A 72,089-nucleotide genomic window follows, 5' to 3' on the forward strand; every position below is an offset into this window, starting at 1 on the left:
TGTCCAGTGGCGAGGTGATTAATTAAGTCAAAAGTTATCCAATGAGTTTTCTATAATTCTCTTCACAAATCGTAGTTAAATTTATCAAGATCAAGATTTATGTGAACAAATGTTCGAATATTGGTAACTTCAAAATTTTACAAGTTAGAAAAGAAGTGAAAGAGAAAGAAACTTGAAAAGTATGGAGAGAAATGTGGAAATATGATCAGAAAAAGAATTGCTCATGATACCATTGTTAATTCATAAAATGTGTGGGTGATTAAGTCACTTCTGGCAATCCTGTACTCCTGTTAAAAAAATTCATAATTCATATGGAGGACGGAGTATTCGATTGAATCTAGGTCTAGTGATTTCTGCCTCTAGATCGAGTCACAATTGATTCAAAGGTCCAGTTATTACGTCTACAAAGTGGTATCAGATCATGAGTCGTTGAATCTTTCGTTTTAATCGAATTTAAAGTTGTGTTTTGGTGGGTTTTTGGTCAAAATTGAATTTTGGGTTAAATCCGTGATTTTAAACGTTCAAGGTAGTATTTTTATTGTTCAAAAGTGTTTCCAATAGTTGCTTTAGGGTTCTCTACGTCGAGTTTCGTGTGTCTTTTTGATTCGGCTAATCGTTAAATAGTCAAACCCCAATATTTGTTATTTGCTTTATTTCATTTTTTTATTTATCATATATTAGATTGATAGTCTTGAATTGCGTTAACATTATCCTTGGAACGATACTTGAATTTTACCATATTCTATACTATTGCACAATCGATACACTTTTTTTTTAGAAAACCCAGGATCGAGTACACTGCCCGCAGTTGTGTAATATTCTTTCAACAGGTATTTTTTTCAGACATAATTTATTTACATGGTTTTACACATCAACAAGTTTGAATATTTCTCGACAAAATCTGAAGATAATCACATGTTTCAAAAAAGAGAGACTTTTCGAAGAATCTCAAAGCTATTGAAGTCAAAAACTCGACTATCAAAAGTCTTCTCAAAGCATTAAAAGTCTTATGAAGACGGGCAAAAACAACTCAAAGAGTTCATCATTTTCAAGATAAAGATCAACAAGGGAAGATTGTTCATAGGAAAAGTTCTTTCGACCAAGCCATTTATCGAAAAATACACGAGCACAAATCAATACAAAGGGAAAGATTGTTAGGTCTCAAATAATCGTTTAAATTATATTGAGTTGTTGACTAGAGCTTAAGTGTAAAGGGTGTGGGGGTTGTTCCTATAAGTACCCAAGTACGCTCATAGTTATGGATGATGCTCCTAACCATGTTCAAGTTCAAGAGAGGTGTGGAAGTTTCTAATTTACTCTTTACATCTAAAAGACAAAGTTAAAATGAATAGTGAAGTCCTAAAGCTTCACAAATGTACACCAAACTTTTTATTTATTTACAATTCACCCACACCCATTCTAATATTTACCTTTATAGCTTCTACAAATTCATCACAAACTTTTCACACTTTATAATTTAACCATTAAACTTCTCATCTATTATAAATTGACCACATAATTTTTACTACTCCATCACTATTCATTATCATTATTACATCAATCACATAATTTTTCAGTTTATTATTGTTTAACTTTTTTCCTTACTACTCGTATAAATTAACTACGTAACTCATTTTTTGATAACTGTTTAATTGTTAATATATATATATATATATATATATATATATATATATATATAGTTTTTTCTATTTTATTAAATAGGTTGTACCAATCGTTGATGTACGTCTCACTTTATTGATTGAGCATTTGGGTCTTTTCTCTCGACAAGACGAAAAGTAAAACAAAAAATGATGAATAATTACTTTCACGCTTATTACAAATCTGTGACAACCCGAAAATTTTTGACCAAATTTAAACTTTATCTTTAAATGATTTAACGTTTCCGACACGATAAGCAAAGTCTATGAAGTTGAATCTCAAAATTTTAGAACTGTTTCATTACATTTGACTGCTCTCGACGATTCATGAACAATTATATGTATGTATATATATATATGTACAAGTAAAAACGACTTTCCTACAGTAAAACACTATTTGCTACAGTAAAATGACTTTGCTACAGTAAAACACTATTTGCTACAGTAAAACACTATTTGCTACTGTGAAACCGTATTTTGCTACAGTGCTACAATGAAAACGACTTTGCTACGGTGATTTGCTACAGTAAACACTATTTGCTACAGTAAACACTATTTGCTACAGTAAAACACTATTTGATGTCGACGAACTAGCAAACAAAAACAGGATAAGACGGCCATGCGATCGCATGGCAAAAACACTGAAAACTCATGCGATCGCATGAGGTACTGTAGCATGCCACATACTATAAAAGCTCGATTCATTCCTCCGTATTATTATTATTATTTTATTATTATTATTAATATTATTATTATTATTATTATTATTATTATTATTATTATTATTATTATTAAGATTAATATTATTATTATTAATCTTATTATAATATTATTATTAGTAGTATATATACCTAAAATACTACGACGAGGTTATGAGCGTGTCACCTTCAAAATGGGTTTTTGAGCGGGATAGAGCTAAGGAAATTATGGGTTATTGCCAAGGAGGTTATGGGTAATGTTCGAGGGTATATTTGTGAATCAAATCTAGTGTTTATCATCTCTGTTGCATCTACGTACTTTCCTACAATATTGAATCTCAATATTGATACGTAAGCACTCATATTTTATCTTTTATACATTAATTGTGTATCCATGTCTAGTGCTCGAGTATATATATTTATGCATGCTTGTATGCCAAATTTTGTCGTTAAACAGTTATGATGAATCACGAAGTAAATACATATATTACTGATAAAAGGTATATGATATGCATGTTTTTAGAAAGCTGGCGAAAAATCAATAACTTTTCATTTAGAAATCGCGTAATTTCGGTGAACGAATTAAAAGATATGATCAACTGAATTATGATTGACATTGATTGAAATTGCTTTTGAAACTTGTTTGTAAGAATGATAAATTGGATTTTTGAATATTACCAGCCAAGTAAATGAATCCATATATAAGGCACGTCTCGTTTTGTTGAATTATTGTCAAAATTGACTTTTTGAAACGACTTTGGATAACTTTTGTATGTCGATCTCGAGCATTAGGATTGTTATACACTATGACCTGACCTAGCTTGATAGACATTTATTGACCAACATATGTTCTCTAGGTTGAGATCTACGGTTATTTGGTAATCCGAGTTTCGATCACATTTTGGTGAATGACTTTATATGCTGCTAAAATGAGTTTCATTTGCTCCCTTTTTAAATGCTTTTGCAATCTATATTTTTGGGTGAGAATACATGCACTTTATTTTAAATGCAATGGATACAAGTACATACTAAATTCTACACAGAGTTTGAACTGAAAATCCCTTAGCTTTGGTAACTAGTAACTGCCGGTTATAAGAACTGGTGGGCGCGAGTAGTAGTATATGGATCCATAGGGCTTGATATCCCCGTCCGAGCTAGAGCACTAGCCTTTTAACGGGCGTATGCTATTTGAGAAGCGTACACGTTGGTTTGCGTGTATTATTAAGATGATTATACAAAGGGTACAAATTATATATACGTTAAGTTTAGTTACCAGGGTGCTCGATCTTGTAGAATATTTTGATAAACGTTTCTGGATGAAACAACTGAAATCTTGTGATCCATCTTTATATACAGATTATGCGAAACATACAAACTATGAACTCACCAACCTTTGTGTTGACACTTGTTAGCATGTTTATTCTCAGGTTCCCTAGAAGTCTTCAGCTGTTTGCTTATATGATAGACAAGCTATGTGCATGGAGTCTTATATGGCATATTTTTCAAGAAAACGTTGCATTCACCAATTCATCATCATGTACCTTATTTTAACTGCATTGTCAACGAAAGTACTATTGTAAACTATTATATACGGTGATTGTCTATATGTAGAAATCATCAGATGTCGAAAACCTTTGATTTAAATATTCATTTATGGTGTGCCTTTTCAAAAGAATGCAATGTTTACAAAATGTATCATATAGAGGTCAAATACCTCGCAATGAAATCAATGAATGACGTGTTCGTCCATATGGATTTGGAGCGATTGTCACAGTTGGTATCAGAGCGTTGGTCCTAGCGAACCAGGTCTTGCATGAATGTGTCTAACTGATAGTTGTTAAGATGCATTAGTGTGACGATCGCTCCAAATCCATATGGACGAACACGTCATTCATCGATTTCATTGCGAGGTATTTGACCTCTATATGATACGTTTTGTAAACATTGCATTCTTTTGAAAAGGCACACCATAAATGAATATTTAAATCAAAGGTTTTCAACATCTGATGATTTCTACATATAGACAATCACTGTAAATAATAGTTTACAATAGTACTTCCGTTGAAAGTACAGTCAAAATAAGATACATGGTGATGATTTGGTGAATGCAACGTTTCCTTGAAAAATATGCCATGTATGACTCCATGCACATAGCTTGTCTAACATATAAGCAAACAGCGGAAGACTTCTAGGAAACCTGAGAATAAACATGCTTCAAGTGTCAACACAAAGGTTGGTGAGTTCATAGTTTTAATATTACACATAATCCGTATATCAATGTGGATTACAAAAGTTCAGTTGTTTTATTCAAAACGTTTATCAATAGGTTTTACATAAAAGGGGGATCACAAGATTTCAGTTGTTTCATCCGAAACGTTTATCAATCGGTTCTACAAAATTGAGCACCCTGGTAACTAAACTTTAATGCTTATATAATTTGTACCCTTTGTATAATCATCTTAATAATACACGTAAACCAACGTGTACGCTTCTCAAATAGCATACGTCCGTTAAAAGGCTAGTGCTCTAGCTCGGACGGGGATATCAAGCCCTATGGATCCATATACAACTACTCGCGCCCACCAGTTCTTATAACCGGCAGTTACTAGTTTCCAAAGCTAAGGGATTTTCGGTTCAAACTCGGTGTAGAATTTAGTATGTACTTGTATCCATTGCGTTTAAATAAAGTGCATGTATTCTCAGCCCAAAAATATATATTGCAAAAGCAATTAAAAAGGGAGCAAATGAAACTCACGCATATAAATATTGTAAATCAGTTAATAAAGCATTTGCAAGTATTCTCAGCCCAAAAATGTAAAGGGTAAAAGGGATCATATGAAACTCACAGTTTAATATTGATATACAATATTGCAGGAAAACACGTAGACGCATTGGAGATAATAAGCACGAGGTTTGATTCACAAAAATACCCCCGAATATTACCCATAACCTCCTTGGCAATAACCCATATTTTCCTTAGCTCTAGCTTTCTCGGAAACTCGTTTTGAAAAATTACTTGGACAGCACTCCGTCGTAATATTTTATGTACATTATTATTTTTGTATCGCAAAAATAATAACACTAATAATAAAAATAATAAGATTAATAATAATCTTATTATTAATAATAATAATAATAATAATAATAATAATAATAATAATAATAAAATAAATAAATACGGAGTAAAAATAATATATATGTGTGTGTGATTTATCTGGCCAAAACTCGAGAATTTATAGCACTCGGCCTGAAATTTTGCCTCATGCGATCGCATGGATTTTGGGCATGATGGCCATGCGATCGCATGGCCTCAATTTCCAGCTCAGAATCATTTGTCCATTTGTTTGTCGACATGATAAAATATTAATATAATATATATAATTTAAATAATTAATTATATATTATATTAAATTCATGTGCATAGTTGACTTGTAATTTTTGTTCCGATAAGTCGTACGTCATCACTCGACTTATGTCCAGGTTCCAGTTTTTCGAATGTCCTTTCGTACCTTTAGAAAACTTGCATTTTACGTTTCGTGTCACGTACCTTTGTCAAAATATAGTCTTAAATTATCCATAAACTATACCACTCATAGTATATCTTAAACTTTCAAATGTTTTGGTCATTTACTTCTATAAATCATCGTCTCGCTATTTGTTAATATATATATAATATATACATTTTCATTTTGAAATAATGTTACTGTAGCAAAGTTACTGCAGCAAAGTCATTTTTTACTGTAGCAATTCACTGTAGCAAAGTCAATTTCACTGTAGCAAATAGTGATTTTTGAAAACACTGTAGCATTTTGGGTACTGTAGCAATTTGAAAATACTGTTGCAAATTAGTATTTTACTTGTTCATCTTAAACGTTTTAGTTAACTTATCTAAATATCAATCGAATCAATAATCGAATGTTACTATCGTTTACTAAATAACTTGAAATCATATATATTCAAATAGATATATAAACCAATAAGTTTATTGTACGGTATCATGCAATTAAAACTTTGTTACGTTTTCAAGTTATAGTATATATATGTATCTGTTTACATATAATGGTTCGCGAATCGTTGAGAACAACCGAAGGGTAATTGAATAGTTCAAAATTTTGAGATTCAACTTCATAGGCTTTGCTTATCGTGTTGAAGTCATTAATCATTTAAGATTAAGTTTAAATTTAGTCGAAATTTCCGGGTCATCACAGTACCTACCCGTTAAAGAAATTTCGTCCCGAAATTTGAGTGAGGTCGTCATGGCTAACAATAAAAATGTTTTCATGACGAATATGTGTTGATAAATAGAATTTTTATCACCGTTGAATAATATGGATAAAACAATCCAATTACTCGAAGCGTATGAGAGAAGTTATCGTAATAGAGTGAAATGGAGAATAGAGATTCGTCTTATCTCTTGACGTAGTAACGTTTGATTTCCGGAATTCAAGGAAATTAAAAGAAAATCTTTGAAATATATACAGGATTTGATTCACCGGGATTTAAGGAAATTAGGATCCACTTTAATTAAATGTGGTAACCTGCCCTGGCTACTTTGTCCGGTATTTCCATTATAAATTGACTTCTTCCGTTTCATAATATTCACCACCCTTAAAACTTTCTTCCCCAATTAATACATTAAAAAAAAATTGTGAAAATGCTCAATCCAGTTCTGGTTCTTGACCTAATATTGACGTTTGCCACAATCATCCTTCTTTTCCAGCTCCCACCAGAAGAATCTGTTTATTTCTATTATGCGCTAGGGATTGTTGTATTTATCATTCTCCCGTGTCTTTATATTGCTATACGCATTGATATACACGGTTTGTAATTTCAGGTTTGTTATCGGGCTTTATATCTCCCCTTATATTTTAATGTCCCTACTCCTGTCTTCTATAATCATTGTCATTCACAGTTAATACTCCCTCCTATTTGCTGCGATTTATACTCCAATTTCTATTTCGGAGCTTTGTCCCTTCGTTTCTTCTTCTTGCGATTAGGCATCTCTTGTAATGGTCCAGAATTCGTAGGTATAGAGTTTTGGATGAACATAGTTATTGTTCTGAGAAGGTAATCGTAATGGCACGATCTTGATTTGTCAAATTACCAAATTATCCGGAAAAGACCGAATCATCAAGAAAAATATTTTCTTGATATGTTTAGAGGTTAAAAGAGTTATGTAACATGGTTCATGATGAGGGTGGGATCTGTGAACCTTTATCACGTTCCATTAGAAACTCAGCATGACTTACTGTAATATAATCACGTTGATCAAGTGTCATTATATTATATTAACTCATGCTTCAGTTCCCAACACTACTTCAAAACATCCATTTTTTTTTTTTTTTGAATTTTTCAGATTTTAGAAACTAAAATAGTTTCTTTTATGATGTAACACAGATAGCGTGAAGAGATAAATAATTTCGGATGATAATAGTTATGAAGATATCTTCAGAAATATCGAAGATATTTATAATGAAAGATATGATAATATCTTAGAATTTCTAATATCGAAGGATGATGAAGAATATGTTCCGCAAGAATTTGAAATAAGTAAGGAGCAAGATATTCGCTAAATATTTCATCAAAAACAGAATCATCTAGATTCTTTATGTATAAGTTTAGTCCCTGTGACTTGTCCACAGTCTCCTTTATGGTTTGCTCAATCCGTTTTTTAATTCCAAACCTTCTCTTTTTCTCAGCTTTACCACCATACTATTCTTTATCATCAAACTTTTGACTGTTAAAGTCGTTTACCATTTTTGCTGCTTTATCAGCATTTTTCCAAAATTAGGAGGACTAGTTTCACAGTTTGGGTTGTTTTTCAGAAACTTCACATTCGAAGTATCTAAGTCTAGAAGATAGATGTTATATGTTTATATACAACTGTTGTCGTAGAAAACACTGCGAGATTCAAAATACTGATTGTTAATTCCCGGTGGTTGGTATGGCAATTACCGTTACAAGATGTGGATGAGTACATGATCAGATTTCAAGGTATATATAGTGATTTCCGGAGAGATTTAAATAGCAGAGTGACGGAGTCGCTGGTACATTTACTGCTAATATGATGGGATATAAAAGGTTCCCCGGTAACAACAATAGAAAGGTAATCCTATATGTCAAGGTTTAATTAAGGCTTATCCAAATGAAGTTGACTTGCTGAAGTTGTGACAAAACTGGATACTTGAAAAGGAATTGTAAGATTATTTTCAGTAATAATAATGCCGAAGGATTTATCACAGATACGTGTTAAAGTTTTACTTAGGTTTCGAGAGCTTTCCAGATGTATGATTATAAGTACAAATCTTTCTTCTCGTAGATATCATGTAGTTGGTTTGTCTTCTCGTTTGTTCATTAGTTGAAGTGTTTCCAATAATTTCGATGGGTTTGAACGCAAAATGTAATCATATGATGTTCTAGTACTGTTCTGAATTCAAAGCATGGTTTTCGAAGCATGGTTTTGAAAGATGTAGGAATCTAAGAATGATGTTTTTCGTTTAATCTTGACTTGGATTCTGATCTATCGAAATCAGAATATGAAATTGAATGAAAATGGTTATTCTGCGATGAACAGATACGTATATCTATAGGTTTGAGCAGTATAGTTAATGATTGCTGAATCAGAATTGAAGAATGTATAGTGTAACATATTAATGTGGAATTTATATATTTCTAGGGTATTACCTACCCGTTAAAATATTCTCATCATTAACAGTTTGTACAAAAGGATTTTCAATTACAATCTTTATGAAAATATATGTATGTATATTTCCTTCGGATGTAATATAGATTTAATGAGTTATTAAACTCATTTGATTTTCGGTTGGAACTAGAAACGAATAATCTCTTCTATATTAAAGATTACGTAATCGTCGCAGGATATTTCTCCAATGAAGTTATGAATTAATACTTCATCGTTTATGGTTATTAGTATTCTTCGGTGTCTACGGTGCGTATGAGGTTGATACTCGTGGGACAGATTGTGAGGTTAAGGTTTACGTTGCGGATGTTGTTGTTGTCGGTACTGGTACCGTTGTTGGTTGTGCTGCTGGTTCTGGTGGTGCTACCGGTGCTTCCTGTGATGCCTGCAAATTGTGCATCATATTCTCCAAAGCCACAACTCGAGCGCGAAGCTCGTTAACTTCTTCTATTATTCCAGGATGATTGGCGGTTGGTACGAGAGGATGAATAAAGTTTAAAATTCTAGTTATCATATAATCGTTGCGAAATATCCTGGAAATGAGGGTAAAGATAGTGTTTCGAACGGGTTCGCCGGTAAGTGCCTCAGGTTCCTCACTAAGAGGTGAATTCGGTTGGTGGAAAGGATCGCCTTCCTCTTGTCTCCATTGATTAAGTTGATTACGAACCCATCCCCAATTCATCCAGAATTGGTGATGACTGATTGGTTGATTCATTCCGGTTACACTGCTTTCGGAACTCAGGTGGAAATTCATATCGGAATCCGAAGAACTCGAATTACTTGCAGAATTCATCTTACACGGTTAGATAAATAATTTTCGATGTGAAATGATTTTCGGATATCGGATGATATTCTAATTACATAGAATACCTTTATATAGTACAAAGGATCCGCGAATTACGGAGAAACTTTCGGAAACTGTCAAGTAAAGGTAACAGTAACAGATACGCTAAGATATTCATTTTGTCTATACACTAGTCATGCAATCCATGCAATAAGGTGTGTCTAGACTACAAATGATAAGCAGGTAATTTTCCACACAAGGAATGATAAGCAGGTAATTTCTAACAAAAAAATTATAAGCAACAACTTTTATCATGCAGACATGGTCGAAGTCCAGACTCACTAATGTATCCTAACAATAACCAGTTAGACACACTAATGTAAATTCTGGTTCGCTAAGACCAACGCTCTGATACCAACTGTGACGATCGCTCCAAATCCATATGGACGAACACGTCATTCATCGATTTCATTGCGAGGTATTTGACCTCTATATGATACGTTTTGTAAACATTGCATTCTTTTGAAAAGGCACACCATAAATGAATATTTAAATCAAAGGTTTTCAACATCTGATGATTTCTACATATAGACAATCACTGTAAATAATAGTTTACAATAGTACTTCCGTTGACAGTACAGTCAAAATAAGATACATGGTGATGATTTGGTGAATGCAACGTTTCCTTGAAAAATATGTCATGTATGACTCCATGCACATAGCTTGTCTAACATATAAGCAAACAACGGAAGACTTCTAGGAAACCTGAGAATAAACATGCTTCAAGTGTCAACACAAAGGTTGGTGAGTTCATAGTTTTAATATTACACATAATCCGTATATCAATGTGGATTACAAAAGTTCAGTTGTTTTATTCAAAACGTTTATCAATAGGTTTTACATAAAAGGGGGATCACAAGATTTCAGTTGTTTCATCCGAAACGTTTATCAATCGGTTCTACAAAATTGAGCACCCTGGTAACTAAACTTTAATGCTTATATAATTTGTACCCTTTGTATAATCATCTTAATAATACACGTAAACCAACGTGTACGCTTCTCAAATAGCATACGTCCGTTAAAAGGCTAGTGCTCTAGCTCGGACGGGGATATCAAGCCCTATGGATCCATATACAACTACTCGCGCCCACCAGTTCTTATAACCGGCAGTTACTAGTTACCAAAGCTAAGGGATTTTCGGTTCAAACTCGGTGTAGAATTTAGTATGTACTTGTATCCATTGCGTTTAAATAAAGTGCATGTATTCTCAGCCCAAAAATATATATTGCAAAAGCAATTAAAAAGGGAGCAAATGAAACTCACGCATATAAATATTGTAAATCAGTTAATAAAGCATTTGCAAGTATTCTCAGCCCAAAAATGTAAAGGGTAAAAGGGATCATATGAAACTCACAGTTTAATATTGATATACAATATTGCAGGAAAACACGTAGACGCATTGGAGATAATAAGCACGAGGTTTGATTCACAAAAATACCCCCGAATATTACCCATAACCTCCTTGGCAATAACCCATATTTTCCTTAGCTCTAGCTTTCTCGGAAACTCGTTTTGAAAAATTACTTGGACAGCACTCCGTCGTAATATTTTATGTACATTATTATTTTTGTATCGCAAAAATAATAACACTAATAATAAAAATAATAAGATTAATAATAATCTTATTAATAATAATAATAATAATAATAATAATAATAATAATAATAATAATAAAATAAATAAATACGGAGTAAAAATAATATATATGTGTGTGTGATTTATCTGGCCAAAACTCGAGAATTTCTAGCACTTGGCCTGAAATTTTGCCTCATGCGATCGCATGGATTTTGGGCATGATGGCCATGCGATCGCATGGCCTCAATTTCCAGCTCAGAATCATTTGTCCATTTGTTTGTCGACATGATAAAATATTAATATAATATATATAATTTAAATAATTAATTATATATTATATTAAATTCATGTGCATAGTTGACTTGTAATTTTTGTTCCGATAAGTCGTACGTCATCACTCGACTTATGTCCCGGTTCCAGTTTTTCGAATGTCCTTTCGTACCTTTAGAAAACTTGCATTTTACGTTTCGTGTCACGTACCTTTGTCAAAATATAGTCTTAAATTATCCATAAACTATACCACTCATAGTATATCTTAAACTTTCAAATGTTTTGGTCATTTACTTCTATAAATCATCGTCTCGCTATTTGTTAATATATATATAATATATACATTTTCATTTTGAAATAGTGTTACTGTAGCAAAGTTACTGCAGCAAAGTCATTTTTTACTGTAGCAATTCACTGTAGCAAGTCAATTTCACTGTAGCAAATAGTGATTTTTGAAAACACTGTAGCATTTTGGGTACTGTAGCAATTTGAAAATACTGTAGCAAATTAGTATTTTACTTGTTCATCTTAAACGTTTTAGTTAACTTATCTAAATATCAATCGAATCAATAATCGAATGTTACTATCGTTTACTAAATAACTTGAAATCATATATATTCAAATAGATATATAAACCAATAAGTTTATTGTACGGTATCATGCAATTAAAACTTTGTTACGTTTTCAAGTTATAGTATATATATGTATCTGTTTACATATAATGGTTCGCGAATCGTTGAGAACAACCGAAGGGTAATTAAATAGTTCAAAATTTTGAGATTCAACTTCATAGGCTTTGCTTATCGTGTTGAAGTCATTAATCATTTAAGATTAAGTTTAAATTTAGTCGAAATTTCCGGGTCATCACAATTAGTAAGTCTGGACTTCGACCGTGTCTGCATGTTAAAAGTTTTGCTTATCATTTCTTGTTGGAAATTACATTCTTATCATTCTTAAGTCTAGACACGTTTTCCTGCATTTATTGCATAAATAGTGTATAGACAAAAATTCATATCTTAGCGTATCTGTTACTGTAAACTTTTCATGATATCTTTCAAAAATTTCTCCTTAATTTATGGAATTTAGTATTATATATACATATGTAAATTATGTATTGAAGAATACCATACTAAATTCTATAATCTAATTCATATCAAAAATCATCTCCCTAATTATACAAGATGTATCCCGTATCTAGTTCAAACTCTGACAGCTATTCCGATACGGATATTCACCTGAATTTCGAAGACAGTGTAACCGGAATGGATCAACCAATTAGCCATCATCTATTCTGGATGAATTGGGGATGGATTCGTAGCCTGCTTAATTATTGGAGACAAGAAGAAGGCGATCCCTTCCATCCACCACATTGCCCTCTTGGCGAAGAACCTGAAGCACTTACCCGCAAACCTGTTCGTAATACCATTTTCTCTCTCATCTCCAGAATATCTCGTCATGATCATATACTCTCTCAAATTCTGGATCTTATTCATCCGCTAGTCCGAACCACCAATCATCCCGGTGTAGTAGAAGAAGTCAACGAGCTTCGCGCTCGGGTAGTGGCTTTGAAGAATACGGTGCAAAGGTTACAAGCACCAGCAGCATCACCGGCATCAACAGTACCACCGACAACAACACCAATAGTACCATTACCACCACCAACAACATCCGCATCACAAACCTCAACTTCACAATCTGTCCCACGAGCATCAACGTCATACGCACCGTAGTTACCAAGAAAATACCAGCAACAATAACCGATGAAGTATTAACTCATTTCCCCTGAAGAAATTTTATGTATATTTAATATATATGAATTTTGAAATCAAAATAAATATTTTCGTACTAAGCTATTACGTGTAAATCTTAACTGGTAGGTACTATTCGGTTAGTTCATATTACTAATATGCAATTATGTACATCCTTCCTTAACAACTTAACCATTGTTAACTACAATCTCCGTTTCAACTCCATGAATTCCATTTCATAATAAACCAAGTGTATTAATCAATTACATAATTGATTTTACATTTTCAATTTCAATATACTCGGAACTTTTCAGAAAACATCATCTGTGCCTTGTAAGCTTCACAAAAATTCCACGAGCACCAACATCCTTCACCGAGGAATATCAATAAGAATAAATAATGAAGTATCGATTACATTAGCGAAATACTCCACAAAGATTATGTAATCTTTAATGTTTTAGAGATTAATCATTTCTAAGTCAAGCCGAAAATTAAATGAGCTTAATATGATATTAACTCATTAAATCTGTGTTACATCTAAAGAAAATATACATACATATATTTTCATAAAGACTGTAATAAAAATTCTTTTGTACAAAGTATTAATTGTGAAATCTTTAACGGGTAGGTAATACCCGGGAAATATATAAGTTCGCAATTAATATGTTACACTGTACATTCTTCAACTTTGATTCAAAAATTATTAACTATGCTCACAGCGATATACAATCGTTTCCATACAAATTCAATTACATATTCTGATATTGACAGAGCAGAATTCAAGTCAAGATTTAACAAGTGACATCATTCTTAGATTTCTACATCTTTCAAAGCTATACTTTTACTTCAAAACTGTGCAAGATCCTTTAGCGTTGTTTTTACCGAAAATAATCCTGCAATCTTTTTCAAAGTATCCAGTTTTACTATACTTCCAACCAGTCAACTTCGACTTTTCAGATTAGCCTTATTATAACCTTGACATATACGTTCTTGTTACTGGGGAACCTTTCATGTTCCACCACATTAGCAGTAAATTTACCAACAACTTTATTAATCCTTGACCTTTCGAAAAATCCTTATACTCATTGAAACCCTATCATGTACTCATCCACATCTTGTAACAATAATTGCCATACCAACCACTGAGAATTAGCAATCGGTATTTTAAATCTCGCAGCATTTTCTACGACAACAGTTATATATAGATAACATCTATCTTCTAGACTTACATACTTTGAATAAGAAGTTTCTGAAAAACACTCCAAACTATGAAACTAGTTCTCCGAATTTTGGAAAAATGCTGAAGAAGCAGCAAAAACTGTAAACGACCTTAACAGTCAAAAGTTTGATGATAAAGAATAGTATGGTGGTAAAGCTGAGAAAAAGAGAAGGTTTGGAACTGAAAAACGAATTGAGCAAACTATGAAGGAGGCTGTGGACAAATCACAAAGATTAAAACTGCCTTCAAAGAATCCAAATGATTCAGTGTCTGCTGAAATCATTAGCGAATACCTTGCTCCTTACTCTAAAACATTTGCGGACAATATTCTTCATCATCATCTTATCTTAAATATTCTAAGATATCATCGTATCTTTCATTATAAATATCCTCGATATTTCTGGAGATATCATCATACCTATTCTTATCGGAAATCATTCATCTCTTCGCACTATCTGTGTTACATTATAAAAGAAACTATTTTAGTTTCTAAAATCTGAAAAATTCAAAAAAAAAATGGATGTTTTGAAGTAATATTGGGAACTGAAGCATGAGTTAGTATAATATAATGACACTTGATCAACGTGATTATATTACAGTAAGTCATGCTGAGTTTCTAATGGAACGTGATAAAGGTTCACAGGTCATACCCTCATCATGAACCATGTTACATAACTCTTTCATTCTATTTAACCTCTAAACATATCAAGAAAATATTTTTCCTGATGATTCGGTCTTTTTCGAGGTCTTCTGGTAATTTGACAAGTCAGATTGTGCCATTACAGTTTGTTTCTTAAAACATTAATTATGTTCATTTCAAAATCCATACCTACGAATTTTGGACCATTATTCGCTTGACTTAAAGTCGGGAAGAGAAAACGAAAGCATGAAGCTCCGAAATATAATGGAAAATATAAAGCCCGAAAACAACCCCGAAATTAAAAACCGTGTATATCAATGCGTATAGCAATATAAAGACACGGGAGAATGAAAAACAATATAACCCCAAGGTAATAGTAGAAGAAAATAACCTCCTCTGGTGGCAGATGAAAAAGAAGAATGAATGATATGATAGCCAAGAAAATATCAAGAATCAGAACTGGATGAGGCATTTTCACAAATCTTTTGTGAAATAAGAAAGAAGATTATAGGAGTGGTGAAAATAAATGAAACGGAAGAGGTTAATTTATAGCAAAATATCAGACATAGCAATCGAGGCAGATTACGCATTTAATCAAAGAAAATCTTAATTTCCTTAAATTCCGAAGAATCAAATCTTATTTAAATTATGAAGATTTTCTATTCTTTAAATTCCAGAAAAAAATCGTTACTACATCAAGAGATAAGACGAATCTCTATTCTCCATTTCACTCTATTACGATAACTTCTCACATACGCTTCGAGTAATCGGATTGTTGTATCCGTATTATTCAATGGTGATAAAATTCTATTTACCAACTCATATTCGTCATGAAAACATTTTTATTGTCAGCCATGACGACCTCACCCAAATTTCGGGACGAAATTTCTTTAACGGGTAGGTACTGTGACAACCCGGAAATTTTTGATCAAATTTAAACTTTATCTTTAAATGATATAATGTTTCCGACAGGATAAGCAAAGTCTATGAAGTTGAATCTCAAAATTTTAGAACTGTTTCATTACATTTGACTGCTCTTGACGATTCATGAACAATTATATGTATGTATATATATATATGTACAAGTAAAAATGAATTTCCTACAGTAAAACACTATTTGCTACAGTAAAATGACTTTGCTACAGTAAAACACTATTTGCTACAGTAAACACTATTTGCTACAGTGAACCGTATTTTGCTACAGTGCTACAATGAAAACGCCTTTGCTACAGTGATTTGCTACAGTAAACACTATTTGCTACAGTAAAACACTATTTGATGTCGACGAACTAGCAAACAAAAATAGGATAAGACGGCCATGCGATCGCATGGCAAAAACACTGAAAACTCATGCGATCGCATGAGGTACTGTAGCAGGCCACATACTATAAAAGCTCGATTCATTCCTCCTTATTATTATTATTTTATTATTATTATTATTATTATTATTATTATTATTATTATTATTATTATTATTATTATTATTATTATTATTATTATTAAGATTAATATTATTATTATTAATCTTATTATAATATTATTATTATTAGTATATATACCTAAAATACTACGACGAGGTTATGAGCGTGTCACCTTCAAAATGGGTTTTTGAGCGGGATAGAGCTAAGGAAATTATGGGTTATTGCCAAGGAGGTTATGGGTAATGTTCGAGGGTATATTTGTGAATCAAATCTAGTGTTTATCATCTCTGTTGCATCTACGTACTTTCCTACAATATTGAATCTCAATATTGATACGTAAGCACTCATATTTTATCTTTTATACATTAATTGTGTATCCATGTCTAGTGCTCGAGTATATATATTTATGCATGCTTGTATGCCAAATTTTGTCGTTAAACAGTTATGATGAATCACGAAGTAAATACATATATTACTGATAAAAGGTATATGATATGCATGTTTTTAGAAAGCTGGCGAAAAATCAATAACTTTTCATTTAGAAATCGCGTAATTTCGGTGAACGAATTAAAAGATATGATCAACTGAATTATGATTGACATTGATTGAAATTGCTTTTGAAACTTGTTTGTAAGAATGATAAATTGGATTTTTGAATATTACCAGCCAAGTAAATGAATCCATATATAAGGCACGTCTCGTTTTGTTGAATTATTGTCAAAATTGACTTTTTGAAACGACTTTGGATAACTTTTGTATGTCGATCTCGAGCATTAGGATTGTTATACACTATGACCTGACCTAGCTTGATAGACATTTATTGACCAACATATGTTCTCTAGGTTGAGATCTACGGTTATTTGGTAATCCGAGTTTCGATCACATTTTGGTGAATGACTTTATATGCTGCTAAAGTGAGTTTCATTTGCTCCCTTTTTAAATGCTTTTGCAATCTATATTTTTGGGTGAGAATACATGCACTTTATTTTAAATGCAATGGATACAAGTACATACTAAATTCTACACAGAGTTTGAACCGAAAATCCTTTAGCTTTGGTAACTAGTAACTGCTGGTTATAAGAACTGGTGGGCGCGAGTAGTAGTATATGGATCCATAGGGCTTGATATCCACGTCCGAGCTAGAGCACTAGCCTTTTAACGGGCGTATGCTATTTGAGAAGTGTACACGTTGGTTTGCGTGTATTATTAAGATGATTATACACAGGGTACAAATTATATATACGTTAAGTTTAGTTACCAGGGTGCTCGATCTTGTAGAATATTTTGATAAACGTTTCTGGATGAAACAACTGAAATCTTGTGATCCATCTTTATATACAGATTATGCGAAACATACAAACTATGAACTCACCAACCTTTGTGTTGACACTTGTTAGCATGTTTATTCTCAGGTTCCCTAGAAGTCTTCCGCTGTTTGCTTATATGATAGACAAGCTATGTGCATGGAGTCTTATATGACATATTTTTCAAGAAAACGTTGCATTCACCAATTCATCATCATGTACCTTATTTTGACTGCATTGTCAACGGAAGTACTATTGTAAACTATTATATACGGTGATTGTCTATATGTAGAAATCATCAGATGTCGAAAACCTTTGATTTAAATATTCATTTATGGTGTGCATTTTCAAAAGAATGCAATGTTTACAAAACGTATCATATAGAGGTTAAATACCTCGCAATGAAATCAATGAATGACGTGTTCGTCCATATGAATTTGGGGCGATCGTCACAAAATCAATCACATAACTATTTTGGTCCTTCGTCGACAAAAAAAAATGATAAATAATTACTTTCTCAATAATTAGCTATGTAATTAATGTTAATCAAGGGTGAAGAACCGGCGCAAAGATAGGTCGCACAACTAGTTAGTTATCAATAGAAATCTCAGATTTACTTTCTCTCAAGCTTTTCTCTCTCTAGTTAGCATCAACAATCAATCTAACAACGAATCAAAGCACACTTTCAGGTATTAACAGTAGTAACTAGACTATCAAAAATCTTCTCAAATAATTAAAAGTTAATATGAAGACGAGCAAACAACTCAAAGAGTTCATCGTTTTCAAGATAAAGATCAACAAGGGAAGATTGTTCATAAGAATCTCAGATTTACTCTCTCAAGCTTTTCTCACTCTAGTTAACGTCAACAATCAATTTAACAACAAATCGAAGCACACTTTCAGGGTTTATCAGTAGCGTTGTTCCAAAAAATAAAAATGTGAATTGTTCTTAGCTACGAAAAAGACTTGCGTTAATTTTAAATTGTACAACGAAAATTAGAAGTGAAGATTTAGTAGTGAAAAAAATAAGCATGAAACAATCTTGGATGAAAGAATTGTTTGCAAGACTTGTTTGTAAAGAACGTCTATCATTAATTTTGCGAGTCGCTTATCCTTGCTTAGAATTAACACCTTTAATTCATTTTTGCTTTTAACTTTTAACTATCAAAAAGTGTTTCCATATAATTCATCCCGAATAAAAATCGTATTAAAATTAGATCACAACTAATAACTTTTATCAAGTAATAAGTTGTAAGGTTTTTTCATGTTCGGATTGCCCAGGGACGAGTATATGTCCCCACACTCTACAAAATTCAAACTTAAAGACCTTTTATAACGATGTCAGAGCTCTAACCACTTAACTATTCTGAAATGGTTTAAATAAAGTTGCAATGTTTTTCCCTGTTGGTTTATCCCAAATTGCAATTATTACGACTCCATACACTTTCATGTAATACAATGAACTGTGAAGTATCAGTCACAAAATCCAGAGCATAACCTCCAACAATCCCCTTATGTTGGGAAGTTATCCCACATCGATCATGGACAAAAATAAATATATGTATATAAGTCAAAGGGGAAGTCTCTCTATCACCAATTGATTTTAGAAAAGGATGGACTCTTGGACTTATGTGTTGTGCATGTTGTTAGACTATACGATTTATCAATTCAAGTCCCTTTGTTAGACAATACGATTTATCAATTCTGTCACCTTATATTTCCTTATCTTGATGTTGTCAATGTTTATTAGTTTCAAACACTCATGTTTAAAATACTATCAAGTTTACCTTACGGTAACTTTTTGTAAGAGGTGAATTGAATTTAGGGGAGGAAAACCTATGTAATTCAAATATCGTTTCAAAATTGTGACAAGATGAGTTTACTTATGTGAGCTTAAGTGTTCATGATATTTTATTTACCCATGTATCATTTGAATTAGCTTGAACAATAAATCTAGGCGAATCAAAGCTTAATCGGGACTAAATTATAGACCACTAACACCAATTTAAACCTCATAAAAAAAAAAGGCGACTAGACCATTTATTGTCATTCCAAAAGCAAACTCTGTTATTCTCGACTGAACCTAAAAATTATTTTAAACCTATAAAGAAATCAGTAATTGCTAATAATACATGAAGATACTATAAAAATGTGTTCACCCATTCCTTTGCAGAAGCTGTTGTTCGGAACAGTCACGTCAGACAAAATACCCATGAAGGCCACAACAAGTCTCAATAATACAATCAAAGGCAGGAGAAGAGGATCTTGACGGCGTTTATTGGTAATATCACTAACTCGACCACGCCCATGGTGATTAGTAATGCCTTTAGGAGATGTGGGTGGATTCAAAACATTGCGTGGAGGAATAGACGTAATTTTGCCTTCATCAAATTTGTTACTTTCGGTCAAGCCTCAGAAGCACACTTATGGGAAATAGACTGTGGATGGGGTTTGCTAAATTTGAAAAACAATCGAACTTCAATAATGATAGTAGAAATAATACAAGACACTTTGGCACATCGTATGTGTTAAGAGTATTGCTAGGAATAGGCCCGGCCCGTTTGTGGGTTTAGGGTTTCTAGGGTTTCTATGTAATCTCTATAAGGCCACTTCATATCGTAACTAAACTATTCATCCTCTTAACCTTCCACATCAGCGCCACATCAACACCAATATCCTATAACTAACTCATAACTAAACACTCCCTATCATGGCTAAAACAATATTCCTCTTAATATACAACGTACAAGCAATAAAGCATCAAGTCCAACAATAAAAAGCACTGGGACCCGCAATTCCTATAACTCTTCCGTTAAATCTATGGTGAAAGCGGGTAACTAACGCGGGTAACTAAGTGGTGCCTATAGTTAGTTACGGGTAATGAGCGGGTAATGGGCGGGTAACTAACTATAGGGGTGGTCTAAATACCATATCAATAATCAATAATATTTACGAGGTTCTATTATTCAACATGATATCTGAGCGGTATAATCCTGGGTAAATCCTCTATAGCGATCATCACCTCCCACCCGTTTAACCTCACTTTTATCCTATCCAAAAACCCTATTTTTCTTTTCTATTTTCTTTGTGCATAGCGTCCCTACCTCTATTGTCAGCCACAGCAACTTCAATTTATCTTTTTAACCATATCGCATGCCTCCCATTTACTATTATTACTTTTCTAATAAAAATAAAGATCCGAAGATCCGATCACACTCATTCTGCCGCATCATGAATAAGCCAACCATGTGAATTATTTTGTTGCCCCTTTTCCTCGTTATATTTTCTCCATAGCTTTCGTGTATCAGTCAATCATCCATCTTAATTTCTAGAGTTTTTAAATAATCGGAATGGGGCTGAGCCGCCTAGCTTGACTAGGCTCCAAACCCCGAAAAAAGAGGAATATAAATAAAAAAAATAAAAAAAGAGAATATAATAAAAATTCTTTTTTTCTTGCAGCGTTGAAGAATACTGTTATCGTCGACAAAAGTAGCATATCAAAAAAAGCGGTACTCACGGCGTAAAAAAAACAAACGCTACGGAAAAGGAGAAGCCGTCACAAGAGATCTGCAACTCTACAAACGAGAATCAGTTTATATAATGCGAAAAATAAGGGGAAAAAATGATTATTTTTATTTATTTATTTATTTATTTCATTTTAATTTATTCTTTCAGTCCGAACTTTCGCGATTTCGCCGTTCGGACTACGGGGGAGTGTTAAGAGTATTGCTAGGAATAGGCCCGGCCCGTTTGTGGTTTTAGGGTTTCTAGGGTTTCCATGTAATCTCTATAAATACCATATCAATAATCAATAATATTTACGAGGTTCTATTATTCAACAGTATGGTCAATCTGATAATAAAGAATACAGGTACGATGCAAAGAGGGATGACAAGGCTAAAACCATTCAAAGAACGATTACTTGCACTCTATACCTGGTAAAGATTTAGCACATAAAAAAAAATGAAAATACAGGGGTGTTTTGAGTAACATTCCAAGCCTGTCCCACAATGACTCATAAAATGACTAATCAGTTGTCATAAGTTACATACTTCTGATCACCTAACTGATGTAAAACTTGAAGGAATCGGGTTTGGGTCATAAGACCCATATAACAAGATGGGCCATGGGTCAAACTTACCCACTTTATCCTTATAGGTCATGGGCATAACCTACCCACAGATCAAGGTGGGAGAAAACTTGGGTTTGAAGACTGATTTAGAGTAAATGACCTCCTTCACAACCGTATGAGATCCAACATTAATCCCGATTGACATCATTTTTAACTTTGAATAGTGATCTTTTTCTGTTAAATCATTTACCCTTTGTTGTTACACCTCAACCTTTGTGTGAGTGTCAATTAAAGACAATTTGTATATCAAGGGCTACTGATTATGTTTGCAACTCATTCGCAAGATTAAAAATCTTTGTTTTCAAAAGTGATTCAGTCTGTCGGTTTGTTTAAAAAATTCTTCTTTTTTCTTTTGACAAAGAAAATCTGAATGACTTTCAAATCCCTGATGGTATCATTCAAAATGGTCCTATCATGTGTAAATGATTTAACCCTGAAATTTAAGTCATGTTCAAGCAAACTGATCTTTGTTTCAAAATCTTTTGTTTGAGAAGTGAAATTATGTTTACCCCTTTCAAAGTGTTTTGCTTATTTCAGAAGATCAGACTCATGATCAGTGATGATTATATAGTTCGTTGAAATCGAGTTCAAAGTTAAGATGGTTGAAGTACTTGCCATTGTAAAGTCATCTAAAATCGTGTGCAAAATGACCTCTTTATGAGATACCTTTAAAACCTGAAAAGTTGATTTTCTCATAAAATTCTAGTAAAACCTAAAAGAATATGAAATTTAAAAAAAAAAAAAAAAAAAAAATTCGATAAAACCGGGTTGATCTTGCAAAATAGCGAAATTTGAAAACATAATTATTTTTGTCTCACTGTCAAGTTCTCCATCATAAACATAACTTGCTAACACATACTAGTATAATTTTTTCTCCTTATCAGCATATATACGCAGAGAGGATGATGAGATATAAGCCAATGGCAGAACTTGCGATGTTTGATCGAACAACCAATTCTCAATCGCCAAAGAAATCTAAAATCTTATGACTTTTAAAGGATATACAGGTAATGATGATTTTAATAACTACTCATTTATTTGAATTGCGAGTCAATAATTTTTCCAATATAAGCATTGGATATATTAACAATTACAAAAACAAGAAATAGAAGAAACCACTGAATAATTTGCATATATCGTCACTACCCTATTTCCCAATAAACAAGGTAAATTCGTATTGAACCTTAACAACAATTTCGAAATCAACTCTCCCGTTGTGTATTGTATTCTGTTCCTCTAGACCTCGTATGTGATCATTCATTACCTCAAATAAATCTTCACAAAAACCGGCTACCCAATTGAGATTATTACTGTACGGAGAATGAATGACAACAATTAAATAAACAAGTAAGTGATCTTTTATTCAATTCAATCTACTAGTAAAATCAATCATTGTTATTCAGTCCCTCTTAGAGCAATTCCAATTGGGCAGTGGATTTCTGTGAACATCTAGAGGTAATGAATGATAACTAACGAGAAACAGACGTCCATAAAACAATACAAAGGCATAATACAATACACAATGAGTATCATACAATAGAGACTTGTTGAGGTTCATTAGGAACTACACTCATCACCAAGGAGGAGTCACGACCTACCCCACAGTTTTGTAATACGAAGCAACTGATATGCACCTTATAGGGAGTATTACGGTAATAAGAGCCGAGAAAGCTCCCGCATATATTTTGCAATGTGTATATAAACAATCATAACATTTAAATGACAATTTTACTTATAAATACCTAGCACGATCGAATAATGCACTAAAATTGAAACGAAAAAATATCAAAGATAAGTCAAAACACGTATAGAAATTTTTTAACATACTTTGGTTGCAAGTTGGTTTCTCGTAGCCTTTCCACAGGTGGAATTACAAGCGGTGTGCTTCGTACTGCCATGAACAGACACCTTCATAGTAATAGTGCATCACCCAACATAAGCCTTTAGTATATCTAAGAACCTACAAAAAGTAGTTAGCACGTGTTTTAATAGTTCGGTAGCAATTCACATGAAGACGAAGTATAAAGAACAACAAACTACAATGAAAAACTTGCATCTCTACATATTTCTTCAAGCTCTTCAAGAGATTTTGCACAAAACTTCTCTTCATAGTACCTCTTTTTCCACCTAGAAACTCCCAATCTTATATGATGCTAACAAGGCATCATTAAGATCAAATTATTCTTGATTTCAAATATATAAAAAAGGTTGATTGCGTACAATTCTCAAATTCGTGTTTACAAGTAGGAATTAACCACAATCAGATACGAGTATATCAAAAACTATCACATGTGAATTATGTGTTCGCTAGAATTAAAGTTCTTATGTATCTCTATGCTCAAACCTTATCCTCCTCCGGCTGATCAGAAATAAACGGATCAAATTTATCACGAAAGTATACCCTTCAGTTTTGTTTTCAGTTCTTTTTTTGTTGTCAAGTTCCTGTGAACAGGTAACACATAAATGAACAAAAAATTTTGAAAACTAAATCCAGCCTAAATACACCCATTTACATGAATGGATTAAAACTGCAACCTCTAGACACAAAACAACCCTATAGTACTTAAAACTATGGATGAAAATTACTGGAAAAAAAACATACATTATCATTTTCAAGACTACTCTCAGCTTCAAAAGTTGGCTGCACCGATAGTTGACCCAAAAGACACACGTGCAGCCTTTTGTGGTCGAAAATAGCACCCTGAAAAGCAAAAATAAAAGGTAAAGACACTTGCTGCAGAAGTACATGAGCATCCTTTCAACATTTCATACTATCAATATTCACCATAAATAAATATATACTCCGTCTTCTGTGGGCGACTAGGCAACGCATCTTTCTCGGATGTTTGACAAAAACAATAATAACACTTGAGTGTTGGCCATGTATGTATTGCCACACGTAAAAGGAATGTTATTGACGAATGGGTTACAGTTGTGATCAATGGTGTTGAGTTCGAAGTTTACATTCGTGAATATGGTAGTTGGTGAATTGACTTGGGGGAGGAAAATAATGCCAACTCTGATGATGAAATGTCCTCTATCCCTTCAGTCATTTACGAGAACATTAGTGCTCATGATGTTCAGATTGAGGATGATGGGGGTGATATTAATGGTCGATTAATGCAGCTCCTTCCTGTAAACATAAGGTGTAGTAAAAAAAGGAGCAAAAGGGTTTGGGTCAAAGAAATGTGCTCCGCAAATAATGTGCATTTCCTTGGCGTTCAGAAACTAAAATGACTTCTCTAGATTTATTTCGGGTAAAGACAATGTGAGGTAACTACGCTTTCAACTATGCTAGTAGTTCTTCGCGCGGCATGTCGGGAGGTATCGTTTGGATTTGGGATCCAAACTTTTTCGTCAAGGAAAGGATTTGGTCAGGCGAGAATTTTGTATGTGTCAAAGGTAAATGGGTAAACCTCCAATGCTAATTTCTTCATGATTAACATTTATGGACCTCAAACCACGAGAGCTAAAGCTTTTCTATGGGAGAGAATGTCGGCATTTATGGGGGAGCATTCGGACACTGTTGCAAAACTCGGATGAGTTATCGCCGATAACTCGTCAAAATTGTCCAAACGAGTAATCGGTGTCTAACTCGCTCAATTACTCGGTCAACAGCGTCGAAAAACTCAGATCTTGCCTGAAACGTGAAAAATTGATATATTTTGGGATTATTCTCTAGTTCCTCTATCCTATCGGGTTTGAAGGCGCCTACAAATTTGAGGAATAAAGAAAAACGTAACTGCATGCGCAATTAGGGTTTGAAGAAGCCTACAAATCTTGGGAAGAAGAATAAAGATGCGTATGAGACGAAGAACTGAGCCTACAGACTTACGAGTGTTGTTTTGGTTTGTAATGTAACGGGTGGAGATAGTAGGTATTGATGGGGAAGAAATTAGGGTTTTGTGTTGGGCCCGTTTTAGTTATTTGGACTTTTTTGTGACTTCATGAAATCTAGCCTGTTTGAGTTATTTGGGCTCTAGCCTGTTTTGGTTGCTGCAATTCCATACAAATATATAACTAATCTAAATTCCATACAGGCCAGATTTCATTAAATCGCAAAAAAGTCCAAATAATTAAAATGGGCCCAACACACAACCCTAATTTCTTCCCCATTAATACCTAAGATCTCCATCCATTACATTACAAATCAAAACAACGATGGTAAGTTTATAGACTCAATTCTTCTTCTCGTATGCATCGTTATTCTTCTTCCTAAGATTTGTAGGCTTCTTCAAACCCTAATTGCGCTTGCAGGTACATTTTTCTTTCTTACTCAAATTTGTAGGCTTCTTCAAACCCGATAGGATAGAGGAACTAGAGAACAATCCCAAAAAATATCAATTTTTCACGTTTCAGGCAAGATCTGAGTTTTTCGAAGCCGTTAACCACCGTTTGACCGTTGTTGACCGAGTAATTAAGCGAGCTAGACACCGATTACTCGTTTGGACAATTTTGACAAGTTATCGGCGATAACTCGGCCAAGTCATCCGAGGATGACTTCTCTAGATTTACAAGATAGATTTTGAGAAAGCATTCGATTCTATGAGCTGGGATCCCCTCCAATGGATATGCATGTGTTTAAAAAATGTCCGTACTTCAGTATTGGTTAACGGTACCCCCTCCAGTGAATTTAATAATAGAAGATGTCTTCGTCAAGGCGACCCGTTGAGCCCGTTTTTCTTCCTCGTCGTTATGGAAGGCTTGCACCTTTGTCTGAAAGAAAAAGTAGCGAAGGGTTTGATAAAAGGCACTCACATGGATGATTCGGGTCTTAATGTGTCTCGCCTTTTTTATGCGGATGATGAGTTGATCATATAGGAATGGAACAAAGATAGCCTAGATAACACGCTCCAAGTCCTGAATGATTTTTATCAATACTCGGGCTTGAAGATATTTCGGTCTTGGAGTCCATGATACTGCTCTTGATGAGTTCGTTCAGTTTTTTGGATGCTCAAAAGGTACATTTCCATTGGCATATTTAGGTTTACCGATTGGCTTCAATGTGAATACGCCTCGTAACTGGAAACCTTTATGTGATCAGTTTCGTAAGAAGTTTTCCGGGTGGAAAGCCTCATTGTTATCTATAGGCGAAAGGTACACGCTTTTAAAATCTGTTTTGGGGAGTCTAGGGATTTATCATCTTTCGTTATTTAAATGTCTGGAAACGGTATTTAAAGAATTAGAAGGGTTACGAGCTAAATGTTTTTGGGGTAGTAGCGACTCCAATAAGAAAATGCATTGGATATCTTGGGACATCGCTCTTAATGCACTTGAAAATGGGGGAATTGAAATCAGTAGCTTACGTGCTCTCAACCTTGGATTGATTTTCAAATGGGTTTGGCGTTTTACCTCCTGCCCAAATACTTTTTAGGTGTGCACTTTAAATGCCGCCATTCATGGTTTTGGACACTCTGGGTACGCACTTTAAATGCCATTCATGGTCAACACACACTTTTGAACAACAGGTGAATACGTACCAAGGGAATTTGGCACACCATTTTGGCCAGTTTCAACAAAGGCAGAAACATGAATTGGATTCCTACAAACATTTTGCATAGAAAGATCGATAATGGTGTCGATACTCAGTTTTGGATTAAGGTTATAGAAGTTTAAAGGTTATAGAAGTTTTATTAGATCAATAAAATATTTTATCAAGCAATAGATGAACAATTAACATCATGTAAAAGACGTGACCAAGGATGTGACCGATGGTTCTAAAAAGAAAGTTGGTGGTTAAAAGAATACTAACAATAATGGTGGTTGTGAAAGTAATAACACATGTAGTTGTTATAAAAACATTAAAAAAAAACAAACGTAGACGGGTTAAGAAATAGTAATGGTTATACTTGACTTATTAGCTTAATGGTTATGTTTAAATTTATGCAAGTGTATAGACAAGACGTGTTGGATTTTAAGTGAAGTGACAATTCTGCTATAGTGGTCGGTTATAGGTGCGTGTCAAGTAGGTGAGCGTTTTCTGGATGAGTTTTGGTCTTTTCATCACATATGAAGTCACATGTTGCCCAAAATTAATGATTGAGTAGAGTTATGTAGGGATGATAAATCAATGCAATTGCATATAACATGAATTTGTAGTATCTGATATTGCAATCTCATGGGTGCCCTCAAAACAGATTATGTACTCTCAAGGTACCTTCTTGTAAATGAAATCAAAATACAAAGTGTAACTAAGCTCTTATACCGAAGGTTAAAGATCTCGGTCATCTCGGGCGAGTGAGATCTCAGCGAGAAATTGGCAGAAAAATGTAAACGAGAAATCGAGATTCGAGACCAAACTCACTAAAAACTCGATCAATCGCCGTCAAATGACAATAACCACCCCAGAAATTTTACCAAACTTTAATAACAAGAACAAACTTGATATACTCTTGACCCATTAATTAAAGATAAAATTAGTAACAGAGACCATGTCAGAGTGGATTTACGATTCTAGACGTACGGACTGCCGGTTGTGGTAATTCATCCGACGGTAACCACACATTGCTCGACACATGTAATCGACTACCGCTGGTCCCACACTTTGAAAATGCATACAGCCGGTCAATTGGGCAGTAGACGTCACATCGGCGGTACCGCCGGATTGCGTAAATTCACCCGGCGTACCGGCGGTAGGGTTTTGAAATCTTAATTTTCGCGCTAGCTTATTTACCCTCTTTGCTTTTCTTTAATTTTTTTAACAGACGGCGGTGGTGAACCTGTGTTTCCAGTGATGGTCTAGGCTAGGCTTCCGACTGGGTTCTGGCGGTGGTGGTGATATACAATCGAGTAATCAACGCCATATTAAAAGTAAGTCTTCTTCCATTTCTTAATGTGTTTCCAGTGTGGGACCAAAGTGGATTTACGATTCTAGACGTACGGATTGCCGGTTGTGGTAATTCATCCGGCGGTAACCACACATTGCTCGACAAGTGTAATCGACTATCGCTAGTCCCACACTTTGAAAATGCATACAGCCGGTCAATTGGGCGGTACCACAGAATTGCGTAAAATCACTCGGCATACCGGCGTTAGGGTTTTGAAAACTTGATTTTCGCGCTAGCTTATTTACCCTCTTTGCTTTTCTTTCATTTTTTTTTACAAACAGCGGTGGTGTGGTGGTGAACCTGTATTTCCGGTGATGGTCTAGGTTAGGCTTCCGACTGGATTCTGGCGGTGGTGGTGATATACAATCGAGTAATCAACGGCATATTAAAAGTAAGTTGTCTTCCATTTCTTAATATGCAGTCGATTACTCGATTATATATCACCACCACCGCCAGAACCCAACCGGAAGCCTAGCCTAGACTACCGCCAGAAACACAAGTTCACCACCACACCACTGCTGTCTGTAAAAAAATGAAATGAAAGCAAAGAGGGTAAATAAGCTAGCGCGAAAATCAAGATTTCAAAACCCTACCGCCGATACTGCCGGATGAGTTTACGCAACTCGGTGATACCGCTGATGTGACTTCTACAGCCCAATGGACCGGTTGTATGCATTTTCAAATTGTAGGACTAGCGGTAGTCGATTACGCGTGTCGAGCGATGTGTGGTTATCGTCGGATGAATTACCTCAACCAGTAGTCCGTACATCAGGAATCGTAAATCCACTCTGACATGGTCTCTGCCAGTCAAGGTTGTAGAACTCGCGACTCGAGGAGAACTCGGCAGGAGGTTTTTGAGGAGTTCTCGGCTACTCGGGGAGAACTCGGGGGAGAACTCGGATGTTGACTTTCGTTGACTTTTTTAAATAAATATACATATTTTAACAATATATAAATAACATGAACTGTTGTTGTCATTTTATCAAAGGTTCAAAAAGTTTGGTATAAGTTGAGGGGTTATTAGTGTCTTTTAATAAAAGAAAAAGAAATTGTTGAAATATTTTAAAATATCAGTCTTCCTAAAAGATCAGTAACAGATCTAAAAGTAACACACGCTTCTTCCCTTTATATCCGTATACTGTTTATAATATAAATTGAAAACCTTAAAAGTTTGCTACAAGATTCGGATTAATTCATGACAAGTTTCACTTGTTTCCTTCTTCTCTTCTCTTCTTTTTTTCCTTTTCTTGTTCTCCTTCCTCCTCTTTAAACATTCGAGGCAAAATTTGAGTTTTCTGACGCCGTTTTTTTACCGTCATTGACCGAGTAATTAAGCGAGTTAGACACTGATTTCTTGTTTGGAAAACTTTTCCGAGTTATCGCCGAGAACTCGGCCGAGTCATCCGAGTTTTACAACCATGCTGCCAGTAATTTTCTCTTAAGTAAATTACAATAACAACTCCTGTTATTTATATATTATTATATCATATATCATATATCATATATATTTATATTAAGGGAGAATATCATATAATATCATATATATTTATATTAAGGGAGAATATCATACACCGAGTTCACCTCAAGTTGCCAAGAACTCCCCAAAACTCTGACCGAGATCTAACGAGTTTTAAGTTTTCCAACCTTGCTTATACCATGTAAGCTGAATTGAATAGAAAAATACTTTCAATTATAATGAAGAGAGAATTGAAATCAGGACCAGATAAAGAGATGTAATCAAAAACCAACTAAATAAAAGAATAGGTATTACATCTTTGTTTGTATATCATTCTTGTTGTACACTACAAAATGAGTATATATAGATACAAGGATGGCATATGAAAGGCAATAAGATAAATCTAGAATTCCATAGTATGAATACTGATGAAGACAACCTAACACTCGTAAACAAAAAGGTATTGCAAAACAAAACAACAGCAGAAGTAAACAAGAAGGCAGCAACATTCACCATAGAAAGGTACATTCAATAAATCATATTATTTTCTAAATTTCATCAGTTTGTTTAGAAAGATAAATATATGCCATTGCATATACCATGCAGTTCTCCTGGGTGCCCTCATAACAGATAGGCCTTCGCTTCCTCAGTGTTATCAATACACTAATCCTCAAACAAGCATCATTTTTAAACAAACTACAGTTCCTATTCCTAATACTTACTATTTTATGAAACTAAAATAAAATGCAAATACGAAAATCCTTTCAGGCTAAGTAAACAAATAGAACTCCATGAAGACTAGCAAATTATAAGTCACAATAACTGACCATATTAGGACGTACTCACAACAAACACGCAAATTTAAATAATTTAAGCAATTGATTGATTTAACTAACCTTCTAGAATTTTAATAAAACTTTGAATTAACAAGTCCTGGTTACAGTACCACTGCTTCCATAGTTCCATGTCTTTAAATACAACCTACAAAAAGTAACTTCATCAACATATATTGAATTTCAGATAACAATATCGAAAGGTTTAAATCATAACTATGCTAATAAATACCAAATACAATCGTATAATCATTTGCAGAAAGTAAAATTAGTAGGAACTAAAAAATAACTAAATCACGAATTACAAATTATATACGGAGTATTACGGTAGTAAGAACTGTATGAAAAGTTTGAAGAGCGATTATTGTGTTGATTATATATATATACATGAGAAAACGTGGACGTTGTGATTGCAGTGAGTTTCAAACAGAGTTAGTGGAGATCCGTGTGACTGTCTTCTGATTGGTTGATTGTAAGGATGGACGCTCTTGGTAGGCTAAAAAGAATTGAATTGGATTAGCGATTGTTGTGTTTGCGTGACTCGGTGTATATGTGTTTGTTTTGTCTGTACGAGATTCAAGACTTTGACTAGGTTGACTATTTTTTATAACCCAGACTCTATTTTTGTGAATAAGCCCGTGAAATTAGCCCCTTCACAAAAACAGATAGTAACTTGCTTTAAAAAGTTGTACTCCTTGCTTAAATAAGTGTGCTATGACGACACAGTCTATTAAAAGAAATTTAAATAATATATTTAGGTTAATTAACAATTGTTATATTTTAAATAACTTTTTTAGCTTAACGATTCTTATTTAAGCTGAAAAATTAAATGATATATTTAAGTTAACAATTGGTATATGGTATTTTTTTTTTTTGTTGCTAAATCAACGATTACTATTAAAAAGAAGCCTTCATCAATAAATGAAGGACATCTATCCGATACAAGCTAACGAACATAAACGAAAGAAAGGCGTCGGAAAAAGTAAACCAGTTAGACCAACTTAAATACGATTTACAAGCCTTGTACTTCTTTGTAGACAACAAACATAATCCTTCTATCCCGTCGAAAGATTACCTCTACCTTAGATCAACTTGTCTTCATCTTGGACAATTATTAATTCCCAATGAAATTAATCAACTTCCTAGTTCCCTTTAATGAAAAAGATAACTAAGCTAGCTTATGCTTCTAAATACAAAGTACAACACTCACCCTTTCTAGTGATGACAAACCTAAGACAATTCAAAGGATTAATACAAACCTAAGTAAACTCACAATGATAGTAATTTGATAGTAAGTTTACAACCCCTTTCAACAATCTATGAGATTATAGAACTTCTCTTGCTAATCACAAACACATGTATATGAATTATGGTCTTGTGATTCTCTGATGATTTTGAGTTGAAGCATGCAAGAGGGTCAAGTCTATAAAGTTCTCCGAGTCTTGCTATTTATACGGAGAGATAAAAATATAGTCGTTACTGCGGCTGGGACCACAGTCGACCGTGGGTCGACCGCACGCGGTCCGGTCCAAAACTTCAATCCGTTGTAGAGCCGTTTGAATCAGTTTTGAACTTGAATCTTTGGACTCTTTACTTCATTTAATACATGCAAAAGATAGCCAACATCCTATACAAGTACTATATGCATAAAGTATTCATTTACCTTGGATGTATTGTCTTGATAGTGACTTGTCATGTTCAAAGTGGTAAGTCTAACATTCTTGGATACAAGTAATTATAATCATTTGAGTCAATCTCAGTTTTGTCATAATCTTTTATTTGTAATTAACACATTTGCTAAAGTCCTATTGATTGGTCAACATGTCATTGATGACAACAACCCACTTAATTACAAAGCACATTAATATTCAACTTTAAGCTTGTTTGTGAATTAATTAAGTGTGTTCGTGGTGTCTTAATAAGTAAAACAACTAATATCAATTAAGCATGTTATAATACATCAAGTTAATCAAGTCTAAATTTTATTCTTAAACTTGATTATAGACTTAAGCAAATCCTATGTGTGTTAATGATTCTTCATTCTTTTAAGATCACTAGATTATGACACATTAAACATTATCCAAGTAGCATAAGCATATATTGAAGTAGTCCAAATACGAGTTAATAATTTTTCAACTTGTAGTACATAGCAAGACAAAGTTCATACGCATATATATTAAGTAACTACTTAGCAAGTTAGCATTTAGCACATAGTCAAATAATACTCATGTATTAATAGCAATTAGTTTAGTAATATTAATGTAATGACTAGCAAGAGATTACTCATTAATCTAGGATTAAACATATAGTGATAACATAGCATTGAACTAAGGCTAATGTATAAGTATACATTAATGTCCAACACATGTACAAGGAAGGAGCAACTCTTGGTTGGGACTTGATGACCATCCTAAGTATGTCTAAATACATTTTAGATGTACATGTTTTCCTATAACACTTATGTGTTATCCTTAATCAAGGTTAAATCGTCATTAAGGTGTCTGATATGGCCGAAACGGACGGTTTTATTTGTGCGGTGTCATCAGGCCGCAGCACGTCAGAATCAACCACCAAGGGGGTGGGTATTGTTTTAAATTTATATTTAGCGGGGCCTAAATCGTACTACTCCTTAGTATGAGTATGGGAAGTATGACCCAGAGTCGTATTTTTGAGATATCAGTATAATCGAACCTATATTTAAGCCTAAGATAGTTAGGAAGGAGTAGTGGTTGCTTAATTTTGGGATTTTCTAATTTATAAGACAGATAAAGTAAATGCGATAAAATTCGTAATTCAGATAAGGTTAAAGTGAGTGCATACTATGACTTCATCAGTTATTCTGCCGAGATTATGGAATGTTGGCTCATGAATAGGCAGAGGCCTTGTATTCATCACACTGGTCCTAAACGCCCCTGTCATAAGACATGTCACTGGGTACTGCGTTAGGCTTGAAGATTCTGAATAGACAGCAACATCCCTTACCCCCGACACCCGTGCAGTCTGACTACATGCATACACGTTCAGACGGCTCATCCAATTGAGCGACTCGGTTGGGTGACGTATTAACATTCCACAATGGTCTAAACTTTCTTAAGCATAATAGAATACATGGTTTACCATATCCGAGAGACGTGATGTGTTTCAATGCTTTCGTTAATGATTGGTTTTAAAAGATAGTTAGGCCCTTTAAAAAGATTTCAACCATAAAGAACACCATGGCCAAGTCAAGCTGACTTCCGTGAACACGTTCGGTTATCCTAACGGTCTAATCCTTTATGTGTCTAAACAAACAGTTCCTTAATTAACTAAGAACCCCTCAAGCGGGGTGCAATGATTGAGACCGCGTTATGGTGCAGTGTACTAATCAACACTGACCGGGTTCCATGGCCTTACTTAGCAGAGGTACAGCTTACAACAACCACTGTGCTTCAGTGTGCACGTACGAAGTTTATATGCTTGGTGACTACACTAGCATGGTATGGGACCGACAATGTACTAAGGGTCTAGTCAGATGTTTCACTACGAAAGAGTCCTCATTCGGAATCCAAAGCTCGATAGACTTACTACAACCGGTGTGCCTCAATCGATCTTACGTTGTATCCGATAGACTTCTCTTACCAAGGGGTGACACATATAGTGTACTCTGAATCGGGGTTCGCGACTTCCCAATAACAGAGCCAATAACTACGTTCTATTAGTTGGAAAAATGATTGAGTTTAAAGCATAATCGGAAAGCATTTCAACAGCATACACAAACCATAACATTATTTTGGCATTACAGCTGCTTACATCATAGCATACACTAAAGATAACTACTCACTAATCATGGCAACAATATCACCGAACATAATGATAGAAGACATTATATAAAGATAAGGGATAGAAGTACCAGTAGATTAAACGAGTTCCGAATACAAAAGTGACAACTTCAAGACTCCAGACCGCTCCTAATACAATCTTTAGCGTTCTTCTTTGGGTACTAGGTTTCCCGCACGTAGTCGAAGGCCTTGAGAGTATGACTAATATTGTACAAGAGAGAGAAAGAAGTGAATTGAAGTGTGTGTTGGAATGAATGACAAAGACCCTTTAAATAAGCACAAAATTTGCCTGCAAACGGCTAGCAGGCCGTTTGCAGGGCCCGTTTGCTGAGGCAAGCCGTTTAACGAGGCCATTTGTTGTGGACATTTGGTAGGCTGTTTGCTACACTGGCAGGCCGTTTGGCAAGCCGTTTGGCTTGTTGATTCCTTGGATCTTAACTTGATTTCTTGTCTTTCACTGTTTTCTCTCTAGAATCTTCGTTTTAGCTCCAATTCTCTTGATTCTTTTTGCACTGTCTTCGTAATTACTTGTTCTTCAATTCTAACATATGAAGTGGGTATTTTGCAGACAAAGTTTGAATCTTTCTTGTTTTTGGGCCTTAATACCGGGGTGAAAACGTGACTTTTTAGTCGATATCAAATATCCCACACTTAGACTTTGCTTGTCCTCAAGCAAACTCTTATTTCCTTAAGAATCTTTTCGGAGTTTCTTTTCTAATAGCCTAAGCAGTTTGCTTTTATTATAAGAGCAAAAAGATAAAGTGAGTCATATATGTTATGATTGAAACTATCTCTGCAAGCATGCGAGGAGGTTACATGACATAGGCTAGCTTTCACGGGTCACTCAAATCACACAAGTGTTTAGGGTTCCCTATAGATCTAAGAAATGAAATCACTCATAGCCAGTCATGCTACACCATCGTCATGGGCTTGATAAAGACTCAAATCCTTGCTGCTAATGCAAGAACGGTAGTAATCTTAGCTTCTAGGTCATTTGTCAATGACGGAAAAGGAATTTTGGAGTGGTAGTGAAGTTGTTTTTGAGGGATGAGATAAGAGGGTAATGTAGTCTTTATACAGACTTTTATTCGGGTTGATAGGAGTACTGAAGTATTTGAGAAGCACTTTTGAACTTTTCTTCATTTGATAATCATTTTCGGTCAAGTTTTCTTCGGCATTTCTCTTATTACGTTCTGCTCCTTTTCAGAACTTGAAAATATTTTTTATTTTTTATTTTTTTTAGAGATTTCATCTCGAGAAACTTTTTGCCGGTAAACTTTTTCAAGACCTTTGCCATGATATTTGAGAGGTTTATAACATCGGGTTTTTGGAAAGAATCTCGTTTTATGGATTTTTCGAGTAATAGTAAAGATGATGAGGGTGTGGTGGTGGAGTAGAAGTAGTGGAGGTGCGGACGGCTTATTTTTGACAAATGGCTAGCTCTTCTGATTATAACCGAATCTCGTTTCGCTGATCGGAAATGTAGATTTAAAGCTAGTTCTGATTCTGAGCACAGACATCGGCACTCTCAACGAAAAATAGTGAAGCATTAAAGATGAATGCTGGTCCTTATTTGGGGTGCCTCACCATAATCAATTTAGGTCGATAATACCTTAGTCATGCAATGCTCTATTAAAGATTTGGTTCAACCTAACAAGATTTTCACCATACTTAAGCCTTATTTTTATTGGCAACCGTTTTAGGTTTTCAAAAATACTTTTTCGAAAAGGTTTCCTTTTGCAAATTTTTTTGAAATTTGGCTTAAGGACTTGGAATCTTCGTAATGAGTTATTTTAATATAGCATAAAAAGATTATACCAACATCCCACACTTAGACGAACATTTTTTAGTTGAAGATTTGGGAGAATTTGTCTAGTGTTTTAATTGGGTTGTTATTCCACACTTAGTGATAAGCTAGGATGTGGCATAGTGCGAATCTTGAGCTAGTAGCGAAAAAAAAGAAATACCCCTAGCATATGCGGCTGGCTTCCAATCCTTGTGTCTTTTATTGATCGAATCATTTGTCATCCTTTATTCTTCTACTCTACTTTATTGCACGGGTTGCCTCCCGAGAAGCGCTTTTGTTTAAGGTCGTTGGCTCGACCGTATTGACACTTTAAAAAGCAAACATTCCTCGCTGATGGTTGTAATCTTGTTCTTCTCGAGGGAATGTGAGTCTTGACGGGTAAATCCTGAGAAAGTGTCGGACCAATAGTGGTAGAAGATCCGGTACTTCCCTTGAAGATCTTCTAAAAGATAAGTAGTGTGTAGTTTCGGCTCTTGATAAGTCTTGAAGTCCGATGAGAATGTGATCCACTGCTCTGCTGGTTGACCCATGAATGTCAATCATAGAAGCAGTGCTGGTGGTGATTGTCTCTCTGATGGGATGCTCATTTCGGAGGTCTTCAAACAATGTTAGAAACTGTATCTTTAGAATTTCGAAGTCTTCATAATGGTGATCTCCACAGTAAGAGTCTGTAGCTTTGCACAGATTTGTTAAAATACGAAGCTGAAAAGAAGTGAACAGCAATCCTGATCCGAGCATTAATGTCACCATCTTTTAGTATATCTCCCGACATCCAGCTTTAAATGTGAAACTAGGATCTGTGGATTCGTGGAAGATACGTGATATCTGCTTCGTAACATAGGTGGCAATGTTGACTCAATCTGGTTCAAGATAAGAGAACGGATTGTTTCGCCTTACTTCCTCCGTAACAGCGTCTCGTAACTCTTTGATAATCAGATCAGCATGGTGATCAATTGTTACGTAAATCACTAGTCTGTCTGGTGTGCTTTCAAAATTATCTCTTTCTAGGAGAGCGAACAAGCTGTGAATATCCTCGATCATTTGTAAATCAGAGTGATAAGTCGGGCGTCCGGTGGAAAGATCCATGTGCTTCCGGATGAGAGTCAGTAGTGCTCGTTGGTTTGCTGAGAACGAAAGTGCAAATCCGGCTAAGGCGTTATAAACCTTAGAGTAAATGATCTTCTGATCTCGACAGAATCTTGTCTCAAGAATAGTGCGAACCACTGAATTGTACTCTCGTTGCCTTTCTTCTTGGTAGATATGATCGTGAAGAGAGTTGATAAAGTCTTGAATGCGTTCTTCTAGGATTTCAACATCATTGTCTTCTCTTCGGAGATAGAGGTTGTGTTCTTCTCGGATAGCCATAATTCGTTCTGTTAAGCGTAGAGAAAAATCAATTGTTGATTTACGGATGGCTTCGAGATTTCAAATTCATTGGTATCATTGATGAAGGTTATCATGTCTGCGTGTGTAGATATGATCGGAATTCGATCTGAAGAAGAGTCCAGCTCCCCTTGATCTGGTTTGGTTGGAGAGTGTGAGTTATTCAGAATTTCTTCATGTTGCCCTTCCTCGTCATCATCGGTATATTGTTCTTCTGAGGATGCGTCTGATGAACGGGTTTCTTCAGTATTCTGATTCTCCACTTTGATACTTACAGGATCAATTTCTATATCCTTAACCTCAGCCTTATCGGTCTTCTTCTTGAAGCGAATGATTAAACTGTGATCTTCCGTCTCAAGCCTCATTAATTCTTCATGACGCTTAGTGCTTAGAGCGGGTATTATCGCAGTTTCTTTTACGTCTTCTATTTCCTCTTCCTCTTCAGATTCCTCTTCTTCCTCTATTTCTTCGCTGAGATCCTCTTCTTCCATTTCTGGGTCATCTACAGACTTTGATTCGACACCCATCTCGATATCATCGGCTGGTGGTGAAGACTCGTCATCGAAAGTGATCCGTCTGGTGGAAATAGCAAACATCTCTGCCTGTCCAGAAAGATCGGTTGGTCGGTCAATTTTGAAGGTAACACTCTCCCCATGTGATCGTAAGATCAAGGTTTGATTGTACACATCAATGACAGTCCTAGCCGTATTCATGAAAGGTCTTCCTAACACTACTGGTGTGTGTAGGTCTTCCTTAATATCCATTACTACGAAATCCGTAGGATACAAAAAATTTTCGACTTTCACCAAGACGTTCTCAACTATGCCCTTAGGATATCGAATTGTGTGATCGGCAAGTTGGATTGTCATTTTAGTTGGTGACAAGTCTCCTAACTCTAATCTCTTGTAGAGAGAGTAGGGGATTAGGTTGATACTTGCTCCTAAATCTGCTAGTGCATGAATGGTTCCAGATTGGTAGATTGAACACTGGAAAATGAATCGGCCTGTGTCTCCTAGCTTCTGTGGTAGAGAGTTCCTGAGTAATGCAGAGCATTCTTTACTTAGTGGAATTTTGTTAGAATCTGGTATCCTTTCCTTTGTAGAGAGAAGCCTTCGAATATATCTCTTCTGGTTGGGGACTTTGGACATAATGTCCAGGAATCTTCCATCAAGTTTGAAGGAATCAAGCTTGGATGATTCTTCATGTAGCCTTCCAGAATAGGGTACGCGAACTGGAGTTTCAGGTGTCAGCTTTTGAGTATATGTCGATTTGTTCTTGAGCCTAGCTGACCTTCTCCGTGGTTCTTCCTCTGGGATTACGGAATCCATTTACTTTGCTTCTTCTATGTGGGGATTTTGGATAGTATTACTTGGTAACCTTCCATGCGGTCGGGTTTCAAGGCATTGTGATAACTGTCTGAGCTGCGTCTCTAGACTTTGAGCAGAGCCAATTGATTTCTCATTAGTATCTCCGTCTGATCTTGCATGGCTGAAGTTCTCTGATTTAGCTATTGTTATCCTTGAATGAACTGAGTCAACTGATCATCAGCTCCGAGAGTAGGGTTAGTTGCTTTTGTTGTAGCGACCCGACAAAATTGTCATTTGACGGCGCCGACTACTTAGGTCCCGTTACGTGGTCATAAGTCTTTAAAATAACATTTGACCAAAATATGTCGCATTCATTGCAAAAGTAAAGAGTGTTCCCTAGTTTACAAGAATTGTTCATCCAAAAGTTACGTTACAAAGTTATAAGTACAAATGAAACCTATGCGACACAATTTAAAAGTAGCCAAAAGATGCTCCATGTATGCATAAATACTCGACATCCAAAGCAAGTATCAAAATAATGAGCGGAAACATGTAACACATATCGTTCAAAGACCTGAGAAAAACATAGAAATCTGTCAACGAAAACGTTGGTGAAATCATAGGTTTAAGTAAGTAAGTGAGTAAATAAGTAGATTGAACCACAAGATTTGCAACATCGAATTAATAGTTAACCATTCCAAAATTTGTTTCACGAGCACCCAATTATCAATGCTTAACATTTCTCCCATTGAACCCCATCACTTAGTGCTAGAACATACACTGTTTCTCGAAAATATATTTCATTCGTAAACGGTAGCGAACCGTTTGAATGAGGGTTTGTCAAACCCATATGGATACATACAACATAAGTTCTCGCTTACACCCGGCAAGTGTAACTAATGATAATCGAATTGAGGATTTTGTTCTAAACTCGTATGTAGAATGTTTGTTTTCCTGTACTTGTGTTCACTTAGTAAAAGAAATGTTTATGTTTTCTCATCCCAAATGTAAGTTCAAAAAGAGTAAAAGTGGGACTATGATCTCACCTTGAGTGCACGAGTAGTAAAGTACTTCAACAAGTAAACGTGTGCAAAGAACAATGCTAGTCTTGACCTAAACAATAGGTTGTATCAATAACGGTAAACACGATAGGTCAAAGATGTTCAATTAGTCCTATGGCTCGTTAAGACTCGATCATAATAGCATGTGAATCAAATTGTCATGTTTCATGCAAGGTACAAGTATAAAAACATGTTAGAACGATTGCACAAATATTTGGTTAAGTTTGATTAAAAATCAACTTGGTCGGGTCAAAGTCAACGAAAAAGTCAACATGTTCGGGTCGGGTCCCGAACTATTTTTCTGAGGTTTTTAATCATATATGAGCATGTTAGAACAAGTTTCATGTGAATCGGAGGTCCGTAGTATGCCAACATTTTTCGTATTTTGGACATGGAGGTCAGAACCTGACCACGGCTTATGTCGCGCCGCGACATAAGCTGGCCGCGCCGCGGCATTGGTCGTGCACTGGTACCTGGTCAGTCTCAATTGTTCAAGTCCCAAATCAAAACTCTTTCAAGCATAAATTACAAACCGCTAACTCTTAGAACTCGCACCTTATATCGTTGGAAAGGTAATTTGACAAAGAACGCAACTAAATATATTTCACCAACCAAAAACATTATTTGTAACAATCGGCTTTCCAAAATAAATGATCGATTAATGCACACATTTAATACTCGAATTTGATAAGTGCACATTTATGATTCGGGCATTTAATGCATACATATAACATGCCGTTTTGTAGGTAATCGAGCATACAATACAACTAACTACTTACTAACTACAATTCATGTCATTCAATGCATCAATATTCATTTCAAGCTTATCAAACCCTAACCCGAATTCACCAAAATCACTAATCAAGTTTATGGAGTTTTCTCAAGCAACCTACACATCAAATTGAAGCTAGTGATACTAGGAACACAATTAGAACATGAACTTTTAACATCTAACAACATATGATCATCCAAAATTCAAGAACAACACACCAAAATTCAAGTTCATGCTAGTTATACTAAAACAACGAGATCGAGCATACAAATTACATACACGACATCACAATGAGCCATAGACACTAACTAACACCATTTCAAGTCAAAAACACGAATTTAGAGAAATCTAGAGTTTTAGAAATGTTACCCAAACGAGATGAAGTTGGTACCAAAATGAAGAGGATGAAGAGAGGATCACGAATATGTAATTTATTTTGTTGTAAGCCTCCTAGATCGAATTTAGATGATGATTGAATGAATTTGGAAATTGTGTGTGTGTTCTTGCTAGAGAGAAAGAGAGAGAGATGGAGATGGTTGAATGGTGGTGATTGGGGTGGACTAGGTGACCTAGTCAACTAGTTTGCCCCGTGTCAATTTGAGTCCCTCGAGTTTGTAGTCGGGTACGAAAATTACCTAAACGGAATATTTTAAAACGCGTATTAACGGAGGATGTTAAAATCCAATAACGGAAAAATATTAAGAATGTTAGCTAACGGAGGATACGAATTTAGTTACGAAGGATATTTTTAAAATAAAAAGACGGGCGTTAAAATAATTTAACGGAAAAATGCGGGATGTTACATTACCCACACCTTAAAAGAAATTTCGTCCCGAAATTTAGTTGGAAGTAATAGTCGATGTCTCTTCCTTGAGACCTTGCATTGTCAATGCTATGAATAAGTGAAGATACGTCCTTGGGCATTCCCACGAATTTGGACAGTCGGGGTTTTATGTTGTATTAAGGCTTGGTTTTACGATCCACAATTTCAACCGGTCTTTCTACGAAGAGGAGTTGTCATCAATAGTAAGTTTATCTAGAAGGATAGCACGTTCCTGTTCCGCAGGACACGTATCTAAGTTTGTTACATGGAACGTAAGGTAAACGGAAACTTAATTGAGTCGGAGGTTCTAAACGGTAGGAAGCGGTTCCAAGACGCCCCAAGATTTCTAAAGGATCAATATTGCGGATATAAATTTCCTCGATTTCCCGAAACGGATTACACCTTTCCAAGGTGTGGTTTTCAATATTACACGGTTACTGACTTTAAATTTGAGAGATTTTCATCTAACATTGGTATAACTCCTTTGGCGACCACGGGCAGTCTTGAGCCCTTCTCGGACTTGAACTATCTCAAAGGTTGTTTCTTGAATGATTTCGGATCTGATGATTTTCTTTTCACCTACTTCGGTCCAACGAATAGGAGAACAACATTTGTGGTTATATAAAGTTTCGAAAAGTGCTCGTTAACATGCGAGTGGTAACTACTGTTGTAAGAGGGATCAACTAAAGGCGACAATACAAGTTTGTAACATGTCTTTCCAAGATGTAAATTGTTCGTTTGCTTAGCTCGTCTGTTTGTGGAAGATACGCAGTACTCACGTCTAAACGTGTTTCGAAGGCTTCTTGTAAACAAGATGTGTAACGAGTATTTCCGATCCGGGATAATTGACAATGATACATCGTGTTGGAATATAATTTCTTAAGATATGCTTGGACAAGTTAGTTAGGGTTCGAAAGCGTTTGTTGGAACAGGTTTCTTGTCGGCTACTGAAAAATGTTCGTAAGGGCTAGTCACCCTCGTGGCGAATACTAGTAACACGTGAAGAGTCTCTCTCTCCATTGAGAAATTATATAAAAAGGTTTCCGTATACGGAAGTACGAGCGAAAAGATAGGAGTGAAATGAGAACTTAGAATAGGATGAATTCACATTTTGAGGTAGCCATATCGCGCATCTAGTGGCCAAATGTTGAGACTTGGTGGGAAACGAGATAGTACACGTAGTTGTATAGCTCGGGGTTGAGTAGTAGTTGGCCGTATAACAGAAGCACAAGGACGTCAAGTCAAAGAAGAAAGGGGTATCCTTGGATTGTGTGTTATCTTTGGTCTCAGTAATATCAGACGGTAATAGTGAAATAGCAGAGCTATGTATCGTGGTACGCGATGACGAGAAGATTGATCGGATCCATAAATAAGTATTCAAATTCTCCGTGTAAAATAACGAATTTCAGCTTCCTTGATTTCGAGTCGAGAGGGGTTGTCTTTCAGGCGTTCACGTAGAAGTATTTCTATATTTGAGTTCCATTTTGTGCCACACGAATTTATCTAGTAAGGTTGGTGTGAAAAATCACGTTCAAAGTCCGGACACGGAAAATGTTTAAATTTTTTTTTTTTTTTTAGTACGTTAACGAGGTTAGAGGACGAGCGATACGGGAAAAATCGGAAATTAATCTTCGGTAATAATCGCGAGATCCAAAATTTTACGAATACAAGTCGGAGTCGTGAGGGTTTCTCCAAAATTAATTAATTAATTCAATTTTTTTTTTTGCGAGATCTACTGTAATACCTTGACCACTAACAATACGGTTTAGAATTTGGACTTCGTTTAACCAAAATTCTCACTTGGAGAATTCGGCATAGAGTTGCTCTTTTCTCAAGAGTTCGAGCGTAAGACGGAGACGTTGTTCGTTTTTCCTTTCCGCTTGAATAGCTTAAAATTATAAGTACGGTAACGAATTTGTCTAGATAAGTTTGCATACGCGGTTCCGGAGGTCTATGAATACGGGCGGAGCCTTAGATAAACTGAACGGCACTAAAAGAAATTTATAACTATCGTAGCGAGTTCGGAAAGCGGTTTAGGAGACATCTTCTACCTTAACCCTCAATCGATGATAACCAGAATGAAGGTCGGTTTTAGAATATACGCGAGATCCGTGTAACGGTTCAAGAGGTTGTTGATACGGGGAAGAGGATATCGGTTCTTAAACGGAAATTATTTAGTTCACTAAAATCACATATATGTGGGGAAAACATTCCCTTCCTAACGTATAGGTTTTGGGCTCCCTAGTTCTATAGATGTCAAATCAAAGTTCAAATTACCTACCCAATAAGTTTGACGTACACTCTCCGATAAATTTGACGGTACGCAATAGTTTTCCTTTGGTCACTTGAATGGCCTAAGTAATATCAAACGGGGGGTGGTGGAGTGCAAATAGTAGGCTCCAAAGCCTTGGATACAAAACATTTATCGACATCCGAATCGAATAAACATGAAGTATAGGAGTTGTTAAGAAGAAACGTACCCGTGACTAGTTCATGTCGTCTCGAGCATCCTCGGTGCTAATGTTGGAAGTTCGGCCGCGTGTGTTGGGGTTGACTTTCTTCATTGGACATGCATTCCTAAAATGACCCGGTTGGCCACATTCGAAACAAACACCCGGTTTTTGTGTGTTGGGTCCCTTTTGACTGACGGGGGCGGTACTTCCACAATATTTGGCAATATGACCACTTCCCTGGCACCGGTGGCAAATTAGCTTGCCACATTCACCAAAGTGATGCTTGTGGCATTTGTTGCAAAAAGGTCGAGTTCCAGCATAACTTTTCTTGCCGACGGAGGTGAAAAGTTCCTTGGCAAAGTTGTTGCTGTTGTAGTTGCTGGATTGAGAGGCTTCCCATTTTCTTTTGTTGTTACCCGGTTGGTCCTCGGCGGTTGGTGCCGGTGCTTCAATTTCATCCACCGTTTCTATAGATTGGCGAGCCATCGTTAAAGCCTCTTGTAGGTTGGCGGGTTTGGATGACATTACCCTGTGTTGAATGCTCTTCGGAAGGCCATCCATGTAAAGTTCAACTCTTAGGGACTCGAGAGTCATGAGGTTTGGACACAATAAGACTAGTTCAGCAAACCGTTGATTATAAGCTTCGAGGTCATTCCAGACCGTTTGTAAATTTCTTAGCCCCTGTTCGAGCCTTCGAGTTTCGTCGCGTGGAAAGTATTCGGTGATCATTCTTTCTCTTAATTCGGTCCAAGAGAGTGTGTGGGCTTCATCGATACCCACCGATTGTACATACGTGTTCCACCATGAGAAAGCAATACCGGTGAGAGTGAGGGTGGAAAACTTGACCTTATCTTGGTCCCGACAACCGCTTATGTTAAAAACGGCTTCCGTTTGTTCAAACCACCTGGTGAGAGCAACCGGTCCCTCGGTTCCATCGAAAGTGGGAGGTTTGCACCCCATGAAGTTCTTGTAGGAGCACCCCTCGTTTGAATTACCAGCTCCATGATTATTGTTGTTGGAAAAGTGATCGGCCACGGCCGCACCCACGGCGGTGGTTATCATTCGTTGAAGAGCTTGTTCGAGAGTTTCGGAAGGAGTATTGGGTTGACCTTGGTGAGCCATTGTTCCTTCATGACACAAGAATACCGTTGTTTAGTATTATCAATAATACTAATCGTGATATGGAAATCAAGATAAAGAGGAAATTTTTCCTTGACTCGCCTTAAATTCTTTATGTCATAATGTCGGAATGTTCATATGAGTCACCGTAATATAATCCCGGAAATTATATTACCCTGATTCATATGTGCATTCGACATCATTTCATATAGTCAAGGTGGCGTGTCAATCAAATCAACCACGTGAGATTAAGATAGAATAAGAGTTAGATGTGAATAGAAAAGATCGAGTATAAATGCACAAGTAGTCAAGTAATTCATACTCCAAGTCTATATGCCGGTTGTAGTCTAGACTCACTAATGTACCCTATGACTCGGGGTTGACACCAATGCACTCTAAATCCCTACAACCAACGCTCTGATACCAATTGTAGCGACCCGACAAAATTGTCATTTGACGGCGCCGACTACTTAGGTCCCGTTACGTGGTCATAAGTCTTTAAAATAACGTTTGACCAAAATATGTCGCATTCATTGCAAAAGTAAAGAGTGTTCCCTAGTTTACAAGAATTGTTCATCCAAAAGTTACGTTACAAAGTTATAAGTACAAATGAAACCTATGCGACACAATTTAAAAGTAGCCAAAAGATGCTCCATGTATGCATAAATACTCGACATCCAAAGCAAGTATCAAAATAATGAGCGGAAACATGTAACACATATCGTTCAAAGACCTGAGAAAAACATAGAAATCTGTCAACGAAAACGTTGGTGAAATCATAGGTTTAAGTAAGTAAGTGAGTAAATAAGTAGATTGAACCACAAGATTTGCAACATCGAATTAATAGTTAACCATTCCAAAATTTGTTTCACGAGCACCCAATTATCAATGCTTAACATTTCTCCCATTGAACCCCATCACTTAGTGCTAGAACATACACTGTTTCTCGAAAATATATTACATTCGTAAATGGTAGCGAACCGTTTGAATGAGGGTTTGTCAAACCCATATGGATCCATACAACATAAGTTCTCGCTTACACCCGGCAAGTGTAACTAATGATAATCGAATTGAGGATTTTGTTCTAAACTCGTATGTAGAATGTTTGTTTTCCTGTACTTGTGTTCACTTAGTAAAAGAAATGTTTATGTTTTCTCATCCCAAATGTAAGTTAAAAAAGAGTAAAAGTGGGACTATGATCTCACCTTGAGTGCACGAGTAGTAAAGTACTTCAACAAGTAAACGTGTGCAAAGAACAATGCTAGTCTTGACCTAAACAATAGGTTGTATCAATAACGGTAAACACGATAGGTCAAAGATGTTCAATTAGTCCTATGGCTCGTTAAGACTCGATCATAATAGCATGTGAATCAAATTGTCATGTTTCATGCAAGGTACAAGTATAAAAACATGTTAGAACGATTGCACAAATATTTGGTTAAGTTTGATTAAAAATCAACTTGGTCGGGTCAAAGTCAACGAAAAAGTCAACATGTTCGGGTCGGGTCCCGAACTATTTTTCTGAGGTTTTTAATCATATATGAGCATGTTAGAACAAGTTTCATGTGAATCGGAGGTCCGTAGTATGCCAAACATTTTTCGTATTTTGGACATGGAGGTCAGAACCTGACCACGGCTTATGTCGCACCGCGACATAAGCTGGCCGCGCCGCGGCATTGGCCGTGCGCTGGTACCTGGTCAGTCTCAATTGTTCAAGTCCCAAATCAAAACTCTTTCAAGCATAAATTACAAACCGCTAACTCTTAGAACTCGCACCTTATATCGTTGGAAAGGTAATTTGACAAAGAACGCAACTAAATATATTTCACCAACCAAAAACATTATTTGTAACAATCGGCTTTCCAAAATAAATGATCGATTAATGCACACATTTAATACTCGAATTTGATAAGTGCACATTTATGATTCGGGCATTTAATGCATACATATAACATGCCGTTTTGTAGGTAATCGAGCATACAATACAACTAACTACTTACTAACTACAATTCATGTCATTCAATGCATCAATATTCATTTCAAGCTTATCAAACCCTAACCCGAATTCACCAAAATCACTAATCAAGTTTATGGAGTTTTCTCAAGCAACCTACACATCAAATTGAAGCTAGTGATACTAGGAACACAATTAGAACATGAACTTTTAACATCTAACAACATATGATCATCCAAAATTCAAGAACAACACACCAAAATTCAAGTTCATGCTAGTTATACTAAAACAACGAGATCGAGCATACAAATTACATACACGACATCACAATGAGCCATAGACACTAACTAACACCATTTCAAGTAAAAAACACGAATTTAGAGAAATCTAGAGTTTTAGAAATGTTACCCAAACGAGATGAAGTTGGTACCAAAATGAAGAGGATGAAGAGAGGATCACGAATATGTAATTTATTTTGTTGTAAGCCTCCTAGATCGAATTTAGATGATGATTGAATGAATTTGGAAATTGTGTGTGTGTTCTTGCTAGAGAGAAAGAGAGAGAGATGGAGATGGTTGAATGGTGGTGATTGGGGTGGACTAGGTGACCTAGTCAACTAGTTTGCCCCGTGTCAATTTTAGTCCCTCGAGTTTGTAGTCGGGTGCGAAAATTACCTAAACGGAATATTTTAAAACGCGTATTAACGGAGGATGTTAAAATCCAATAACGGAAAAATATTAAGAATGTTAGCTAACGGAGGATACAAATTTAGTTACGAAGGATATTTTTAAAATAAAAAGACGGGCGTTAAAATAATTTAACGGAAAAATGCGGGATGTTACATTTGTAAGCTGGGTGGTAGGGGAATTTTCCTCAGCTGGCGGACCAGTGAGTGGAAGTGGTTGATCGTAGGTCAATTGAGATTGCTGGGCTGGATAAGGTGGATAGCGATAGCGAAAAGGTTGATTGCTTCGCTGAAACTGATTAACCCTAGGTTGTTGATTGAATCCGGGATTTGGTAAACGAGCTGGGTATTGAACGTAACAGACTGAACCGTCAGGGTTTTCATACTCAACTTGATATTCTTCAGTAGGTTGCGGGTTAGTACAATTAACACAAGCCTGAGCTTGGTTGACCTGCTGCGGCTGCATCTTCATTTCTCCGAGTTGTTTTGCAAGAGATTCCATCTTATCTGTGAGGGATTTGATGGCCTCTATTTGATTGTTAAGTGCAGAGAGTGGGGCAGATGATGAAGTTGTTTCACCACTGTTCCAGTCATGATGATGCATTATTATGTTCTCAAGCAATTCCCATGCTTTGTTTGCGGTTTGGTTCATCAGATTTCCTTGAGCTGCTGCATCGATCGTCGTCCTATGATTTACTGTAAGACCATTATAGAAGGTACAGATTTGGGTTGACCGTTCTAGCTGGTGATTAGGGCATTTCTTCAGCAGGGTTTTGAATCGCTCCCATGCAGTGTAAAGAGATTCATCATAACTTTATTTGAAGTTAAAGATGTCATTCTTAAGTTTGGTTTGTTTAGAAGGAGGGAAATAGTTGGTTAGAAATTTAGTAGCCATCTCCGTCCATGACGTGATGGAATCTGTTTCCAGTCCTTTTAAACCAGGTTTGAGCATGATGAGAGAGAGAATAGGGAAACAAGTATAGCCTGACTATATCTTGTCCTATCCCTGGCTGTTTGTAGGAGTTCGATAGAGATATAAATTTATCAAGGTGAGAATTAGGATCGTCATTCGGTAATCCATGAAACTGACTGCTATTATGGATGAGCTGGATGATGTGATGTTTTTGAAATGTCCCGTTCATATTGATTATAAACGTTCCATATTAATTGATTTCGTTGCGAGGTTTTGACCTCTATATGAGACGTTTTTCAAAGACTGCATTCATTTTTAAAACAACCATAACCTTTATTTTATCAATAAAGGTTTCAAAAGCATTACGTAGATTATCAAATAATGATAATCTAAAATATACTGTTTACACACGACCATTACATAATGGTTTACAATAGAAATATATTACATCGACATATGTTTCTTGAATGCAGTTTTTACATAATATCATACAAACATGGACTCCAAATCTTGTCCTTATTTTAGTATGCAACAGCGGAAGCTCTTAATATTCACCTGAGAATAAACATGCTTTAAACGTCAACAAAAATGTTGGTGAGTTATAGGTTTAACCTATATATATCAAATCGTAACAATAGACCACAAGATTTCATATTTCAATATACATCCCATACATAGAGATAAAAATCATTCATATGGTGAACACCTGGTAACCGACATTAACAAGATGCATATATAAGAATATCCCCATCATTCCGGGACACCCTTCGGATATGATATAAATTTCGAAGTACTAAAGCATCCGGTACTTTGGATGGGGTTTGTTAGGCCCAATAGATCTATCTTTAGGATTCGCGTCAATTAGGGTGTCTGTTCCCTAATTATTAGATTACCAGACTTAATAAAAAGGGGCATATTCGATTTCGATAATTCAACCATAGAATGTAGTTTCACGTACTTGTGTCTATTTTGTAAATCATTTATAAAACCTGCATGTATTCTCATCCCAAAAATATTAGATTTTAAAAGTGGGACTATAACTCACTTTCACAAATTTTTACTTCGTCGGAAAGTAAGACTTAGCCACTGGTCGATTCACGAATCTATAACAAATATGTACATATATATCAAAGTATATTCAAAATATATTTACAACACTTTTAATACATTTTGATGTTTTAAGTTTATTAAGTCAGCTGTCCTCGTTAGTAACCTACAACTAGTTGTCCAACGTTAGATGTACAGAAAAAAAATTGATATATATTATCTTGAATCAATCCACGAACCAGTGTATATACGTCTTAGGCTAGATCACAACTCAAAGTATATATATTTTTGGAATCAACCTCAACCCTGTATAGCTAACTCCCACATTACTGCTTATAGAGTGTCTATGGTTGTTCCAAATAATATATACACATGGGTCGATATGATATGTCAAAACATTTGCATACGTGTCTATGGTATCCCAAGATTACATAATATATTAGAATACATGTATAATACAATATAAGTTAGCTAGGATATGATTAATATAGATTTGTTACCAATTTTCACGTTGCTACAACAAGAAAAATTATCCAATCTTGTTTTACCCATAACTTCTTCATTTTAAATCCGTTTTGAGTGAATCAAATTGCTATGGTTTCATATTGAACTATATTTTATGAATCTAAACAGAAATAGTATAGGTTTGTAGTCGGAAATATAAGTTACAAGTCGTTTTTCTAAAGGTAGTCATTTCAGTCGAAAGAACGACGTCTAGATGACCATTTTAGAAAACATACTTTCACTTTGAGTTTAACCATGATTTTTGGATATAGTTTCATGTTCATAAGAAAAATCATTTTCCCAGAAGAACAACTTTTAAATCAAAGTTTATCATAGTTTTTAATTAACTAACCCAAAACAGCTCGCGGTGTTACTACGACGGCGTAAATCCGGTTTTACGGTGTTTTTCGTGTTTCCAGGTTTTAAATCATTAAGTTAGCATATCATATAGATATAGAACATGTGTTTAGTTGATTTTAAAAGTCAAGTTAGAAGGATTAACTTTTGTTTGCGAACAAGTTTAGAATTAACTAAACTATGTTCTAGTGATTACAAGTTTAAACCATCGAATAAGATAGCTTTATATGTATGAATTGAATGATGTTATGAACATCATTACTACCTCAAGTTTTCTGGATAAAGCTACTGGAAATGATAAAAATGGATCTAGCTTCAAAGGATCCTTGGATGGCTTGAAAGTTCTTGAAGCAGAATCATGACACGAAAACAGTTCAAGTAAGATTTTCACTCGAAATAAGATTGTTATAGTTATAGAAATTGAATCAAAGTTTGAATATGAGTATTACCTTGTATTATAAAGATATCTTACTGTAAATAAGAAAGATTTCTTGTGGTTGGATGATCACTCTACAAGATTGGAAGTAAGCTAGCAAACTTGGAAGTATTCTTGATTTTATGAAACTAGAACTTGTAGAATTTATGAAGAACACTTAGAACTTGAAGATAGAACTTGAGAGAGATCAATTAGATGAATAAAATTGAAGAATGAAAGTGTTTGTAGGTGTTTTTGGTCGTTGGTGTATGGATTAGATATAAAGGATATGTAATTTTGTTTTCATGTAAATAAGTCATGAATGATTACTCATATTTTTGTAATTTTATGAGATATTTCATGCTAATTTCCAAATGATGGTTCCCACATGTGTTAGGTGACTCACATGGGCTGCTAAGAGCTAATCATTGGAGTGTTTATACCAATAGTACATACATCTAAAAGCTATGTATTGTACGAGTACGAATACAGGTGCATACGAGTAGAATTGTTGATGAAATTGAACGAGGATGTAATTGTAAGAATTTTTATTAAGTAGAAGTATTTTGATAAGTGTCTTGAAGTCTTTCAAAAGTGTATGAATACATATTAAAACACTACATGTATATACATTTTAACTGAGTCGTTAAGTCATCGTTAGTCGTTACATGTAAGTGTTGTTTTGAAACCTTTAGGTTAACGATCTTGTTAAATGTTGTTAACCCAATGTTTATAATATCAAATGAGATTTTAAATTATTATATTATCATGATATTATGATGTATGAATATCTCTTAATATGATATATATATATATATACATTAAATGTCGTTACAACGATAATCGTTACATATATGTCTCGTTTCAAAATCATTAAGTTGGTAGTCTTGTTTTTACATATGTAGTTCATTATTAATATACTTAATGATATGTTTACTTATCATAATATCATGTTAACTATATATATAACCATATATATGTCATCATATAGTTTTTACAAGTTTTAACGTTCGTGAATCACCGGTCAACTTGGGTGGTCAATTGTCTATATGAAACCTATTTCAATTAATCAAGTCTTAACAAGTTTGATTGCTTTATATGTTGGAAACACTTAATCATGTAAATAACAATTTCATTTAATATATATATAAACATGGAAAAGTTCGGGTCACTACAGTACCTACGAGTTAAATAAATTTCGTCCCGAAATTTTAAGCCGTTGGAGGTGTTGACGTATCTTCTGGAAATAAATGCGGGTATTTCTTCTTCATCTGATCTTCTCATTCCCAGGTGAACTCGGGTCCTCTACGAGCATTCCATCGAACCTTAACAATTGGTATCTTGTTTTGCTTAAGTCTTTTAACCTCACGATCCATTATTTCGACGGGTTCTTCGATGAATTGAATTTTTCGTTGATTTGGATTTCATCTAACGGAATAGTGAGATCTTCTTTAGCAAAACATTTCTTCAAATTCGAGACGTGGAAAGTGTTATGTACAGCCGCGAGTTGTTGAGGTAACTCAAGTCGGTAAGCTACTAGTCCGACACGATCAATAATCTTGAATGGTCCGATATACCTTGGATTTAATTTCCCTCGTTTACCAAATCGAACAACACCTTTCCAAGGTGAAAATTTAAGCATGACCATCTCTCCAATTTCAAATTCTATATCTTTTCTTTTAATGTCAGCGTAGCTCTTTTGTCGACTTTGGGCGGTTTTCAACCGTTGTTGAATTTGGATGATCTTCTCGGTAGTTTCTTGTATTATCTCCGGACCCGTAATCTGTCTATCCCCAACTTCACTCCAACAAATCGGAGACCTGCACTTTCTACCATAAAGTGCTTCAAACGGCGCCATCTCAATGCTTGAATGGTAGCTGTTGTTGTAGAAAAATTCTGCTAACAGTAGATGTCGATCCCAACTATTTCCGAAATCAATAACACATGCTCGTAGCATGTCTTCAAGCGTTTTTATCGTCCTTTCGCTCTGCCCATCAGTTTGTGGATGATAGGCAGTACTCATGTCTAGACGAGTTCCTAATGCTTGATGTAATGTCTGCCAGAATCTTGAAATAAATCTGTCATCCCTATCAGAGATAATAGAGATTGGTATTCCATGTCTGGAGACGACTTCCTTCAAATATAGTCATGCTAACTTCTCCATCTTGTCATCTTCTCTTATTGGCAGGAAGTGTACTGATTTGGTGAGACGATTAACTATTACCCAAATAGTATCAAAACCACTTGCAGTCCTTGGCAATTTAGTGATAAAATCCATGGTAATGTTTTCCCATTTCCATTCCGGGATTTCGGGTTGTTGAAGTAGACCTGACGGTTTCTGATGCTCAGCTTTGACCTTAGAACACGTCAAACATTCTCCTACGTATTTAGCAACATCGGCTTTCATACCCGGCCACCAAAAATGTTTCTTGAGATCCTTGTACATCTTCCCCGTTCCAGGATGTATTGAGTATCTGGTTTTATGAGTTTCTCTAAGTACCATTTCTCTCATATCTCCAAATTTTGGTACCCAAATCCTTTCAGCCCTATACCGGGTTCCGTCTTCTCGAATATTAAGATGCTTCTCCGATCCTTTGGGTATTTCATCCTTTAAATTTCCCTCTTTTAAAACTCCTTGTTGCGCCTCCTTTATTTGAGTAGTAAGGTTATTGTGAATCATTATATTCATAGATTTTACTCGAATGGGTTCTTTGTCCTTCCTGCTCAAGGCATCGGCTACCACATTTGCCTTCCCCGGGTGGTAACGAATCTCAAAGTCGTAATCATTCAACAATTCAATCCACCTACGCTGCATCATATTCAGTTGTTTCTGATTAAATATGTGTTGAAGACTTTTGTGGTCGGTATATATAATACTTTTAACCCCATATAAGTAGTGCCTCCAAGTCTTTAACGCAAAAACAACCGCGCCTAATTCCAAATCATGCGTCGTATAATTTTGTTCGTGAATCTTCAATTGTCTAGACGCATAAGCAATCACCTTCGTTCGTTGCATTAATACACAACCGAGACCTTGCTTTGATGCGTTACAATAAATCACAAAATCATCATTCCCTTTAGGCAATGACAATATAGGTGCCGTAGTTAGCTTTTTCTTCAATAACTGAAACGCTTTCTCTTGTTCATCCTTCCATTCAAATTTCTTCCCTTTATGCGTTAATGCAGTCAAGGGTTTTGCTATTCTGGAAAAGTCTTGGATGAACCTTCTGTAGTAACCAGCTAGTCCTAAAAACTGGCGTATGTGTTTCAGAGTTTTCGGGGTTTCTCACTTTTCAACAGTTTCTATCTTTGCCGGATCCACCTTAATACCTTCTTTGTTCACTATGTGACCGAGGAATTGAACTTCTTCCAACCAAAATGCACACTTTGAAAACTTAGCGTACAATTCTTCCTTCCTCAATACTTCTAACACCTTTCTCAAATGTTCACCGTGTTCTTGGTCATTCTTTGAGTAAATAAGTATGTCATCAATGAAAACAATGACAAACTTGTCAAGGTATGGTCCACACACTCGGTTCATAAGGTCCATGAACACAGCTGGTGCATTAGTTAAACTAAACGGCATGACCATAAACTCGTAATGACCGTAACGTGTTCTGAAAGCAGTCTTTGGAATATCATCTTCTTTCACCCGCATTTGATGATACCCGGAACGTAAGTCAATCTTTGAATAAACAGACGAGCCTTGTAGTTGATCAAATAAGTAGTCGATTCTCGGTAGTGGGTAGCGGTTCTTGATGGTAAGTTTGTTCAACTCTCGGTAGTCGATACACAACCTGAATGTACCATCTTTCTTCTTGACAAACAAAACAGGAGCTCCCCACGGTGATGTGCTTGGTCGAATGAAACCACGCTCTAAAAGTTCTTGTAATTGGCTTTGCAGTTATTTCATCTCGCTGGGTGCGAGTCTGTAAGGAGCACGAGCTATTGGTGCAGCTCCTGGTACAAGATCTATTTGAAATTCAACGGATCGATGTGGGGGTAATCCCGGTAATTCTTTCAGAAATACATCGGGATATTCTTTTGCGATGGGAACATCATGGATGCTCTTTTCTTCAGTTTGTACTTTCTCGACGTGTGCTAGAACAGCATAGCAACCTTTTCTTATTAGTTTTTGTGCCTTCAAATTACTAATAAGATGTAGCTTCGTGTTGCCCTTTTCTCCGTACACCATTAAGGGTTTTCCTTTTTCTCGTATAATGCGAATTGCATTTTTGTAACAAACGATCTCTGCTTTTACTTCTTTCAACCAGTCCATACCGATTATCACATCAAAACTCCCTAACTCTACTGGTATCAAGTCAATCTTAAATGTTTCGCTAACCAGTTTAATTTCTCGATTCCGACATATATTATCTGCTAAAATTAATTTACCATTTGCTAATTCGAGTAAAAATTTACTATCCAAAGGTGTCAATGGACAACTTAATTTAGTACAAAAATCTCTACTCATATAGCTTCTATCCGCACCCGAATCAAATAAAACGTAAGCAGATTTATTGTCAATAAGAAACGTACCCGTAACAAGCTCCGGGTCTTCCTGTGCCTCTGCCGCATTAATATTGAAAACTCTTCTGCGGCCTTTTCCATTCGTGTTCTCCTGGTTCGGGCAATTTCTAATAATGTGGCCCGATTTTCCACATTTATAACAAACTACATTGGCATAACTTGCTCCGACACTACTTGCTCCGCCATTACTCGTTCCGACACCATTTGTTCCTTTCGTTCTATTAACCCCTGGTCCATAGACCTCACACTCCGCCGTGCTATGACCATTTCTTTTACACTTGTTGCAAAATTTGGTGCAGAACCCCGAGTGATACTTTTCACACCTTTGGCATAGCTGCTTCTGATTGTTGTTATTGTTGCGGTTATTATTGTTGTTGGGATGATTGTTGTAGTTGCTGTTGTTGTTGTTATTGTTGTTGGGCCGTTTGTTGTAGTTGCGATTGATGTTGCGATTGTTGGGATAGTTGTTGCGATTATTGTTGTAATTGCTGTTGTTGTTGTATTGGTGATTCTTATCACCGTTTTCCTCCCACTTTCTTTTGACTTGCTTCACATTGGCCTCTTCAGCAGTCTGCTCTTTAATTCTTTCCTCAATCTGGTTCACTAGTTTGTGAGCCATTCTACATGCCTGTTGTATGGAGGCGGGATCGTGTGAGCTTATATCTTCTTGGATTCTTTCCGGTAATCCTTTCACAAACGCGTCGATCTTCTCTTCCTCATCTTCGAAGGCTCCCGGACACAATAGGCATAATTCTGTGAATCGTCTTTCATACGTGGTAATATCAAATCCTTGGGTTCGTAACCCTCTAAGTTCTGTCTTGAGCTTATTGACCTCGGTTCCGGGACGGTACTTCTCGTTCATCAAGTGCTTGAATGCTGACCACGGTAGTGCGTAAGCATCATCTTGTCCCACTTGCTCTAGATAGGTATTCCACCATATTAACGCAGAACCTGTGAAGGTATGTGTAGCGTACTTCACTTTGTCCTCTTCAGTACACTTACTTATGGCAAACACCGATTCGACCTTCTCGGTCCACCGTTTCAATCCGATCGGTCCTTCGGTTCCATCAAATTCCAAAGGTTTGCAGGCAGTGAATTCTTTGTAGGTGCATCCTACACGATTTCCTGTACTGCTAGATCCAAGGTTATTGTTGATATGTAGCGCAGCCTATACTGCGGCTATGTTTAAAGCAAGAAAGTCACGAAATTCCTCTTCGCTCATATTCAAGGTGTGTCGAGTAGTCGGTGCCATTTCCTTCAAAATAGTCAAATGAAACGAGTTAATCATATAGAATATCAAGAGTAGTCAATAGTATTTTGTAACGTAATATGAACTTATTTATAAAAGCTCTTTCTTCATATTAGCGTTTTATACTCTTTAATTCGGGTAGTACCTACCCGTTAAGTTCATACTTAGTAGCTAACATACTATTTCAACTACTACAATTCTATATGAAAAACTAATCAAAAAAAAAAAATATCATATTCAAACCTTTATACAATAACTTGCAAACTTACAATACCGCTTTTTTTTCACATATAGCATGAAATATAGCACATAAAACTTTGATACAAAGTAGTTGCGAAGATAATTCTAGTTAATAAATAAGGCGTTCAGCAAAGGCAATAAAGACACGTAATTCATACGTCCAGAAACAAGTCATGCATTCTGGTTTTACTAATACCACCTCCCATCCTTTGTTTTGTGGAACATAACCGTTGTGACCGATAGTAAGACAATGTGTTGTAACGTCGTCAAAAGGATGAAGGTTACGTAATGACCAACAGTCTCGTAATAACCTAAAAACCTCATTTCTTACCCCAATTACCGACTCCGTCACTTGTGGGAATGTTTTGTTTAATAGTTGTAGCCCGATGTTCTTGTTCTCACTTTGGTGAGAAGCGAACATTACTAACCCGTAAGCATAACATGCTTCTTTATGTTGCATGTTAGCACTTTTTCTAAATCACGAAGTCCTATATTCGGATATATTGAGTCAAAATAATTTCTTAACCCGTTGCGTTAAATAGCATTTGGGTTCCCCGCAATATATGCGTCAAAGTAAACACATCGTAACTTATGGATTTCCCAATGTGATATCCCCCATCTTTCGAACGAAAGCCTTTTATAAATCAAGGCATTCTTGGAACGTTCTTCGAATGTCTTACAAACTGATCTCGCCTTAAATAGTTGTGCCAAGGAATTCTGACTGACTCTAGACAAGATTTCATCAATCATGTCTCCGGGTAGGTCTCTTAAAATATTGGGTTGTCTATCCATTTTGTGTTTTTATACTGTAAAATAGACAAGAGTTAGATTCATAAAAAAAATACTTATTAATACAAGCAATTTTTACATATATCATAAAGCATAAGCACACTATATTACATATATTACACCACACGAATACAACTATCTTATTCCGACTAGCTCGTTTCTTCTTCTTCAGTTTTGGTTCGTTTTGCCAAGTTTCTAGGGATATATGATGTTCCCCTAATACGAGCCGTCGTTTTCTACATTGGTTTAGAAAAACCTGGTGGTTTAGAGGTTCCCGGGTTATTGTCACAACTTAAGAAATACGGGTGTTGACGATACTGATAGTGCTCCAAATGAACATATATTTAGTAGCAATATCCTCCCAACATGTAAATTATTTAGTTGTAATTGTCCTATTTTAAGTTGTAATCGTTTATATTAAATAAGTGCGAAGACAAAAGGCGAAAACGACGATTTGAAAACGCAAATGACCAAAAAGCTCAAATGCACAAGATACAATCCAAGTGGTTCAATTTATTGATAAGAAACGTCTAAAAATGACAAAAGTACAAGTTGCGGAACGCAAAGTACAAGATATTAAATTGTACGCAAGGACATTCGAAAATCCGGAACCGGGACATGAATCAACTATCAACGCCCGATGCAACGGACCAAAAATTACAAGTCAGTTATGCACAAGAATATAATATAATATATAAATAATTATATTAATTATTTATATTTTATATTTATATATTTATTATGTCGACAAGCTAGGAGCCAAAAGTTTGTGAGCTGGATTTTCAAACTCCGCGACTCGCGGAGTTTGAAGGCCAAAAACTCCACGACTCGCGGAGCTGCCAAATTCCAAAATGCTTATAAAAGGTCACGAATTCTGCGAGTAAAAAAAATAATAAATAATAATAATAATACTCTGTAATATATATATATATATATATATATATATATATATATATATATATATATATATATATATATATATATATATATATATATATATATATATAGTATAGGGTAGTTTTATATTAGATTAGTTCGGGTTATGTAAAAGTTATTTTTACGGGTTTTTGAAGTTGAAATTCTGTCCGTGTAACACTACGCGATAAATACTCAATGTAAGTTATGTTCTCCTTTTTAAATTAATGTCTCGTACTTAAGTTATTATTATGCTTATTTGAGCCAAAGTAATCATGATGTTGGACTAAATATTAAAGACGGGGTAATTGGGCTTTGTACCATAATTGGGGTTTGGACAAAAGAACGACACTTGTGGAAATTAGACTATGGGCTATTAATGGGCTTTATATTTATTTAACTAAATGATAGTTTGTTAATTTTAATATAAAGATTTACAATTGGACGTACCTATAAATAACCACATACACTCGATCGGACACGATGGGCGGGATATTTATATGTACGAATAATCGTTCATTTAACCGGATACGGGAATGGATTAATAGTCTATGGAATTATTAAAACAGGGGTGAAATTATGTACAAGGACACTTGGCATAATTGATAACAAAGTATTAAAACCTTGGGTTACACGCAGTCGATAACCTGGTGTAATTATTAAACAAAGTATTAAAACCTTGTTACAGTTTAAGTCCCCAATTAGTTGGAATATTTGACTTCGGGTATAAGGATAATTTGACGAGGACACTCGCACTTTAAATTTATGACCGATGGACTGTTATGGACAAAAACCAGACGGACATATTAAATAATCCAGGACAAAGGACAATTAACCCATGGGCATAAAACTAAAATCAACACGTCAAACATCATGATTACGGAAGTTTAAATAAGCATAATATATTTTATTTCATTTTTCCTCGTACTTTTATTTATTGTCATTTTAATTATTGTTATTTATTTTATATTGTTAGTTAAATATCGCCATTTAATTTACGCTTCGCTTAAAATATAAATCGACAAACCGGTCATTAAACGGTAAACCCCCTTTTATATATTATTATATATAATTATATATATTTTGTACAAATATAGTTGTTTAAAAATATAGTGTGCAATAAGCCCGCTCCCTGTGGAACGAACCGGACTTCCTAAAAACTATACTACTCTACGATTAGGTACACTGCCTATAGTGTTGTAGCAAAGTTTAGGTATATCCCATTTGTAAATAAATAATTAAAACTTGTGTAATTTGTAACGTATTTCGTAGTAAAATATAGTACTATCACGTACCCCCACGCTACCACATCAGATACATATAAAGTTCATTGGGTTTGGAATCAAATTTCTCTATTTTTATGCCCTTTCCCTTATTGTTCTCTTTTGCCTTATTAAATTGTGTTGGGGTAATTTCTATAACATCATCGGAATCCTTGTCGGGATCCGATTCATCGGAGAATTGGTAATCCTCCCAATGCTTTGCTTCCTTGGCTGAAACACCATTGACCATAATTAACTTTGGTCAGTTGGTTGAGGATTTTCTTATACTTAACCGTTTTATTATTTCCCCCACTGGTTCTATTTCTTCTTCCGGTTCCGATTCTTCTTCCGGTTCTGACTCTTCTTCCGGTTCCTCTTCGGGAACTTGTGAATCAGTCCACGAATCATTCCAATTTACATTTGACTCTTCATTATTATTAGGTGAGTTAATGGGACTTGTTCTAGAGGTAGACATCTATCACATTATATCAAACGCGTTAAGAGATTAATATATCACATAATATTCACATGTTAAAAATATATAGTTTCCAACAAAATTTGTTAAGCAATTATTTTTCAAGTAAACACGGTCGAAGTCCAGACTCACTAATGCATCCTAATAAACTCGATAAGACACACTAATGCAAAATTATGGTTCTCTAAGACCAACGCTCGGATACTAACTGAAATGTCCCGTTCATATTGATTATAAACGTTCCATATTAATTGATTTCGTTGCGAGGTTTTGACCTCTATATGAGACGTTTTTCAAAGACTGCATTCATTTTTAAAACAACCATAACCTTTATTTTATCAATAAAGGTTTCAAAAGCATTACGTAGATTATCAAATAATGATAATCTAAAATATACTGTTTACACACGACCATTACATAATGGTTTAAAATAGAAATATATTACATCGACATATGTTTCTTGAATGCAGTTTTTACATAATATCATACAAACATGGACTCCAAATCTTGTCCTTATTTTAGTATGCAACAGCGGAAGCTCTTAATAATCACCTGAGAATAAATATGCTTTAAACGTCAACAAAAATGTTGGTGAGTTATAGGTTTAACCTATATATATCAAATCGTAACAATAGACCACAAGATTTCATATTTCAATATACATCCCATACATAGAGATAAAAATCATTCATATGGTGAACACCTGGTAACCGACATTAACAAGATGCATATATAAGAATATCCCCATCATTCCGGGACACCCTTCGGATATGATATAAATTTCGAAGTACTAAAGTATCCGGTACTTTGGATGGGGTTTGTTAGGCCCAATAGATCTATCTTTAGGATTCTCGTCAATTAGGGTGTCTGTTTCCTAATTCTTAGATTACCAGACTTAATAAAAAGGGGCATATTCGATTTCGATAATTCAACCATAGAATGTAGTTTCACGTACTTGTGTCTATTTTGTAAATCATTTATAAAACCTGCATGTATTCTCATCCCAAAAATATTAGATTTTAAAAGTGGGACTATAACTCACTTTCACAGATTTTTACTTCGTCGGGAAGTAAGACTTGGCCACTGGTCGATTCACGAACCTATAACAAATATGTACATATATATCAAAGTATATTCAAAATATATTTACAACACTTTTAATACATTTTGATGTTTTAAGTTTATTAAGTCAGCTGTCCTCGTTAGTAACCTACAACTAGTTGTCCAACGTTAGATGTACAGAAAAAAAATTGATATATATTATCTTGAATCAATCCACGACCCAGTGTATACACGTCTTAGGCTAGATCACAACTCAAAGTATATATATTTTTGGAATCAACCTCAACCCTGTATAGCTAACTCCCACATTACTGCATATAGAGTGTCTATGGTTGTTCCAAATAATATATACACATGGGTCGATATGATTTGTCAAAATATTTGAGTACGTGTCTATGGTATCCCAAGATTACATAATATATTAGAATACATGTATAATACAATATAAGTTAGCTAGGATATGATTAATATAGATTTGTTACCAATTTTCACGTTGCTACAACAAGAAAAATTATCCAATCTTATTTTACCCACAACTTCTTCATTTTAAATCCGTTTTGAGTGAATCAAATTGCTATGGTTTCATATTGAACTCTATTTTATGAATCTAAACAGAAAAAGTATAGGTTTGTAGTCAGAAATATAAGTTACAAGTCGTTTTTGTAAAGGTAGTCATTTCAGTCGAAAGAACGACGTCTAGATGACCATTTTAGAAAACATACTTCCACTTTGAGTTTAACCATGATTTTTGGATATAGTTTCATGTTCATAAGAAAAATCATTTTCCCATAAGAACAAATTTTAAATCAAAGTTTATCATAGTTTTTAATTAACTAACCCAAAACAGCTCGCGGTGTTACTACGACGGCGTAAATTCGGTTTTACGGTGTTTTTCGTGTTTCCAGGTTTTAAATCATTAAGTTAGCATATCATATAGATATAGAACATGTGTTTAGTTGATTTTAAAAGTCAAGTTAGAAGGATTAACTTTTGTTTGCGAACAAGTTTAGAATTAACTAAACGATGTTCTAGTGATTACAAGTTTAAACCTTCGAATAAGATAGCTTTATATGTATGAATCGAATGATGTTAGGAACATCATTACTACCTCAAGTTTTCTGGATAAAGCTACTGGAAATGAGAAAAATGGATCTAGCTTCAAAGGATCCTTGGATGGCTTGAAAGTTCTTGAAGCAGAATCATGACACGAAAACAGTTCAAGTAAGATTTTCACTCGAAATAAGATTGTTATAGTTATAGAAATTGAATCAAAGTTTGAATATGAGTATTACCTTGTATTAGAAAGATATCTTACTGTAAATAAGAAATATTTCTTGAGGTTGGATGATCACTCTACAAGATTGAAAGTAAGCTAGCAAACTTGGAAGTATTCTTGATTTTATGAAACTAGAACTTGTAGAATTTATGAAGAACACTTAGAACTTGAAGATAGAACTTGAGAGAGATCAATTAGATGAAGAAAATTGAAGAATTAAAGTGTTTGTAGGTGGTTTTGGTCGTTGGTGTATGGATTAGATATAAAGGATATGTAATTTTGTTTTCATGTAAATAAGTCATGAATGATTACTCATATTTTTGTAATTTTATGAGATATTTCATGCTAGTTGCCAAATGATGGTTCCCACATGTGTTAGGTGACTCACATGGGCTGCTAAGAGCTGATCATTGGAGTGTATATACCAATAGTACATACATCTAAAAGCTGTGTATTGTACGAGTACGAATACGGGTGCATACGAGTAGAATTGTTGATGAAACTGAACGAGGACGTAATTGTAAGCATTTTTATTAAGTAGAAGTATTTTGATAAGTGTCTTGAAGTCTTTCAAAAGTGTATGAATACATATTAAAACACTACATGTATATACATTTTAACTGAGTCGTTAAGTCATCGTTAGTCGTTACATGTAAGTGTTGTTTTGAAACCTTTAGGTTAACGATCTTGTTAAATGTTGTTAACCCAATGTTTATAATATCAAATGAGATTTTAATTTATTATATTATCATGATATTATGATGTACGAATATCTCTTAATATGATATATATATATATATACATTAAATGTCGTTACAACGATAATCGTTACATATATGTCTCGTTTCAAAATCATTAAGTTAGTAGTCTTGTTTTTACATATGTAGTTCATTATTAATATACTTAATGATATGTTTACTTATCATAATATCATGTTAACTATATATATAACCATATATATGTCATCATATAGTTTTTACAAGTTTTAACGTTCGTGAATCACCGGTCAACTTGGGTGGTCAATTGTCTATATGAAACCTATTTCAATTAATCAAGTCTTAACAAGTTTGATTGCTTAATATGTTGGAAACACTTAATCATGTAAATAACAATTTCATTTAATATATATATATAAACATGGAAAAGTTCGGGTCACTACAGTTTTAACTCGAACGAGTGTCCTTGAATCTCAGGAAATTTGATCGGTCCTCCTCGACCTTCAATCGAGGGTTTGGTATTTTCTGCTAAAGTAACGCGTAACACCATTCAATTTCTGATTCGTGCTTCCTTGCGTGCTTTAGAGATTATTGCGTCTGGATCAGGTACGAATAATAACGGCCCTGGTCTAGATCGGGTTTGGGTCATACAATGGGTATGCCTTTTTGTTTTTAATTTTTAGCAAATAAACTAAATTTCTAAAGTAATCTAAGGTAATCTAAACTAGTCTAAGGTAGCCTAATCTAAAGTAGTCTTAGTCTAAGGTAATCTAATTTAATTAACTAACTATCCTATGGTTGAATAGGTTTTTGGTTCTGGCTACTGATTCCCTGATATTTTGATAACAGAGCTCCGCATGAACTATTCAACAAACCAAGTGGCCAGGCCGACTACGGAGAGGCAGGATCCTTTTGGTCCCAATATAATTGGCGACTGTTCGGAAAATCCAACAACCAAGTCCGTGTATAATTGTCTTGCTTAGACACCACTAAATGCTTGTGAATAAGTTTGATAGAGAGCAGTATTGCCTGATACCAGTTCACCGGCAGTGGCGCCAAAAACTAGACTCCCCCTTAATATGGTCGAAACGAACGGTTTTGTTTGTGCGGTGTTGTCAGGCCGCAGCACGTCAGAATCAAACACCAAGGGGGTGGGTACTGTTTTAAATTTATATTTAGCAGGGACCGTTTGCTGAGGCAAGCCGTTTAACGAGGCCGTTTGTTCTGGCCATTTGGCAGGCCGTTTACCATACTAGCAGGCCGTTTGGCAGGCTGATTCCCTGGATCATAACTTGATTTCTTGTCTTTCACCGTTTTCGCTCTAGAATTTTCGTTTTTGCTCCGATTCTCTTGATTCTTTTTGCACTGTCTTCGTAATTACTTGTTCTTCAATTCTAACTGACGAAGTGGGTATTTTGCTGAAAAATTTTGAATCTTTCTTGTTTTTGGGCCTTAATACCGGGGTGAAAACGTGACTTTTTAGCCGATATCAGTGTCATTAGGTGTGATTAACCAAGATTAGCATTCTAGTAACCAAAACTTTTTTGGATATGAATTAGGCAACTATTCTAATCATATTTAAACAAGTTTCATAAATTATAGATGCTCCGAAGTGGTCAAACTAAAATTGTAGAAAATTTGGACAGAACCTTCTGCGGTCGACCCATGGTTGACCGTGGAGTCGACTGTGCACTCCTGGTTTCACAAACCAGGGTGCAGGGTTCCATGGTCTGACCTGCGGTCGACCGTGGACTAAACCGTGTAGCTTATTTTTCATTCTAAGCTTTGTTTGATTTTGGTCTTTTGCTATAGTAAGTGTGAATTAATGAACTTGTATATTTATGTCAACATGTCTACCATCACCTCTAGCTATGTGCATGTGTCATTATCAAAACACTTGTTTGTTATGGGTTAAGATTAGTACGATCATTAAGCATAAACCCACATTCTCCCCCAACACACCTTTCTCTAACGAGCCCTGCAATATCCCATTTTATCCAACTGATTTTACGTCTCATTGGTTACAAGACCGTTAAAAAAATGCAGAACGTGATGATTCAATCGTCTTTACGCAACTGCTTCCGGACACCGAAATCTATATATAATTAAAAAGTGACTCCCAATGTAATAAATGAGCAAAATTAACCCTTTTGATGTAACGGTTAAAAAGTAAAAGAAACTATTAGGGTAGGCAAAAAATTAATTTTAATCATAGTTATCTAATTAATAAAAATTAATAAGGATCAATAAGATTATTATTAGGTTAGCATCAATGAACATTTACAGAAGTTGAAGAATTTAATTGTTACATGAAAAGTCTTTATGTATTGAATTTAATTTTAATGATGATGATGATGATTTAGCTCCCCTACCTGTTACCACTAATTTTTATTATAAATACTCACCCTTATTTGATTTTAACATCACCATTTCTTTTAACTACTAAGCTACTTTTTTTCCTCACTGAAATAAACTTTCTACTTTTGTAAACAGAGATCTAGATGACCCGTGCAAGTGTGTTTTCGCTAGAGAAATGGAGTCATCATATAATTCATGGATTATCGTTGGAGAAATGGAGTCATCATATTATTCATGGATTATGTTCATATAGAGTCTTTCAATTTTATTTTATATGATATTTGATAATGCTAAAAACGAACATATATTTCATAGCATTATCCTTCCAAAAAGACAAGCTTTTAGTTGCAATTGTTCTATTTACAAGTGATATTCGTTTAAATAATAAAAGGTGAAGACAAAAGACAGATTCGACGATTTGAAGACGCAAATGACCAAAAAGCTCAAATGCACAAGATACAATTCAAGTGGTTCAGATTATTGATGAGAAACGTCTATAAATTATAAGAGTACAAGTCGCAAAACGCAAAGTACAAGATATCTAAGCACACGAAAAGACGTTCGAAAAACTGGAACTGAGACATGAACCAACTATCAACGTGCGACTCAACGGAGCTAAAAGTACAAGTCAACTATGCACAAGAATATAATATAATATATAATTAATTATATATATATATATATATATATATATATATATATATATATATATATATATATATATATATATATATATATATATATATATATATATATATATTATATATATTATATTTATCAGCAGCCCACATTTATTTCACCTTGGTGAACTGGAATCCAAAGCTCCGCAGTCGCGAAGCTATGAGGAACAAAACATCCGCAGTCGCGGAGCACAACAGGACTCGAATCCCCCTACAAAAGGCCATGCAATTCGACTAATGTATTACACCTTTTCTTTCTTTCTCTCTTCTGTTATCAATATATATATATATATATATATATATATATATATATATATATATATATATATATATATATATATATATATATATATATATATATATATATATATTTATTTATGTAATTATAATTTTAATTTAAGTTAATAATAATAATAATAAGATTATTGTAGCGAATGTTTTGAGGTTTTGTAAGTCGAAACTCTGTCCGTGTAACACTACGCGATAAATAATCACTGTAAGCTATGTTCTTCCTTTTTAAATTAATGTCTCGTAGCTAAGTTATTATTATGCTTATTTAAGCCGAAGTTGTGACGACCCAAAAATTTCTGACCAAATTTAAACTTGATCTTTATATGATTTCGACACGATAAGCAAAGTCTGTAATGTTGAGTCTCAAAAATTTTGAACTGTTTCTTATATTAATTTGACCTTTGACTGTTCCCGACGATTCACGAACAACTATTTGTAAATAGATATGTGTGTGTATATATATATATATATATATATATATATATATATATATATATATAAAAATAATAATTTGAAATATAATTTGAAGTATTATATGTTGTTGTTATTAAAGTTAATAATATAAAAAAATATGATATTATAATAATTATTATTTAAAACATATCTTTATATATATATATATAAAGTATATTATATACATAAATATATATATCTGGTTTCGAATTTATTTAGTAAATGATTGTATCACTATAAGATACTTAGGTATACTATTATGACTTCTGTGCATAAAAATTTAATTTACATTTACTTCTTATTGTAAATTTTAATATTAATATTAATATTAGATATGTTAGTTGGGACGAAGGTTAATAAAAATTATGAAGCTTTTAAACTAATAAAATTATTTTTATTTTTATCTAAACTAGATATTATATATTACATTTTTGTATACTTCATATTGTATTTGGGACGGGGGATATGGGACGGACAAACTATGTACGAGTCGCCTTATAAAACTGTAAACAAAATAAATATTTATAGTTATACTTTTACCCGACAAATTTTAACAACAGAGCACGAAATATCAATTCACAAATACACGGAATCAATAAGTGACATAGTAAATGACGGCTTTACTATTTCTGATTCATATTACACGTTTTATTTTAAATTATATTATATTTATTATTAAATTTATATTATTACTTTATGAATTAAATATGTTAAGAAGAATGGATCCGTGAATCGTGTACACAATATGATTGATAAAATTACTATGCTCTTCTTTTGTTTGCATTCCACAACTTGATTCTTCTACATAATATGTGCATGAGTTATGTATATACTTCCGATCATCACATTTCATCACTACCATCCACCAAAACCCAACCTCCATCATTCCACCTCGGCTCACCTCCATGATCAACAAACCATCGGCCACATTGCAAACCCTCCTCCACCACTACCGTCGTAGCTCCACCATAAACAACTAGTAAACTTCATACTCACTGCTACTAGGGTACGTGTTATATATCTTTATATTTTTTTTCTCCTCTCGTTAAACTGCAAATATCTCAATCGCCACCCATTATCATCCCTAACCCACCACTACCACCTTTTTGATGTAATTCGAACCAAACCCATTCGACACCGTTTCTTTCCTATTCTTATTTGTGAACACCCAACACCAATAACCTTCAAACTATTCCTGTTACGTTTCCTTCTGTTTCTATTCGAAGAGAAAATCATCACAACTCACCCAAATAACCTCCTTCTTTTTATTATATTGGACGACCCAAACCCCAAAAGAAAACCATATATTTTTCGGCTAAACCAGATACAAAACTATCACCTCAGTTTCATGTTTCATATTCAAGTAAGGATTTAATCACCATTCAACTACGTATTTGATCACTAACTAATAAATAACTGCATCTATTTTCAATCCTAATCGAAAAATACCACATCCACTCTATCACCACTTTGAATCGTCACCCCCATCACAACCGCTTCTACCACTGTTATGATTTTCTATTTTAAAACAACATCCACCATTCCCGCTATTACTGCTATAACACCTTCAACCATCAACAACAACAAAAATATATTTGAACTTTGTATATATATTCGAATTTTTGCGGCATACCTTCTGTTTCCATGCGGTTCTTTCACAACAGCTATATGATTGATATGATGAATAAAAGTTGATAATGTTATGTTAGATAATGATGCTATTTGATAATGATAAACAAATGGGTGATACAATGATCTTGATTAGGACGTTTAAAAAAAAGAGATGAAAGTTATTTAAACTCCTACAACTTGTGTAATCCTTTTTCCTAAATCATCGACAGTTACCAAACTCACAACCCCACATCAAATTTATAACTTTCCAGCAATGATACATGATAAACTGAACACAATGATATTGATTATCCAACTTCTTTATTTATTTCGTTCCATGAAAATATTTAAACATGATTGGGCCAATTAATTATTGCTGGGCCGAGCTAAATTTCCTTAGACGAGTAACGATGATGAGAAGAAGAAGGAAAACAAATAAAGGATACAAATTTTTTAGGAGATAATAGATCATATATGAAATAGCAGATCAGTGGTTGGGCATGTGTGTAGGGGAAAGAGAGGTCATGTGTTCGATTCTTGCCTTCAACAGTTTTCTTTGCTTTTTATTAAACAGTCATCTGCTCAAGTCAGGTCCATTGGGCTTGATAAATTAAATCTTGGGCTAATTAAATTCGAAGTGGGCTGTTGTGAGATCCAGTTGCGTGATCTGTTGGGCCAAATTCCTTGTTGTTATGATTGGGCCGTGTGATGTTTAATTGTTGGGCTAAAAGAAAAAAAATTCATTTTTGTTGATTGGGCCGATAACATAAATGGTGATCATGAAAGGATGATGATTAGTGAATCATGATACGTGAATTAGGATTAGGAATTGACGATGATATGATTTTGGTTAGATGATGCTGTTTTCGATGATGATGAGTATGATAATAATTAGGTGATAATTATGATAATAATTAGATGATGATAAGATTATGAAATGAAAATAATGGTTAAGGATGTCATCGGGTTAGCGGGACATCACGGGTTCAAACCCGGACTTGGGCATTTTTTTAAGAGCTACTTCTTTGAGGTAGTATTTCTATTACCATTACTATTATTATTATCGTATCATTTTTAGTATTAACATAAGTATTATTATTATTAATATTATCATTTTAAGAATTAATAAAATAAGTATCATTATTATTTTTATCATTTTTTTATTATTAGTATTATTATTATTATTAGTATTATTATTACTAAAATATTATTGTTATTACTATTATTATCATTACTTTTATCATTATCATCATTATTACGATTAACATTAAAATTATTATTTTTAACATTATTATTACTATTATCATTATTTGTATTACTAATATTACCATTAGTATTATTATTACTATTACAACAAATATTATTTATGTAAAAAAAATTAATTATTATATATAACATAACTATATTACTATTTTTTTTATTTTTCTAAAGTAAATACAATAAATATAGTTAATTAAATTATTAATGAAACACATAATTAAAATAATAATTAAATCACTAATAATATATAAATTTGTTCGATTACCATTATATGTGTTAATATATATATATATATATATATATATATATATATATATATATATATATATATATATATATAAATGATATAGGTTCGTGAACCCGAGGCCAACCCTGCATTGTTCAGTTCCGTCGTATGAATATTTTTACTACAAAATATTGTATTGCGAGTTTCATTTGCTCCCTTTTTAAATGCTTTTACAATATATATTTTTGGGACTGAGAATACATGCGCTGCTTTTATAAATGTTTTACGAAATATACACAAGTAATCGAAACTACATTCTATGGTTGGATTATCGAAATCGAATATCACCCCTTTTTAGTCTGGTAATCTAAGAATTAGGGAACATAAACCCTAATTGACGCGAATCCTAAAGATAGATCTATTGGGCCTAACAAACCCCATCCGGGTTACGGATGCGTTAGTACTTCGATTTTATCATGTCCGATGAGAGTCCCAGAATGATGGGGATATTCTAGATGCATTTTTGTTAATGTCGATTACCAGGTGTTCACCATATGAATGATTTTTAATTCGCGGGTTACGCGTATTATTTTGTACTCGGGTTACGAGTACAATTAAATATATGAAATCTCGTGGTCTATTAAAAATGATGGAAATAAATATTGATGATAAACTAATGAACTCACCAACCTTTTGGTTGATACTTTAAAGCATGTTTATTCTCAGGTATTAAAGAAATCTTTCGCTGTGCATTAGCTCATTTTAAGGATATTACTTGGAGTCATTCATGGCATATTGCAAAAGATGTTGTATTCGAGTTATTGAGTTCAACAAGATTATTATTAAGTCATTGATAATTTGATATAATATGATATGGTATACATGCCTGTTAACTTTCGATGAAATGAAAGTTTGCCTTTTAAAAACGAATGCAATGTTTATAAAATGTATCA

General features: G+C 34.7%; 1 protein-coding gene and 1 long non-coding RNA gene across 3 annotated transcripts; one reads left to right on the forward strand and one right to left on the reverse strand.

Moving 5' to 3' along the window:
• The first annotated feature begins 26,855 nt into the window (after positions 1 to 26,855).
• Positions 26,856 to 27,583, forward strand: LOC139859576 (uncharacterized). The gene is made up of 2 exons (XM_071848361.1): positions 26,856 to 26,947; positions 27,103 to 27,583. The coding sequence occupies exons 1-2, from the start codon at positions 26,856 to 26,858 to the stop codon at positions 27,581 to 27,583; spliced, it is 573 nt and encodes a 190-aa protein (XP_071704462.1).
• Positions 27,584 to 30,091: 2,508 nt separating this feature from the next.
• Positions 30,092 to 31,714, reverse strand: LOC139858638 (uncharacterized). Of its 2 annotated transcripts, none has more exons than XR_011763016.1 (4): positions 31,652 to 31,714; positions 31,389 to 31,473; positions 30,607 to 30,699; positions 30,092 to 30,457 (listed from the first exon to the last, which is right to left on the reverse strand). It is a non-coding gene; the product is annotated as an uncharacterized lncRNA (long non-coding RNA). The 2 variants fall into 2 exon arrangements; XR_011763017.1 differs by having other exon boundaries at positions 30,092 to 30,498.
• Between the last annotated feature and the right edge of the window lie 40,375 nt (positions 31,715 to 72,089).

Source organism: Rutidosis leptorrhynchoides, chromosome 7 (genome assembly GCF_046630445.1).
Source record: "Rutidosis leptorrhynchoides isolate AG116_Rl617_1_P2 chromosome 7, CSIRO_AGI_Rlap_v1, whole genome shotgun sequence".
Classification (NCBI taxonomy): domain Eukaryota; kingdom Viridiplantae; phylum Streptophyta; class Magnoliopsida; order Asterales; family Asteraceae; genus Rutidosis; species Rutidosis leptorrhynchoides.

What these genes read in the sequence shown, in the direction of transcription:
- LOC139859576 (XM_071848361.1), top strand. Translation starts at nt 26,856, where the DNA reads ATGTCTTCGTCAAGGCGACCCGTTGAGCCCGTTTTTCTTCCTCGTCGT. An exon ending in GAAAGAAAAAGTAGCGAAGG is followed by an intron (nt 26,948 to 27,102) that starts GTTTGATAAAAG and finishes TCGGGCTTGAAG; the next exon opens with ATATTTCGGTCTTGGAGTCC.